Here is a 72,089-nt window from a genome sequence, read left to right as displayed (position 1 = left end):
TCTCTATTTTTTTTTTCTTTTAAATATATTCAATTCAAAGGATTGAATTGATGAGTTGGATCTGCTATTCACAATAGCTACTCAAGCCAATAAATCTTTTAAAGGCTTAACCATGGATGCAGTAGGCATCCCAAAGGAGAATGCAAAAGATATAGCCCTCACAAGATCCCAAAAGGTGACTCCCAGAGTTAACAAAGACCTTCATTGTCATAAGGCAGTAGGAAGGATGTAGTGAGAAGGGTCTCTTCCGGTTCTCATGAGAATGTAAGATACCTCCAGTCACAGATGTGCTAATCTGTCAAGCCAGGAAGGCACTGGTAGAATGGGCTTTTCTACCACTAACAAGACAGTGAAGGTTGACAGGACAAAGGTTGCTTATGGAGTGGGACCCCTTATGGAATATTCCCCTGAGAGCTGACATGATCAGACAAAGATGATGCTCCCTGTGAATTTATGACCCTGAACCCAGCCTACTCAACTAGCTACCAAAAGCACATCAGTATATGTGCCTTCTGGCTTCAGAGGAAATATTCTCATTGAGAAAAAGAAATTCTCAGCATTTTCATTTCAACAAATCTCGCATGCCGAGATCTAGAGACTGATGCAGTAAGAAGTCTTACCTTCTGCTGTCTCTTGTCAGAGATCCCGCAATCTCAGCTGTAGCAGCCCCTCAGCAATGGACATATCAAGCTATAAGACAGTGGAACTTTTTTCTTCTTCTTTTATAGGTTCTTTGGCTCGTTAAACAATTAAAGTGATATAAGATAGATTAAAAGAATGAATTAATCACTTCTGTAGACAAGCCCCATAAAGATAAGAAGACTCACAGTGTAGCCAGGTATTGAAGGTTTATGTAACATTCAGAGCTAAGGAAACAAAACAGGTAGAATGAGGGAATAGAAAGGGAGGAGATGTTTTGAAAACAAAGGTTACCTGGTTAACACAGGTAGGTTTCTCATGTAGAAAAGTATTTCTTTTTTTTTTTAATTTATTTTAATTGGCAGCCAATTACTTTACAATATTGTGGGTTTTGCCATACATTGATGTGAATCAGCCACAGGTGTAAATGTGTCCCCCAGTCCGAACCTTCCACCCTTCCACCTCCCTCCCCATCCCATCCCTCAGGGTTGTCCCAGTGCACCAGCTTTGAGTGTCCTGTTTCATGCATCAAACTTGGACTGGTGATCTATTTCACATATGGTAATATTCACGTTTCAATGCTATTCTCTCAAATCATCCCACCATTGCCTTCTCCCAGAGTCCAGAAGTCTGTTCTTTGTATCTGTGTCTCTTTTGCTGTCTCATATATAGGGTCGTCTTTGCCATCTTTCTAAATTCCGTATATGTCCATTAATATATTACATTGGTGTTTTTCTTTCTGACTTACTTCACTGTATATAATAGGCTCCAGTTTCATCCACCTCATTAGAACTGATTCAAATGCGTTCTTTTTAATAGCTGAGTAATATTCCATGTTTGTCCTTTATCGAGCCCATCTTTGCATGAAATATTCCTTTGGACTGCGAGGAGATCCAACCAGTCCATTCTAAAGGAGATCAGCCCTGGGATTTCTTTGGAAGGAATGATGCTAAAGCTGAAACTCCAGTACTTTGGCCACCTCATGCGAAGAGTTGACTCATTGGAAAAGACTCTGTTGCTGGGAGGGATTGAGGGCAGGAGGAAAAGGGGATGACAGAGGATGAGATGGCTGGATGGCATCGCTGACTCAATGGACATGAGTTTGAGTGAACTCCAGGAGATGGTGATGGACAGGGAGGCCTGGCATGCTGTGATTCATGGGGTCACAAAGAATCGGACATGACTGAGCAGCTGAACTGAACTGAATATTCCATTGTGTATATATACCACAACTTTCTTATCCATTCATCTGCCAATGGATATCTAGGTTGCTTCCATGTCCTGGCTATTGTAAACAGTGCTGTGGTGAACATTGGTTACACATCTCTCTTTAACTTCTTGTTTCCTTGGTGTGTATGCTCAGCAGTGGGATTGCTGGGTCATATGGCAGATCTATTTTCAGTTTTTTAAGGAATCTCCACACTGTTCTCCATAGTGGCTGTACTAGTTTGCATTCCCACCAACAGTGTAAGAGGGTTGCCTTTTCTCTGCATCCTCTTCAGCATTTCAGGTTTTAGACTTTTTGAGAGCAGCCATTCTGGCATGAGATGGTACCTCAATGTGATTTTGATTTGCATTTCTCTGATAATGAATGATGTTGAGCATCTTTTCATGTGCTTGTTAGCGATCTGTATGTCTTTGGAGAAATGTCTGTTTAGTTCTTTGGCCCATTTTTTGATTGGGTTGTTTATTTTTCTGGAATTGAGCTGCATGAACTGTTTGTATATTTTTGAGATTAATTCTTTGTCAGCTGCTTCATTTGCTATTATTTTCTCCCATGCTGAAGGCTATCTTTTCGCCTTGCTTATAGTTTCCTTTGTTGTGAAAAAGTTTTTAAGTTTAATTAGGTTCCATTTGTTTATTTTTGCTTTTATTTCCATTACTGTGGGAGGTGGGTCATATAGGATCTTGCTGTGATTTATGTCAGAGAGTGTTTTTCTTATGTTTTCCTCTAGGAGTTTTACAGTTTCTGATCTTACATTTAGATCTTTAATCCATTTTGAGTTAATTTTTGTGTATGGTGTTAGAAAATGTTCTAGTTTCATTTTTTTTACGGGTGATTGACCAGTTTTCCCAGCACCACTTGTTAAAGAGATTGTTTTTTCTCCATTGTATATTCTTGCCTCCTTTGTTAATGATAAGGTGTCCGTAGGTGCATAGATTTATCTCTGGGCTTTCTATTTTGATCCATTGACCTATATTTCTGTCTTTGTGCCAGTACTATATTTTCTTCATGACTGTGGCTTTGTAGTAAAACTTGAAGTCAGGCAGGTTGATTCCTCCAGTTCCATTCTTCTTTCTCAAGATTGCTTTGGCTATTCTAGGTTTTTTGTGTTTCCATACAAATTGTGAAATTATTTGTTCTAGTTCTGTGAAAAATGCAATTGGTAGCTTGATAAGGATTGCATTAAATCTATAGATTGTTTTGGGTAGTATATTCATTTTCACTATATTGATTCTTCTGATTCATGAACATGGTATATTTCTCCATCTATTTGTATAATCTTTGATTTCTTTCATCAGTGTTTTATAGTTTTCTATATAGGTCTTTTGTTTCTTTAGGTAGATTTATTCCTAAGTATTTTATTCCTTTTGTTGCAATGGTGAATGGAATTGTTTCTTTAATTTCTTTCTGTTTTCTCATCATTAGTGTATAGGAATGCAAGGGACTTCCGTGTGTTAATTTTATATCCTGAAACTTTACTATATTCATTGATTAGCTCTAGTAATTTTCTGGTGGTGTCGTTAGGGTTTTCTATGTAGAGGATCATGTCATCTGCAGTGAGAGTTTAACTTCTTCTTTTCCAATCTGGATTCCTTTTATTTCTTTTTCTTCTCTGATAGCTGTGGCTAAAATTTCCAAAACTATTTTGAACAGTAGTGATGAGACTGGGCACCCTTGTCTTGTTCCTGACTTTAGGGGAAATGCTTTCAATTTTTTTCCCATTGAGGATAATGTTTGCTGTGGGTTTATCATATATGGCTTTTATTATGTTTAGGTATGTTCCTTCTATGCCTGCTTTCTGAAAAGTTTTTATCATAAATGGGTGTTGAATTTTGTAAAAGGCCTTCTCTGCATCTATTGAGATAATCGTATGGCTTTTATCCTTCAATTTGTTAATGTAGTCTATCACACAGATTGATTTGCAAATATTGAAGAACCCTGGATCCCTGAGATAAAGCCTGGTTGGTCATGATGTATGATATTTTTAATATGTTGTTGGATTCTGTTTGCTAGGATTTTGTTGAGGATTTTTGCATCTATGTTCATCAGTGATATTGGCCTGTAGTTTTCTTTTTTGTGGCATCTTTGTCTGTTTTTTGTATTAGGGTGATGGTGGCCTCATAGAATGAGTTTGGGAGTTTACCTTCCTCTGCAATTTTCTGGAAGAGTTTGAGTAGGATAGGCATTAGCTCTTCTCTAAATTTTTGGTAGAATTCACCTATGAAGCCATCTGGTCCTGGGCTTTTGTTTGTTGGAAGATTTTTTATTACAGTTTCTATTTCCGTGCTTGTGATGGGTCTGTTAAGATTTTTTATTTCTTCCTGGTTCAGTTTTGGAAGGTTACACTTTTCTAAGAATTCATCCATTTCTTCCAAGTTGTCCATTTTACTATTTGTTGATAGTAGTCTCTTACAGTCCTTTGTATTTCTGTGCTGTCTGTTATAATTAGAAAGGTATTTCTGATATTGAATTCCCAAGTGGTGTTAGTGGCAAAGAACCCCCCAGTCAATGCAGGAGACATCAGTTCAGTTCAGTTTAGTCGCTCAGTCATGTCCAACTCTTTGTAACCCCATGGACTGTAGCACATCAGGCTTCCCTGTCTATCACCAACTCCTGGAGCTTGCTCAAACTCATGTCCATTGAGTCGGTGATACCATCCAACCATCTCATCTCCTGTCATCCCCTTCTCCTCCTGCCTTCAATATTTACCACCATCAGGAGACATAAGAGATGCATATTCAATCCCTGGGGCAGGAAGATCCCCTGGAAAAGGAAATGGCAACCCACTCCAGTATTCTTGCCTGGTAAATTCCATGGACAGAGGATCCTGGTGGGCTACAGTCCATAGGGTCACAGAGTCATACATGACTGAGCAACCAACACTTTTCTGAAAATAATTCCCTTCCTGGTGTAAGAGCCCTTTCCAATGCAAATTTAGGCAGTGGAGGGGGAAGTAAAAAGCTTTTCCTGAATCTGCTGGGTTCCAATTGCCTTTAGCTCAATATAATCCTTACACCAAAGAGACATATTTGGAGATGGCAAAATTCTACTCCTCTTCATCATACATTGAGTTGATGCCGAGTAAACACCCACTACACTTTGAGGAATCTTAGTGTGACTGCTCACAGATTGTGTTTCCTCTCTTTCTGATCACAGGCAGCTTCATGGGTGTATGACCTTCCAACCTTATGAAAGTATGAGAAAAATCTCTACCAAGAGGGACTTTTAACAGGCAAAAGGTAGGCCCCCCACAGTCTGTCTTTTTCCTTCCACAGATTTGATGTGCATATCCACAAATTTCTAGGGTATTTCAGAGTCCAAAGATACAGGGAACTAGGTCCTTACATTTCCACATTGAAGAGACCCAGTCACTAATCAGGAATACTTAGAGAACCCAGAAACCCATTTACTCACTCAACAGTCCCCAAACTTTTTAGCACCAGGGATCAATTTTGTGAAAGACAACTTTTCTATGGACCAGGAGTGGGGGACAGGAAAGTTTCAGGATGATTCAAGCACATTCTATTTATTGTGTTCAGTTCAGTTCAGTCGCTCAGTCGTGTCCAACTCTTTGCGACCCCATGAATCGCAGCACGCCAGGCCTCCCTGTCCATCACCAACTCCTGGAGTTCACCCGAACTCAGGTCCATTGAGTCAGTGATGCCATCCAGCCATCTCATCCTCTGTCGTCCTCTTCTCCTCCTGCCCCCAATCCCTACCAGCATTAGAGTCTTTTCCAATGAGTCAACTCTTCACATGAGGTGGCCAAAGTACTGAAGTTTCAGCTTTAGCATCATTCCTTCCAAAGAAATCCCAGGGCTGATCTCCTTCAGAATGGACTGGTTGGATCTCCTTGCAGTCCAAGGGACTCTCAAGAGTCTTCTCCAACACCACAGTTCAAAAGCATCAATTCTTCGGTGCTCAGCCTTCTTCACAGTCCAACTCTCACATCTATACATGACCACAGGAAAAACCATAGCCTTGACTAGACGGACCTTTGTTGGCAAAGTAATGTCTCTGCTTTTCAATATGCTATCTAGGTTGGTCATAACTTTCCTTCCAAGGAGTAAGAGTCTTTTAATTTCATGGCTGCTGTCACCATCTGCAGTGATTTTGGAGCCCCCAAAAATAAAGTCTGACACTGTTTCCACTGTTTCCCATCTATTTCCCATGAAGTGATGGGACCAGATGCCATGATCTTCGTTTTCTGAATGTTGAGCTTTAAGCCAACTTTTTCACTCTCCTCTTTCACTTTCATCAAGAGGCTTCTTAGTTCCTCTTCACTTTCTGCCATAAGGATGGTGTCATCTGCATATCGGAGGTTATTGATATTTCTCCCAGCAATCTTGATTCCAGCTTGTGTTTCTTCCAGCCCAGCGTTTCTTATGATGTACTCTGCATATAAGTTAAATAAGCAGGGTGACAATATACAGCCTTGACATACTCCTTTTCCTATTTGGAACCAGTCTGTTGTTCCATGTCCAGTTCTAACTGTTGCTTCCTGACCTACATACAAATTTCTCAAGAGGCAGATCAGGTGGTCTGGTATTCCCATCTCTTTCAGAATTTTCCACAGTTTATTGTGATCCACACAGTCAAAGGCTTTGGCATAGTCAATAAAGCAGAAAGAGATGATTTTCTGGAACTCTCTTGCTTTTTCTGTGATCCAGCGGATGTTGGCAATTTGATCTCTGTTTCCTCTGCCTTTTCTAAAACCAGCTTGAACATCAGGAAGTTCATGGTTCACATATTGCTGAAGCCTGGCTTGGAGAATTTTGAGCATTACTTTAGTAGCATGTGAGATGAGTTCAATTGTGCAGTAGTTTGAGCATTCTTTGGCATTACATTATTTCTAATATAATGCCTTCAGTGATCTGACAAGATGTATCGATCCATGACCCAGAGGTTGGGGACCCCTGCACTAGATTACTGGTTTATTATAAAAAGAATATAATTCAAGAATAGCAAGATGGAAGAGACACATAGAACAAGGAACAGGAAAAAGGCACAGAGCTTCTATGTTCTCTCTGACTGTACCCAAATCTCCACATATTCACCAGCCCAGAAGCTCTCTGAATCTTTTGCTTTTGGGTTTTTTTTGGAAGGTTCATTATGATTGTTTACACCATTGACAATTGTCAATTCAACTCAGTCTCAAGCCCCTCTCTCCTCCCAGAGGTCTAAGTGTGGGACAGGAAAGTAAAGTGAAAGTGTTAGTTGCTCAGTCATGTCTGACTCTGAGACCCCATGGACTGCAGCCCATCAGGCTCCTGTCTATGGAATTCTCCATGCAAGTATACTGAAATGGATTGCCATTTCCTTCTCCAGGGGACCTTCCCAACCGAGGATTAGAACCAGCATCTCCTGTGTCTCCTACATTGGAAGGCTGATTCCTTACCATCTAAGCCACCAGGAAGCACCCAAATGTGGGATGGGAAGTTCTAACCATTTAACCACATGGTTTGCTCCACTGGCAACCAGCCCCATCGTTAAGTATGCTTCATGGAATGGACATATGGACTCTGAGGAGAAGAGGAAGGTGGCACAAATTGGGATATTAGGAATGACTAATAGACAGCTAGTGGGAAGCTGCTATAATATAACACAGGGAGCTCAGTTCAGTGTTCTGTGATGACTTAGAGAGATGGGATGAGGAGGTGCGAGAGAGGCTCAGGAGGGAGGGGGTGTATATATACATATGACTGATTCACTTATTGCACAGCAGAAACTAACATAACATTGTAAAGCAATTATACCACAATTTTTAAAATTTCAAAAATAAAGTCACCTCATGAACGTAACAAAAGACACCTCTAACATTATAGGAAAATCCAAAGGTTTTAGATGCCCTGAGTCAGAAACAGAACAAAGAGCAAATATATATTTCTTTTTATAATTACTCACCCTATCACAGTTTTTCCCCCTGAAGTTTTTTTCTTTTTCTTTTCCAAGAATGAACTCTAATGAGGGACATAATTGGTATAATTGTATACCAATGGTATAATCTTCATTCACACCAACTTCAGGTTTTTGTCATGTTTGCTTATAATTAATGTTTAATTATAATTTAATTATATGTAAATATAACTTAAAGACTTTCCTTTAATTCAACTGGTTTTTGAAAGTTAAGTAAGTTTATTTACAATGATACTTTGGGCTAAGCAATTATTTCTACAAAATCTCTTCCTGGATATGCTATTTGTATTTTCCTATTCCACATTAGGACTTAAAATTGAATGTTGACATAAAACTTATTAACATTGTGGTTGTTCCTAGTTGTGTGGCCATCCCATCACTCAGCTCCAAGTGACACCATACATTCTAGTCCCTGTGATCATCGTTGAGGTGGTCCGGAGTGGATATGCATTATACTTTAGGGTAACTTACGGCAACTGCTCACCAAAGGTGTTTCCACTCCTGAGGAGACAGCTTGATGTGGCCATGGCATTCCAGCCTTTGGAAATCTGAGCTCTGCCACTTCCAACAGGGTGTTTAAAAGAAAGAGTGGGTCTCTTTCAATATATTTTTTCTCTCCACAATCTTGATGTACATATCAACATGTCCTAGGGGATTGCAGAGCTCAAAATAGAGGGAGCTTGGTCCTTATCTCCTGTAAGGAAAGGAGCTGGTCATCAATCTGGAATGCAAGCCTTGGACTTTTATGTTAACAAGAAATGATTTCTGAGTTTTAGTTTATACTTGTTATTAGTTAATTCACCCAATTACAATGTAAGTAATACAAAGCAGACTGAAGACCAGGATTCTAGCTTGTGGATATTACTTTCCTTTGTTAAAAGGAGATGATTATACTTGTCAATAAGCTTTCACAGGGCTACAGTGAAGAGCAAACCCAAAGTGTTTGTAAAAGTGTTTTTTTAAAAAAAAATCAGGAATACAATTCAGTTTAAAAATGTCAGCTAACATGGAAGCTAAAAAACAACAATAAAAACAATTATGTGTTCCACTTTTAGCACTTATATAGGACACCGTAGTTTATAACATGTGAGCCTGATAAAGGTGATCACGACACAGATGAAGAATTCAAGCTGCCAGGCAATGGTGAAATGTTGAGTTTTCAGTGAAAGGCAAGACAGCACAGCATCCCTTGTTAATTAAAACCGCTAACTGGATGCTAAAAATTCCCAACGTGTACATTAACCAATGCCTACAGTGCTAGAAGCACTAGACTAGGAACTTGTCTTTTCCAAGACATGAGTCATTCTCACGAGAGTGAAAAATTTCAAGGGGACAAAAACACTCTGCCTGGGAGAAGCTTAGAAGTGTGTTCTGCTTGTGTTTCAAATCACCACAGCCAGCAAAAGAACTGCCTGCCATTCTTTTCCATTATTCACATTTTCCTTGCTTTTATCAGCACACGTGGACTGAGAGTGTTGGTTGCTGCTGAAGCGGGAACACCCTCTTACATCATAGGAGTCCACAGAATGTCCTTTTGCAGCCTGGGAAAAGTTGTTAGTAAACTGCAACAATGTGGCAAGGATTGAACCTTTCTATTTCTGAAAAATATTGCATCGTTGCCTAGTATGACACATATAGCATCTGAGTACAGGGCAAGGTACATTTAGAGCCACTTTACTGAGGGACTAGGTTGACCCAGAGACTGACAAACGGAATGGGTTTCTTTATAATTTCCCCTGAGTGATTTCAGAGATATGCGTACCATATGTGTGAGAATTTCTGAGACAATCCACAATTCAAATATTCTGTTTCATAAGCAAATGCTGTTTGTCAGACATATGGCTTTATTATTAAATTGAAAAATATGGTTAGTCCCATCCTTGATCACAAGAGATTACAATGATAACATTGTATAGAAGGTAGAAAGCTACCTTCTATAAATATTTAAAATACAACAAGGCCAGTATGGTACTGGCACAAAAACAGAAATATATACCAATGAAACAAGATAGAAAGCCCAGAGACAAACCCATGCACCTACGGATACCTTATTTTTTACAAAGGAGGCAAGAATATACAATGGGGCAAAGAGAGTCTCTTCAATAAGTGGTGCTTGGAAAACTGAACAGCTACATATGAAAGAATAAACTTAGAACACTTTCTAACATCATACACAAAGGTAAACTCAAAATGGATTAAAGACCTAAACATAAGACCAGAAGCTATAAAACTCCTAGAGGAAAACAGAGGCAGAACACTCTCTGACATAAATTACAGCAAGATCCTCTGTGACCCACCTCCTAGAGTAATGGAAATAAAAACAAAAATAAACAAGTGGGACTTAATTAAACTTAAAAACTTTTGCGCAGCAAAGAAAACCATAAACAAGGTGAAAAGACAACCCTCAGAATGGAAAAAATAATAGCAAATGAAACAGCTGACAAAGGATTAATTTCAAAAATATACAAGCAGCTCATACAAGTCAATACCAGAAAGACAAACGACCCAATGAAAAAATGGTCAAAAGACCTAAACAGACATTTCTCCAAAGAAGACATACAGATGGCTAATAAACACATGAAAAGATGCTCAACATCACTCATTATTAGAGAAACACAAATCAAAACTACAATGAGATATCATCTCACACTGATCAGAATGACCATCATCAAAAAATCTACAAACAATAAATGCTGGAGACAGTGTGGAGAAAAAGGAACCCTCTTTCACTGTTGGTGGGAATGCAAATTGATATGGCCACTGTGGAGGACAATATGGAGATTCCTTAAAAAACCAGGAATAAAGCCACCATATAATCGAGCAATCCCACTACTGAGCATATACCCTGAGGAAACCAAAATTGAAAAAGACACATGTAACCCAAAGTTCATCGCAGCTCTATTTATAATATCTAGGACATGGAAGCAACCTAGATGTCCATAGACAGATGAATGGCTAAAGAAGCTGTGGTACATATACACAATCTAATATCACTCAGCCATAAAAAGGAACGCATTTAAGTCAGTTCTAATGAGGCGGATGAACCTAGCGTCTATTACACAGAGTGAAGTAAGTCAGAAAGAAAAAAGCAATTACTGTATACTAACGCATATGCATGGAATCTAGAAAGATAGTACTGATGAACTTAGTTGCAGAGCACCAGTGGAGACACGGACATTGAGAACAGACTTAGGGACACGGCTGCTGGGGGAGGAAGGAGAGAGTGGGAGTGACGTGGAAACACACATTACCATATGTAAAACAGGTAGCCAGTGGGAATTTGCTGTATGACTCAGGGGACTCAAACCTGGGCTCGGTAACAATCTAAAGTGGTGGGATGGGGAGGGAGGTGGGAGGGGATGTTCAAGTGGGAGGAGACATGGGTAAAACTCTGGCTGATTCATGCTAATGTTTGGTAGAAGCCAACACGGTGCTGTAAAGCAGTTATCCTTCAGTTAAAAATAAATAGATTTTTAAAAACCAAGAAAACAAACAAAAATATAAAGCCCACTATTATACTGTGGCCTTTTAACTGATTTTTAAATTGCTTTTGGATTTAATACCAATTATTTACTAAGGACTATTCTTCACAGAATTCTAGTCCAAACCAAGTGTTAAAGAATAGCTTGCTGCACCATAATGTAAAAAGCATAAAAGTTTCTCTCTCTCTCTCTCTCTCTCTCTCTCTCTCTATATATATATATATATATAACTTTCACTAATGTGCATAAAACATTGCTTGGCTAAGGTTAGTATTCAGGAAATGAATGATGAATGTGACTTTATTCCTAAATATCATCACTGGCATCATTGTTTTGTCAGCTTTTATTCATGATTTACTAGGCTCTGGGCATTGGGGCAAATTTGTTTCCTTGAATAGCAAGATTCTATTAACAATAAATATATTGTTAATCTCATATTACAAATCATATATACATACGACGAGGCAGCCAAGACTATTTAAGTAACTTCCCCAAATCCCAAAACTTGCCCCAATTCACATGATGACATAAATGCCAGATGATTAGACTATTCTCAATAAATATTGACTGAATAGATTTGAACGTTCATGACAAAATAGGCAGCATCTTTTTATTTCTTCTTAATAAACATGTCTTATAAGGAAAGATTAGAAAAGAACTTTGAAAACTGTCTTCCTGCTATAATAAAAAAATGAGTATTGGGTACTCAGGTACAGATACACCACCAGCCAATAATACTCAGAGAAGATTTCTGGACTCATACACCTTCCTACATTCCCACAGCCAAAAGAGGCCTGGAATGATGTGGTCCCAAAGGGGGCTGGCTGGTGGCTCCATCTAGGCAGCAGCAGTGTGGCTCTTAATGCCCAAAGTTAGAATCCTGTTTCACTGTAAGAAAGGTAGTTCGGTTTCCATTGGTTCCACCTGTTGAGCAGATATAAGCCTTACTGTTTGGCCATAGACCCCAAATGGGACTCTGTAGGTCACTGGGGTACCACTGGGCACAATTCCTCCCCCTTGACCTTCCTCTAGTAACAGAGAGCAAACAGTGGATGAGAGAGAATAAAACTGCTCTCATTGCCCTGAGTTCCTGCAGCTCTCATGAAGGGGGCTTCCATTTTGGATAAGGGAAAAACTAAAGTGAATTCTAATGAGTTGAGTCAGCATCTGGGAAAGGCCGTGGACATTAAGGCCAAGTGACACCTCTTCTGAGAGGTCCTAGCATACTGCTCCTTCTAAAGTAACTCTGCCAGTAAATTGACTCTACTCCAATAAATTAAAAAAAAATAAAAGGAAACATTAAAAATAAATAAAAAATAAAGTAACTCTTCCTCCCTGACCTTTCTTCACTGCCTGTCACTGTCTCCCCTGACCCTGCTTGATTTTCTAAGTAGCACTAAGAACACTCCTTGGCTATAGGGACTTGTGTAACAATCAACTGTGTATTTCTGTACCATAAACTGTTTATATAATAGGTATTAGATTATATTATTAGAGTAGTGTTTATAGCATGTGCTCAATAAATATGCTTTAATTAAGTGAATAAATTCATATGGATTCAAGTAGTCAATGAAGACTGAGAGAGCACAGGGCCCTCCTCTGTCTTCATTGCAGGGGCAGTGGATATACACTGAGCCCTTAAGGTTACCCTTCATCCAGCAGTTTTTTCCCTTCTTTTAAAAAAACAATTCCTTAATTTCTTGCCCAGCTATATAAGGGTAGGTAATAATGGCTGTGAGGGTGACCAGACCAGCTTTAGAAGCTTTTTGGAACAGAGTTAGAAAAGGAAACAAGAAGGAAACAAAAAACACGGACTTGAAAAGGTATATTCATCCCCATGTTCACTGCAGCATTGCATACGACAGACAGTACAGGAAACAACCTAAGTGTCTAGTGATGAATGAATGAATAAAAACACTGTAATGTATGTATCTAATGAGGTTTTATTCAGACAGACAAGAATAGATATCATGATCTATCTTATATGTGGATTATAAATAAATAAAAAATAGAATGGATTGGTAGTTCCTGGAGGAAGAGCGTGGGAAGTAGGAGAAATAGATAAACTTTGTTTTTTATCTTAAATATATTAGAGTTTTAAAAATCATGATATCACAGTACATGATTAGAAAATTATTTTTCTGACATCTCTTCTGAAATGATAATGATCAGTATTTACTAAACACTATCTACCAGGAGCTTTGCTAAGCACTTTAATAGATTTCTTTTAATCTCCACAGTGATCTTGTTGACCCCATTTCATGGATTAGGACTCTAAGGCTCAGAAAAAATATATACAACTGCTTAGTGGTGGAGCTGGTATTCACACCAAGGGTTTTTTTGACCCTGGAGACTATGACTTTGATGATTCCACCTTATTGCATCTTTTAATAAAGATATTCTTATAGATGTGGGAGATGATACCAATTTACTATTTTGAACAAAAATAATAAGTTTTTCAGAAATGAGAAAACTAAATTTTCTCTTTTTTTCATGTACCAGTAGTACAGATACCTAAATTATCTTTTAGAATATTTTTTTCCTTTTATCCAAAGTCCCCAGTAATAGAAACCTAATGAAAATTATACCTTAACTATTTGAATTATTTATTAGGCATTAAAAATGAGATTAAACTTAGTGACACTTCCTTGAGACAGTGTAAATACCTAGCTGATTTCAGTGTTTTGTTTTAGAATTCAAAAGTAACTTGATTCTGCTAGAAAATCTAGAAGACTACTACCATAGCTTTTTTCCCCCCAACACTGGGTGGGAAAAGTTTATATCAAGCTTCTGTAGTGCAAAGATAAACCATTATATGTACATATATCCTCAGATACAAATTTCCAAAAAAAACAGACATTCTTAACCCTCCTTCACTGTCTTATCAGAATACTGAGATTTTCATCTTTTGCATTATGTTCTTGCCTGGAGAATCCCAGGGATGGGGGAGCCTATTGGGCTGCCGTCTATGGGGTCGCACAGAGTTGGACACAACTGAAGTCACTTAGCATAGCATAGCATATTTTTGGTAAACGCTTATTTGAAATATCTCAGTACGCTCCTTCAGGACAACCTTTTATTAAGCATCTGTTTTACATATATGCCATATAAAGAAATGCACTGAATCAATATAAATAACCAGTCAGGATTTTTTTCCTAGGAAAAATAAAGTTTTAAATAAACCATATCTTTTATGTCTAATTTTAAATTCTAGGTATAAATAACTTGAAAAAAATTGTTTACATTGCTTAGAAATTTCTGTCTTTCAGTTGAATATTAAGTAGTTCTGAAGAATAGAGGTTGAGTTCAGGTGAGAGGGGAACCCGTAGTGTGGTATGAGTCAGAGAGTAAAGTCTAAGATAAATTGGATTGCTTATCTAAGGCAAATCAAAGAAACACATGATGTTACACAGAACTCCTTCTTCCAAAGTAAACCTCACCCATATCAGTCAGTACAGTTAAAAGCCTAGAAATCAGAATGACGGCGGAAATAATAAAACAGAGAAGCTGAGCAATGACTTATGGAATTAGTACACCCTGGGTTTCGTGCTATGATTCCAGCCTTCACCATGGGCATGATTCAGGCAACTTCCCAGGATTCAACAGCTCATATGACCATTATATCTACTACTGCAGGCAGGAATCCCTCAGAAGAAATGGAGTAGCCATCATGGTCAACAAAAGAGTCCGAAATGCAGTACTTGCATGCAATCTCAAAAATGACAGAATGATCTCTGTTCTTTTCCAAAACAAGCCATTCAGTATCACAGTAATCCAAGTCTATGCCCAAACCAGTAACGCTGAAGAAGCTGAAGTTGAACGGTTCTATGAAGACCTACAAGACCTTTGAGAACTAACACCCAAAAAAGATATCCTTTTCATTATAGGGGACTGGAATGCAAAAGTAGGAAGTCAAGAAACACCTGGAGTAACAGGCAAATTTGGCCTTGGAATACGCAATGAAGCAGGGCAACAGCTAATAGAGTTTTGCCAAGAGAACGCACTGGCACACTGGTCATAGCAAACACCCTCTTCCAAAAACACAAGAGAAGACTCTACACATGGACATCACCAGATGGTCAACACCGAAATCAGATTGATTATATTCTCTGCAGCCAAAGATGGAGAAGCTCTATACAGTCAGCAAAAACAAGACCAGGAGCTGACTGTAGCTCAGATCATAAACTCCTTATTGCCAAATTCAGACTTAAATTGAAAAAAGTGGGGAAAACCACTAGACCATTCAGGTATGACCTAAATCAAATCCCTTATGATTATACAGTGGAAGTGAGAAATAGATTTAAGGGCCTAGATCTGATAGAGTGCCTGAAGAACTATGGACGGAGGTTCGTGACATTGTACAGGAGACAGGGATCAAGACCATCCCCATGGAAAAGAAATGCAAAAAAGCAAAATGGCTGTCTGGGGAGGCCTTACAAATAGCTGTGAAAAGAAGAGAAGTGAAAAGCAAAGGAGAAAAGGAAAGATATAAACATCTGAATGCAGGGTTCCAAAGAATAGCAAGGAGAAATAAGAAAGCCTTCCTCAGTGATCAGTGGAAAGAAATAGAGGAAAACAACAGAATGGGAAAGACTAGAGATCTCTTCAAGAATAGTAGAGATACCAAGGGAACATTTCATGCAAAGATGGGCTCGATAAAGGACAGAAATGGTATGGACCTAACAGAAACAGAAGATATTAAGAAGAGGTGGCAAGAATACACAGAAGAACTGTACAAAAAAGATCTTCACGACCCAGATAATCATGATGGTGTGATCACTGACCTAGAGCCAAACATCCTGGAATGTGAAGTCAAGTGGGCCTTAGAAAGCATCACTATGAACAAAGCCAGTGGAGGTGATGGAATCCCAGTTGAGCTATTTCAAATCCTGAAAGATGATGCTGTGAAAGTGCTGCACTCAACATGTCAAGCAAATTTGGAAAACTCAGCAGTGTCCACAGGACTGGAAAAGGTCAGTTTTCATTCCAATCCCAAAGAAAGGCAATGCCAAAGAATGCTCAAACTACCGCACAATTGCACTCATCTCACATGCTAGTAAAGTAATGCTCAAAATTCTCCAAGCCAGGCTTCAGCAATACATGAACCATGAACTTCCAGATGTTCAAGCTGGTTTTAGAAAAGGCAGAGGAACCAGAGATCAAATTGCCAACATCTGCTGGATCATCGAAAAGGCAAGAGATTTCCAGAAAAACATCTATTTCTGCTTTATTGACTATGCTAAAGCCTTTGACTGTGTGGATCACAATAAACTGTGGAAAATTCTGAAAGAGATGGGAATACCAGACCACCTTACCTGCCTCTTGAGAAACCTGTATGCAGGTCAAGAATCAACAGTTAGAACTGGACATGGAACAACAGACTGGTTCCAAATAGGAAAAGGAGTACGTCAAGGCTGTATATTGTCACCCTGCTTATTTAACTTATATGCAGAGTACATCATGATAAATGCTGGGCTGGAGGAAGCACAAGCTGGAATCAAGATTGCCTGGAGAAATATCAATAACCTCAGATATGCAGATGACACCACTCTTATGGCAGAAAGTGAAGAGGAACTAAAAAGCCTCTCGATGAAAGTGAAAGAGGAGAGTGAAAAAGTTGGCTTAAAGCTCAACATTCAGAAAACTAAGATCATGGCATCTGGTCCCATCACTGCATGGGAAATAGATGGGGAAACAGTGGAAACAGTGTCAGACTTTATTTTTGGGGGGCTCCAAAATCACTGCAGATGGTGGTTTTTCCAGTGGTCATGTATGGATGTGAGAGTTGGAGTATAAAGAAAGCTGAGTGCCAAAGAATTGATGCTTTTGAACTGTGGTGTTGGAGAAGACTCTTGAGGGTCCCTTGGACTGCAAGGAGATCCAACCAGTCCATCCTAAAGGAGATCAGTCCTGGGTGTTCATTGGAAGGACTGATTTTGAAGCTGAAACTCCAATACTTAGGGCACCTGATGTGAAGATCTGACTCATTTGAAAAGACCCTGATGTTAGGAAAGATTGAAGGCAGGAGGAGAAGGGGACAACGGAGGATGAGATGGTTGGATGGCATCACCAAACTCAATGGACATGGATTTGGGTGGACTCTGGGAGTTGGTGATGGACAGGGAGGCCTGGCATGCTGCGGTTCATGGAGTCACAAAGAGTTGGACATGACTGAGTAACTGAACTGAACTAGGTTGAAATAATAGCTATTATTTTACTTTTTTATGGGCCAAATCATATTTCTCCTTATACTGCAGATAGTGACTGTGGATAGTGAAATTAGAAGACACTTGCTCCTTGGAATGACAGCTATGGAAAACCTAGACAGCATATTATGTTATATTACATTATATTATATTGAGGAAAAAAGAATGGGAGAGATTATACCATAATTGCAATGCTATAATCCAGAAATGTCTACCTAGTTCAGTTCAGTTCAGTTCAGTCTCTCAGTCGTTTCCGACTCTTTGTGACAGCACGCCAGGCCTCCCTGTCCATCACCATCTCCCGGAGTTCACTCAAACTCACGTCCATTGAGCCGGTGATGCCATCCAGCCATCTCATCCTCTGTCGCCCCCTTATCCTCCTGCCCCCAATCCCTCCTAGCATCAGAGTCTTTTCCAATGAGACAGCTCTTCGCATGAGGTGGCCAAAGTACTGGAGTTTCAGCTTTAGCATCATTCCTTCCAAAGAACACCCAAGGCTGGACTGGTTGGATCTCCTTGCAGTCCAAGGGACTCTCAAGAGTCTTCTCCAACACCACAGTTCAAAAGCATCAATTCTTCGGCGCTCAGCTTTCTTCACAGTCCAACCCTTGCATCCATACATGACCACTGGAAAAACCATAGCCTTGACTAGACAGACCTTTGTAGAGTTCTGAATTTATCCCAAAATTCTAATGCATACACAACATAATATACACACTAAAATAGGTACTTTAAAGAGAGAAATTTTTATTGAAAATATAAAAGAATGGGCAAAATACTAGGAAAACTTTTGATGGAGTGTGATGGCTATTTATTTAAAAAAACAGTATCTCAACTGTTTGAGTGGTCTTATTTAGCTTCTAGAAAAATATAGTAAAAACTATTGTAAGGAATGAATGAATTTGCACACATTGGGATGAAAGGAAAAAGTTTAGAATTTAAGAGTTCTATTCAACTCTATTCTGTAACATTTTAGATTGTATCTATAAATTGTTTGATGGGCATAACTATATGTTCTAACCAATTCTATATAAATCCACATTTTAAGTCCTTCATCACTGGCATGTTTGATGAAGATGGGCTGACCTTAAAAATTTTGTTAAAATGACCTTTTAAATAAATCATCATCCTATCTAAAATCCCCAGAGGTACATTAGCATATGCCTTAGAGCAAAGAGAAATCTGTAGGGGAAACAAACAAACAACAGCAACAACTTTGAAATCTACAAAGGGCATTGAAGTAGCTCAGCCTCTTTTCAGTTGCCTCCTTTCTTCAATCAACCTCTTGGCTTCACTCTAAGGCTGAAGTGAAAGTCAACATGGAGTGATGCCTCCAATTCTGGGAAGCCCTCCTTGGCCGATCAAGACTTCCAGATTGATTACATCATGCCTCCTCTCTGGGTGCAATGTCAAAGGCCATCCTGGTCCAGCCAAGTGGATTAGAGGAGTGAAGCCTTGTGGGGCAGCTGTTTGGGAGACAGCCAGCAGCAAAGGTCTTCAAGGGTGGGCCATTTATTGGGCAAGGAGAGGTCAAAGGGCTCCTACATGCACCTTCTGGGAGCAGGGCTATAGCAGCTCACAATGGGTGAGTCCAAGTACAGTGAAAGCTGTGCAATAGGACCCAGTCTTGTAAAACCTCCTGCTCTAGGCACTGCGTCCAGCTCCCTAGGCCCTCTTTCCAGCCTTAATCATACTATCAGAACCATATTCTCTTCATGGTGCTTTGATGGCCAGAGGAAAAGTTTCTCTGGCCTCCCCATCCTTGTCCTTCACATAGATCCCACTTTTGGACCTGCCCTCTTGAGTACACTAACCTATTTCTGAGCCTTTGCTCATGCTGAGCAGGAACCAGCAGAAAAACTCCATTCAGGATGTTGATTCCGTTCATTGCAACCCTGACTCTGTCGTCTACTATAGCAGGGAAGGAAAGCTGTGACTCTGGGATGAGATGAAGAGGAACTATAGCTACACTCTAACTTTCTGTGGTCAATGTAGTCTTCTATTAACCTATATTACTTAAATATAATAACACATTGTAGCGTCTTGTGATGGACCTATCTTTTATTGGGCAACAGAAGTTGAAGCTTTAAGGAGCCGTCTTTTAGAGCTTCATTTAACAACAAATTTGTCCATCTGTTGGTGAGAACTTGCCACCACTTGCAGGTTTCTTGGCAACTGAACTATTTTTACCTACAGAGAACTAAACAGGAGGTGGAGGGTATTTAAAACTACAAATTCCCAACTGTTAGGAATTATGAGCCTGTGTCCTTGTGTAATATCTTCCTGGACAGCTGGCTCTGGCCTAACTACTCTGGAGCCCTGCTTTCGACTGACCAGACACTTTCTGAAGCCTGCTGTGCATGGTGTGTGGAAGCCGTCAGGCATCCCAGGCCTTGTACCGATTATAAAAGATGCTCTTTATATGTTTGTCAGTGAGAGATGGCACAGAGACAGGGATGTGTCTAGCCCTGGGGACTCTCTGCAGTTTATCCAATTATTTTTCACATACAATTACTGATTACCACCACACCTGCATTGCACATGGGCCTGAATTAAACTCTGGCTCAGAGATTCTCTGCTTGCCGTACTCAAAAGTTTTCCTAGCCTCTTTAATGCTTTGGTGTCTTCACTGATAAAATTGTAAAATGATCCCCATCCAGCAAATTTATTGGGGAAGTCACCTAATACAGGGCGTGAGTATGAATTAAATTTGAAGAAAGAGGGCAGGGAAGCCATTGTTTGATTCCTTTTTTCTCTGTCCCTTTTCTTTCACCATCAACCCAATGATTGTGAGGTCCTAGCTCAGGTTTATTTTTCAAAAAGTGGGAGCTTTTTCTCCATTTCCATCAGATCAAGATGATGAGGAACTCCATGGTCCTAGATACCTGTGCTCAAGAAGCTGACCTGTGCTTGGGAAAGACAGATGTATATTTTCTCAAACTGCATCATTATCACCATCATCACATTCTTATAAGCACCATATTGTCATCATCCTCATCAATAATTATAGCTAGCACTTAGGAGGGCTTCCCTGGTGGCTCAGATGGTAAAGAATCTACCTGCAGTACAGGAGACTAGGGTTCGATCCCTGGGTCAGGAAGATGCCCTGGGGAAAGGAATGGCTACCCACTCCAGTATGGTCCAGGCCTATTCTTACTTGTTTACATAGAGCTTGTTCATACATCACTATACCCCTTTCAGTCAGGGACTATTCATTTCTATCAAAGTTGGAAAAGCAATACAGCATAGTAATTGGGCACTTAAAGTCACTAGAGCGAAATGTGCTGTGTATAATCCTTGTCCACTGAGTGCTAATCCAGGACATATAATTAATCTCTCTGTGCTCTATTATTCTAGATAGAATTATTATGCTCAATAAAACAGTGATTGGTATAAGAATACCTGACTTGTAAGAATATTTAAAAGATTACATGAGTTGAAAGCATATTTCAGAGAGTAAGAATTACACCAAATGTTCACTATTTTTTTTATCTCTCTATTTTAGATGGAGAAACAGACTTGGGTTTAACTAGAATAAGGTTATGCAGTTTTTAAATACAATGCACTGAGATTTGGCCATAGGCAATCTGACTCTGTAGCTTCTGTTTAAAACCTTTACATTCTATATCTAAATAGAGTTTGATCACTAAACCCATCAACCACCGGAGAACCAGCACCATGACATCTAAACCCAAGGGCCTGGGACTGGCACAGATGACAGGGTGTCACGTACCCCACAGGCTGGAGTGGAATCGAAACACAACTTGGCTCGGAGATTTCCATGGTTCTTTCTAAACAGGGTAGAGACGTACTGATTTGCACGTCTGTGTATGTGCTCAGTCACTAAATTGTGTCCACCTCTTTGAGACCCTGTGGACTGTAGCCCACCAGGCCCCTCTGTCCCTGGGATTTCCCAGAAAGAATACTGGAGTGGGTTGCCATTTCCTACTTCAGGAGATCTTCTCAACCCAGGGATCAAACCCATGTCTCTTGCATTGCAGGCAGATTCTTTCACCACAGGGCCATCTGGGAAGACCCAGAGACACACTAGTTTTTTTTTTTTAATAACTTTTTTTTTCCTTTATTGTGCACTTTCTTTTCTTTTTTAAAAAATGAAACAGATAAATATTTTTAATGATAAAAGGCACAATTCACAAAGAAGATAGACATCATAAACCATTAGACACCTTAACAATAAAGAAACAAAGATACATAAAGCAAAAATCAGAAGAAATATAAGGAAAATATATATATAATCATAGTGAGACATATTAACAATTCTCTGAGAATATTTTATCAAGTACAGAAAAAATAAGAATGATGAGAGAGAGTCTAGAATGATGTCATTAATAATTTAAATATAATAGATTTATATTTAATTAATTAATATTAATCATATCCTACACAAATATATTTAAAATTTTGTATCTCAAACGTTGTTGTTAGATGTCCATAGGACATTTAGAAAAACTGGCAAAAAGATTAACATTACTAAATTTCAAAAAGTAGAATTTTTCTTTGTGTAAGACTCACTAATTTAAAACCCTTCAAATCCTGGAGATTGAATTGCAGAAAAGGTCAAGAGTAGTGATAAAGGAATCTCTCATTTGCCTTTTGAAGCCTGAGCTCAGATGGAGAGTGAAAGGGCAGACAGAAATCCCTGCTTGCCTTCCCTGTTCTCTTTGGTTCAGAGATGAAGCCTCAGGACAGCCTGTTCTGAGTGTGAGTAGAGAGCAGGGGCTGGACACCCAGAGAGGCTTAAAGTTACTCAACTGAATGTGGAGTCCATTCTCTCTGTTGGCGATAGCTGATGATCTGGCTGCCCTGCCTGAGTAATTAGTCTGGATCTTGGAATCAACAGCGTTGTCAAGCAGTGATTCATATAATCCCAACCTAGGCACCCACCTGGCAGCTCTTTCTCAAATGCATTTAAAAATGGCTGTGACTGAAGTTGAACAGAGAAGTGTGACTATGAATTAAGTTACTGATTTCACATTTTAAAACAACAAACACACTTTTTCCTTTTATTACTTTTTATTATGTCCTTGAGCCAAATTTTTCTGGACTTCAAGAGTATTACTTTTTTTTTTTGTTTTTTACTTTTTTTTTGCTCAACTTTAGCACCCAAGTATAGCATGGGAAAGTTGATTCAGAAGCATTCTCCAAGTAGTCTACTTGGGGGGTCCAGCCAGCCCTAAATGAAAACCATCATGGCAAGTACTTGTGGGGGGAGACTAAAGTTGGAACACATGCTTTGTAATGGGGGCAAGTTGCCAGGGACTTTCCTTTTTGCTACAAAGATCTTAGGATACTCAATTAGGTGTTCCAGAATGTTCCCTGCTGAGCCTCTAGAAATCTGTGTACACAGCATATAGCTGCTTGACTTATTTTTTAATTTGGGACCTTTTTTTTTCCCCCAAAAATGAAAACAGAGACTTGGGCATCTTTAAGAAACCCCTTCAGCTAAGTGGTAACCTTGGAATACATTAAAGTCCTGTCTGCAGGAATTAAATAAAGTAGCATCACTCCCTCCCTCAGACCACCTCTCAGTGTTTCATTGACTCCTTTCCACAGCTCATAGGGAGCCAGACTGGTTATGGCTCTTTGCTTAGAGCATGGTCTTGTGTTGTATACTGCTTCACGCGTTCTGACCCCTGATATATGTCTCATCTTCAGGGTGTCTAAGCCGTGACTTGGGATCCAAAAGACCCCAGTATACTTTGACTTGATGAATCTCATGTCTGAATAAAGGATTTCAGCTTGTTACTTCATTCATTTGACCTTTTTAGTCCCAAGCTGTCCATAAAATTAATAAAGAACCATGATTGTAAAATAACCTTGCAAGCTCCTTTCCCCATCAAAGAGCTAAATAAAACACACAAACACTTCAGTACAAAAATAAATAAATAAATAAATAACTTCGGAAATCTAAGATAAATGGGTTGTATCAATGTCAATTTCCTTATTGGGGTAGTGTACTATGATTTTGTAAGTTGCTATCGTCGGGGCATGAGGATTACTGGGTAAAATGGGTAAGATCTCTCTTTATTCTTTCTTCTTTTTCCTTTTTTAATTGAGTAAAAAAAAAACTAGCTAATAAAGTTTTTTTCTTTATAGTTTTATTGAGATTTACTAGATACACAGCACTACATAAGCTTAAAGTATACAGCATAACAAATTATATACATCATGCAATAATTAACACTTTAGTGAACATCCATCATTTCATACAGATATAAAAGGAAATGAAAAAAATTTTACCTTGCGAAGGGAACTCTAAAGATTCACTCTTAGCAATTTTCATCTATTACAAACAGCAGTGTTAATGACATTAACCATGTTTTGCATAACATTCCCTTGTACTTATTTATCTTATAACTTGAAGTTTATATCTTTTGACCACCTTCATCCAATTCTTTCTCTGCCTACTCCCCACTTCTGGTAACCACAAATACAGTCTCTTTTTCTATAAGTTCTTGTTTGCTTTTTGAAGTGTAACTGACCTACAACACTATGTTAATTCTTGGTTCACAAAACGGTGATCTGATATTTCTATACATTACAAAATGATCACCATGGTTAGTCTAATTAGAATCTGTCATCATACAAAGATATTATTTTATTATCTACTGTGTTCCCCATGCTATACATTTCATCCCTATGACTCATTTATTTTATAAATGTCTCTCTGGACCTTTTACTCTCCCTCACCTATTTAACTTGCTCTCCCACTCCTATGCTGTGGCAACCACCTGTTTGTTGCTGGTAACTATGACTCTGCTTCTGTTTTATTATATTTGTTTGTTTTAGATTCCATGTTGTAAGTGAGATCATTGTATTTGTCTGGCTCTGTCAGATTTATTTTGCTTAGCATAATACTCTCCAGGTCACCCCACATTGTCACAAATGGCATGATTTCATTCTTTATTATGGCTGAGCAATGGAATATTACTCAGCCATAATAAAGAATGAAATAAAGATTAGTGGTTATGGAATACCACCTACTCTTTATCCATTCATCTATCAGTGAGGACTTAGGTTTCTTCCATTTTTTGACTGCTGTAAATAATGCTATGTTGAACTTCGGAGTGACTATATCTTTATGAATTATTGTTTTTGTTTTCCTCGGGAAAATGTCCAGAAGTGGAATTGCTGGATTGTATGGTAGTTCTATTGTTAATTTTTTGAGGAACCTTCATATGGTTTTCCATGTTGGCTGTACCAATTTACATTCCCATCAATAGTGAGCAAGGGTTCCTTTTTCTTCACATCCTCATAAACACTTTTTTGTTGTTGTCCTTTTGATAATAGCCATTCTGACAGGTGTGAGGTGATATCTTATTGTGGTTTTGATTTCTATTTCCCTGGTGATTAGTGATGTTGGGAATCTTCTCAGGATCTATTGACCATCTGTATATCTCTTTGGAAAAATGTCTATTCAGGTCTTCTGCCCATTTTTAATTTTTTTGACATTGATTTCTGTGTTCTTTGTATATTTTGGAATTGACCCCTCATCAGATATTTTGTTTGCAAAAATATACTTCAATTGAGTAGGCAGCCTTTTAATTTTGCTAATAGTTTACTTCACTGTACAAAGCTTTTTAGTTTGATGCAGTTCCATTTATTTATTTTTGTTCTTGAGTCCCTAGCCAGAATAGCCAAAATAAATGACTGATGTCAAAAATACTACTGCCTGTGTTTTTTCTAGTAGTTTTATTGTTTCAGGTCTTACTTTGAAGCTTTTAATGCATTTTGAGTTTTTAGAGTGAGAACGTGTATATAGTTTGAGAAAGTAACCCACTGTGATTCTTTTGCATGTGGCTGTATAGTTTCTCCAAAGCCATTTATTGGTGATATTGTCTTTCCTCCATTGTTTATTCTTGCCTTCTTTGTCTTAGATTGATTGATCATGTAAATGTGGGCTCATTTCTGGGCTCTCTATTGTGTTCTATTGCTATGTGTCTTTTTTATACCAGTTTTGACTTAGCTTTATAGTATAGTTTGAAATTAGGGAGTGTGATACCTACAGCTTTGTTCTTTCTCAAAATTGTTTCAGTTATTTGGGGTCTTTTGTGTTTCCATACAAATTTTAGAATTATTTATTCTAGTTCTGTGAAAAGCATCATTTGTATTTGGATAGAGGTTGTATTGAATTTGTAGATTTCCTTAGGTAGTATGGTCATTTTAACAGTATTAAATCCCCTAAGTTTCAGTTTGTATGTCTCTTCATGTCTGAAGTAGATCTCTTGATGGAGGCATTTAGTCCCTTTACATGTAAAGTAATTGATAGGAATCTACTTATTGCCATTTTCTTAATCATTTAGTGGTTGTTTCTGTATTCTTTTTTGTTCCTTTCTTCTTGTTTTGCACTCCTCCCTTATGACTGATGATTATCTTTAGTGTAGTATTTGGATTTCTTTTGTGTGTATGTATTATATTATTCTAGACTTTTGTGTTGTGGTTACCATGGAATTTATATGCATGTACCTGGTCTTCCTTTGACTGTGTGGATCACAAAAACTGTGGGAAATTCTGAATGAGATGGGAATACCAGACCATCTGACCTGCCTCTTGAGAAACCTATATGCAGGTCAGGAAGCAACCGTTAGAACTGGACATGGAACAACAGACTATTTCTAAATAGGAAAAGGAGTATGTCAAGGCTGTATATTGTCACCCTGCTTATTTAACTTATATGCAGAGTACATCATGAGAAACGCTGGGCTGGAAGAAGCACAAACTGGAATCAAGATTGCCGGGAGAAATATCAATAACTTCAGATATGCTGATGACACCACCCTTATGGCAGAAAGTGAAGAAGGACTAAAGGGCCTCTTGATGAAAGTGAAAGAGGAGAGTGAAAAAGTTGGCTTAAAGTTCAGCATTCAGAAAACTAAGATCATGGCATCCAGTCCCATCACTTCATGGCAGATAGATGGGGAAACAGTGGAAACGGTGGTTGACTTTATTTTTCTGGGCTCCCAAATCACTGCAGATGGTGACAGCAGCCATGAAATTAAAAGACGCTTACTCCTTGGAAGGAAAGTTATGACCAACCTAGATAGCATATTAAAAAGCAGAGACATCACTTTGGCAACAAAGGCCCATCTAGTCAAGACTATAGTTTTTTCAGTTGTTGTGTATGGATGTGAGAGTTGGACTATAAAGAAAGCTGAGCGCCGAAGAATTGATGCTTTTGAACTGTGGTATTGGAGAAGACTCTTGAGAGTCTTCAACCAGGGAGACTCTGGTTGCAATGAGATCCAACCAGTTCATCCTAAAGGAGATCAGTCCTGGGTGTTCACTGGAAGGACTGATGTTGAAGCTGAAACTCCAATACTTTGGCTGGGAAAGATTGAGGGCAGGAGGAAAAGGGGACGACAGAGGATGAGATGGTTGGATGACGTAACCAACTCAATGGACATGGGTTTGGGTAGATTCCGGCAGTTGGTGATGGACAGGGAGGCCTGGCATGCTGAGGTTCATGAGGTCACAATGAGTCGGAAATGACTGAGTGACTGAACTGAACTGAACTGAGCTTGGTCTTCCCAGGTGGTACCAGTGGTAAAGAATCTGCCTGCCAATGCAAGAGATGCAAGAGATGAGAGTTCAATCCCTGAGTCAGAAAGATCCCCTGAATATGAAATGGCAGCCCCACTCCATTATTCTTGCTTGGGAAATCCCATGGACAAAGGAGTCTGGTGGGCTACACTCCATGGGATTGCAAAGAGTTGGACAAGACTGAGTGACTAAGAAAACACACATACCTGCTGGTACAGTATTTAAAACTCATCAGGACTTTGGGAGTTCTGGGGCTGGTAGGGTTCACTGATGGGTGAGGCTGGATACCAGCATGGCTGGCTTCAGTGTCCAGGGGTCATATGGCTGATGCAGGCTCACTGGTAAGTCAGTATGGTCCCATGATATCTAGCTGTAGGGTCTAGGGTATATCAGAGCTGGTACTAGTGCACTGTGGCTAAGTTAAGTCCACAGTGCTAATTGGCTAGACAGAGGACTCAAAAATGGCACCAGCCTGCAGCAGTGGACTCAGGGCAGAATAAGCTCCCCAAATGGCTGCCACGTCCTAAGAAAGTCCCAGTTGCCTCCTGCCTCTCTGGGAGGTTCTCTAAGTTTGGCAGATGAGCTTGACCCAGGCTCCATTCAAATGACTGCTTCTGTGCTAGGTCTCAGAACTTGGGAGCTTTTATCGGTCTCTGATTCCTACAACCTTCTGATTCTCTTGTACTAAAGTCCCATATGCTTGCAAAACCAGAAGTTCTGGAGGCTCATACTCCAGTGCAGGACCTTGGGGCTATGGAGCCCACTGTGGGGGTTGGGCCTCTCTCTCCATGGGGATAACCTCTGCAATTGTAATTATCCTCCTACCCGAAGGTCACTAACTCAGGGATGGGGATATGAACTATACTGTGTCTCCACCCTTATTACCTGTATCATTATGGCTCCTTCTGTATATCTTCAGTTTTGGGAAACATTTTCATCTAGTCTTCAGGTCATTCTCAATGATAATTGCTCTGTAAATTGTTGTGATTTTGGTGTGTCTTGGGAGAAAGTGGGCTCAGGGTCTTCTTACTCTGCCTTCTTGGCCACTCCTCTCTGTATTATTTCTAACAATGTTGTTGAATTTACAATTATCTTAACATGAAAAGTTTAATTAAAAAAAAAATTGACTCCAAGAAGAAGTGTTTTGTGGTTGACATATGGAGCGTCATGCTAGTCCAGTTCTTGTTGACTCTAGCCAGCTGTGCTGTGCTCAGACCTATTGACTCTAGCATCTTTGTGACCCCATGGACTGTAGCCTGCCAGATTCCTCTGAATTTAGGTCTGTGTGTTAGTCATTCAGTCATGTCCAACTCTTTGTGACCCCATGGACTGTATGTAGCCCACCAGGCTCCTCTGTCTATGGAATGCTCCAGGCAAGAATACTGGAGTGGGCTGCCATTTCCTTCTCCAGGGGATCTTCGCAATCCAGGGATTGAACTTGTGTCTCCTGTGTCTCCTGCATTGGCAGGTGGATTCTTTACCACTAGTGCCATGTGGGAAGCTTATTGACTCTAGTATCAACAACTCTTTAGAAAAAGGATTTATCTTATCTGAGAAAGGATTATCTTGACTTTTTTCTTAAGTAAGAGGGATTGGAATTGACTAAGCTGTCTTGCTCCATAGAGGATTCTCCTGCTGTATAATAAGAGAACATACACAGATTTTCTTTGTTGCACTTGTGAGTTACCTTTGCCTATGCCTGCTTAGCTTGGTAGAGAGGATTCTTGGATTTGTATTTTCAGGAAACCTAAATGTAGGTCTAGGCCATGGCACCAAATTTACTTTGCTTCTCCTTTCAGATCTGGAGTCCACAGCATCCTTAGTTTACTCTTCTGAAACACAAGAAGATGTGAACATAAAGAATGACAACGACTAGACAATCTCTCTAACTTCAACTTCGTCTAAAATGTTGTGATTCTGGACTTCCAATCTTAGTACCAATGTTCTTTATAGGCACAAATAACCCTACACACTTGGGCTTCAAAGAAAACAGCTGGAGGCACCATGCTTACTCTTGTGTCATAAAGCATATTTTTACAGACCAAGTCTTGAGACAACCACTTACTCAATTTTCATTCAAGAAAAGCCAAGAGTTTAAGTGACAGACCTCCAGGAGACCCTGGAATTTCATCCCAAGTTTTGGTAATAAATTGCAATATTTTATTGCAGGTTGGTTAGAGCTAGGCTTACTGCCTTTTGGAGTGATCAGCATTATTCTACAACTGCTTCAGGAAAAAAAGGTAGAAAAAAATTATAAGTGAGAATCAATGTAAGGAAAAATGAAAGGACCTTGTACTTAGGAACTCTCAAGTGTTAGAGAAGTCCTAAATCTAAAGATCCATTGTAGGGACTTCCCTGGTGATCCAGTGGCTGAGACCCTGTGCTCCCAGTACAGAGGGGCCCGAGTTCAATTCCTGGTTGGGGAACTAGAGCCCTCACACCACAGCTAAGACCCAGCACAACCAAATATTTATACATACATACATATATATATATATGTAGTGAAAGTGAAGGTCTCTCAGTCGTGTCCGACTCTTTGCGACCCCATGGATACCAGGCTCCTCCGTCCATGGGATTTTCTAGGCAAGAGTACTGGAGTGGGTTGCCATTTCCTTCTCCAGGGAATCTTCCCGACCCAGGGATCAAACCCAGGTCTCCCGCATTGTAGACAGACGCTTTACCATCTGAGCCACCAGGGAAGTCCATAAATATATATATATATATATGTGTGTGTGTGTGTGTATGTATACACACATATATATATATATATATATTTTTTTTTTTTAAAGTGATCCATTGCAGGTAATCTGGCAAGCAGAAGGTCTTCTGATAAACAGGAAAATTCTGATGGAGAATGGGGAGAAGAAGAATATTAAGAAAAGTGTTCTTCCAGTTGAGACACTGACTTCAACGTTTATCAGAATAATTTTTACCAAGACAGACAGAAGCACAAAGTACCTGAGAATCACTGTGGCTATTGTTGAGATGTATATTCCTAGGGTTTCCCAGGTGACTCAGATGGTGCCTACAATGCAGGAGACCCAGATTTGATCCCTGGATTGGGAAGATCCCCTGGAGAAGGGCATGGCAACCCACTCCAGTATTCTTACCTGGAGAATCCCATGGACAGAGGAGCCTGGCAGGCTACAGTTCATGGGATCGCACAGAGTTGGACACAACTAACATGTTTTCACTTTCACAGATTCTTAAGGTCCACCTAGGATCTATTGGGAGAAGGCAATGGCACCCCACTCCAGTACTCTTGCCTGGAAAATCCCATGGACAGAGGAGCCTGGTAGGCTGCAGTCCATGGGGTCGCTAAGAGTCGGACACCACTGAGTGACTTCACTTTCACTTTTCACTTTCATGCATTGGAGGAGGAAATGGCAACCCACTCCAGTGTTCTTGCCTGGAGAATCCCAGGGGCTGCAGGGCCTGGTGGGCTGCCGTCTATGGGGTCACACAGAGTCGGACACGACTGAAGCGACTTAGCAGCAGCCGCAGGGTCTATTAGCTAAGATGTGCTAACTACCTAGGAATCTGATTCTTAATGGGTACACTCTAGGAAAGGCAATTCCTATTTCTCTGCTTTAGGACAGAGATACTTGTGCTCCCAGCCACCAACAGTCCTGGGGGCTTCCCAGGTGGTTCAGTGGCAAAGAATCTGCAGGAGACATAGGAGATGCCGGTTTGATCCCTGGGTTGGGAAGATCCCCTGGAGGAGGAAATGGCAACCCACTCCAGTACTCTTGCCTGGAAAAATCCCATGGACAGAGGAGCCTGGTGGGCTATAGTCCATAGGGTTGCAAAGAGTCGGACATGACTGGATACAGACCAATTAGTACTAACTGTCGTTAAATGAGTTGAGTTACTCTCCTGGAATTTCCAATTGCTGAAGTGAGCTTCCTTGCCCACGGCTGAATCTTCTCTCCTGTCTCCCACCCCAGAACACCTTTCACCCAATTACTGATTGATATGAAGGGAGAAGGGTATTAATAAAACATGGTCCCCTTGTCTAAATTTAGGACAACTCTGGAGGGCCATTCCATTTCTAGAAACTTTGATGGATAGGCTGGAGCCTTGGTTGCAACTGCATCTTAAACAACTTTTTCTCTGTACACTCCTGTTTCTCACACTATCTTCTGTTTTTTTTTTTTCCTCTCAAAAAGCAGACTCAATACAAAATGTGGTTCACTGGAGAAGGCAATGGCAAACCACTTCAGTATTCTTGCCTTGAGAGCCCCATGAACAGTATGAAAATACAAAAAGACTCAATAACCATCTGGGAAATAAAAACATTAATTTCAAAGAATTTATGCTGAGGAACTGGATGGAACACTGTAAATAGATATGGTTCTGGGTAAGTGCTTAGTCGCTCAGTCGTGTCCAACTCTGTGCGACCCCATGGACTGTAGCCCACCAGACTCCTCTGTCCATGGCGTTTTCCAAGCAACAATATTGAAGTGGTTGCCATTTCCTCCTCCAGGGGATCTTCCTGACCCAGGGATTGAACCTGTTATCTCTCGTCTCCTGCATTAGCAGGCAGGTTCTTTAGCACTAGCGCCACCTGGGAGGCCCATAAAAAATGTCATTGGAACACACCAATTTGTTTACATATGGCCTACGGATGCTTTGTGCTACAATAGCAGGGGTAAGTAGTCACATGACAGACCATACAGCCAGGAAAGTCTGCCTTGTATACTATCTATGCTATGCTAAGTCGCTTCAGTCGTGTCCGACTCTGTGCGACCCCATAGACGGCAGCCCACCAGGCTCCCCCGTCCCTGGGATTCTCCAGGCAAGAACACTGGAGTGGGCTGCCATTTCCTTCTCCAATGCATGAAAGTGAAAAGAGAAAGTGAAGTCGTTCAGTCGTGTCCGACTCCTAGCGACCCCATGGACTGCAGCCCACCAGGCTCCTCCATCCATGGGATTTTCCAGGCAAGTGTACTGGAGTGGGGTGCCATATCTAGCTCTTCACATTAAAAGATTGCCGACCTCTAGTATAGCACCAGTGACATGTATCAGCAAATTACTGGGACTAGAACCATCACTATGTTGGTGTTCAGAGTGGCAGGAATGTTCAATGTCTATAGTGTTTTGTTCTTTCATGTAACTGTATGAAGGTAATGAAGGATTCTTAGGAAGCAAATAATAAAAAGAATTGGGAAATAAGATGAATTTGAGGGATAAGTGGTAAAATGAATTACTATTAAAGCTCCTCAAACCAGGAAATGTTATTAGATGCCCCAACCCACTTTTTGAAAAAAGCAACATTTATTGTCCTTTTCTGATCATAAAAGCAATACATAATTAAGGTACTTGGAAATACAAAAAAATGTATACAGAATATAAATCGGCCATATTCCCATGAGATAACCATGTTTTAACATTTTTGTTTTTACAAAATCAGGGTATTATCGTACAAAATGGTTGTATTTTTAAATGTAACATTTCAACAGCCTCATATTCTCTAGGAACATTATGTTTAATGGGTAATTATAGTCCATTGTTTGGGAAATGCCATAATTCATTTAATTATTACCCACATTATTAAATCTTAAATTAGGTTAAGATTTTGTTATTATTTGTAAATAATGCTATAACAAACTTGCCTATGTTTCTGAAATTTTTTTTTCCCACTATTATAGATTACTATAGTAAAACAACTTCTGTCTAAATTAGGGCTCTTTTCAGGGACAAGGCAGAAGATTCAAGAAAGACAAAGTTGTATTAATTGGGACTGTCTCTCTCATTTTTCTAGATTCCCAACCATACCAACTCTAGAGATTTCTGCCTTCTGATTAATAACATTAAATGACCTCTATTGTTGACTAACAATGTTTATATTTCTATATACCCCATTCTTAAATCCATACCCTTACAATCAAAATAAAACATTGTTCTGTTTGAATTCCCCCTTCCCTTAGAAAAAAAGGCAATAATCTTATCAAAAATATTTTATTTACAAAAAAATTCAATTATACTATACATCCTATACTGGAAATACATTGAATAATTGCTAAAATAAATACAGGCAATTAATTCAATCTTTTATAAGAATGAGAGAATCTGAATGTTATCAAGCTTAACTTAGAACATAAATAATTAAAAAGGCAAACTCAAGTTTTAGTCTTATTTAATGGCATGGTCTGTCTGTTTCCCACAAGCTCTCCAATCAGTGAGAGTCTACGTTGTAGAAGTTATGTACCTTTTTGTACTCTGAAGGTAGAACGTGCAGTTTTTTCTTAGGCAGGATGGATGGACTATAGATGTCTGTATTAAAAGGAAGCAGAAAGTTAGGAAGAACATGGTCAAATACTTCTCCACATTGCTGCTTCATCACAATGCTTTTCATGCGACTCTAAATGTGTTTTATTTATTTTTTTTTTTAACATGGGTCTACACAGCACCAGCTACAAGGTAAGATGGGTCATGCCAAAAGTCAAACTGGGTAACTGAGGCCTCAGAGCAGCTAAATCAGCCAGGCTGAAGGTACCTGATCCCTCAATTTTTTGTGTGTCAATTATTCTTGATACAACTATTAAACCTTGATATCATGTCTACTCTGTAGACACATTTACATAGGCCAAGAACAGAAGAGATGAAGCTCTTATCTGTATAATTCAGAAAATATCTTCCCTAGAAAGCTAAAGAGGACACCTGGAGCTTGATTCTGCTGGTTTTGAATTTATATGCTTTATCCTTATTCTTTATCTCCTTCGCCCATATAAACCTCATACTGACATGCAAAGTAAACTAACAAGCTGGGGGAAAAAAGGGAGGTAAAGTATGTTCCACATATAGACAGAATCCAGTGAATACAGGTCACAGAACAAAAGATGAGCTGAATTGTATTTGTCCAAATTATACAGATAATTTTTCCCAATTCCTCTTTACTTAGCCTGGGAAAATACTGTGAGAATGTCCAAAGACTATCTTTGATAACCAGATTTTGTCCACTGCTGGATGCTTAGTATTTTTCAAGAATTAACATTCCCTTTTTCAATCTTTTGAAAAAATTGCACTTTCCTACCCCTTTGGCCTTGATTTTCAATGACTTCTTTGTACAGATAAGTATGAATTTCTACTCTTGAAGTGTGACAGGTGTATTGGCCTTTTCTAAAAGAAATTTTTTGAAAAGTTAAAACATTGAGAGTTCACTTTTTCACAGAAATAAACTATTCAATTTTAAAGGTAGAGAGAAACATTTTATTCTTTCTATCATGAACAACGTCAACCAAGCTTCACATTTTGGGTAGAAATCTTTTTAAGTAGGAATTTTTTAAGAACCTATTTTATTAAAAAAAAAAAAAAGGAAAAACAGGTGTATTTTGGCAGAGAAGTAAAATATAAAATATGCAAAATTTGTTTTAAAATTGGCATACAAAAATTTTAAAACACAGTACAATTATATAAAAATACAGCACAGCCAACGGCCTGTAAAATTTCCTTTGGCATTTCATTTGGTAGAATTAAACAGAAAAAATCATTCTAAAAAAAAATTAGCTATCAACACAGTCCATAAGTTAGGTTGTATATGTTGAAAGAACTTTTCCTTGAGTTTCCAAAATCCTTTTCTTCCATGATAACCCACATAAAGCATGGCTAGTGAGGTATATAGGGCAAAACACTGTTAGGCAGATGTACAGTAAGGAAAAAGTGCATACACAAAGAATCTTCCCATTTTCATAGAAATATCAGGTTAAATCTGAGTTGTTCTTCTTGATGTATCATTTTCCTTTGGCAGAATTAAAATAAACCCATACAAATGTCTTTGTTCAAGTCCCAGCAGCAGCGATATGTCTCCTTTGGTGGCGTTATCTGACGCCACAATACCATACAGTCCCTAGAGGAGCTAAGGTTTTGTGTGTCTGCAACTGCAAACATCAAACGTAAGATCATACATCAAGCACCATGTCGTACTGTTGTCCCTTCTTCCGCCTGCCACATTTATTGATGAGAACCACGTACAGTGTCAAAAGCATGACCCAATAGCATGCATACAGCAACGTTCCAACAATTAAAACTGTCTGTTTGGATTCTGAGAATGGCTTTTTAGATTCCTTATAAATGGTGAAAATCACACCACCCAGGAGTATTGTAAACCAAACGGATACGGGAATGAGTCCTATGAAATTAACGACAATGGTTTTCCTTCCAGATGTGCCCCACCCAGCTTTGTTTATTGTTGCAATTGCAAACATCTTGGCCGGAAGTAAACTTGACATGTATAACACTGAGTAGAGGGACATGAAGACCATGACAATGTTTCCTCTAAGGCAGCTGGCAAAAGATGATTTTATGAGACCCACTAACTGGACAGTTAACAAGAAGAGGAGGATGTTCCAAATTTTACCCCTGTAGAAGAGCTGGATTACCGTGGCAATGAGAAAGAAAGGGAAGAACCCAGTGATGACGGCTTCATAGGTCATCCACAAGTGATGTTTATGAAACCACATCGCGTTGTACAGCCACTCTCGGAAGTAGGACTTGCTCCAGCGGGTCTGCTGGTTTAACCATCTGAGATATTCTATAGGTGTTTCAGTAAGGCACTTGGATCGAGCTGTGTATTTCGTTGCATAGCCCAGACTCAGCACTCGGTTCGTTAGATGCCTGTCATCTCCAAAACTACATTGGCTGCCCATAAATTCTTGATTGTACCAGTCTTCCACAAATTCATGCAGTAAGGAGTTTCTGTACATTCCCAGAGGTCCGCTAATGCACTGGACACATCCGAAATAAGACTGACAGGCCCTTTCTATGTTAAAAGCCATCCAGTATCTCACACTGCTGAGGAAGGAGATCCAGGAATCATACTTGTTTAAAATCTGCAAGAAAAATAAAAGTAATTAAATAAAGGTAAGCCCCCTGATGCAAAGAACTGACTTATTGGAAAAGACTCTGATGCTAGGAAAGACTGAAGTTGGGAGGATAAATGAATGACAGAGGATGAGATGGTTGGATGGCATCACTGACTCGATGGACATAAGTTTGAGCAAGCTCTGGGAGTTGGTGATGGACAGGGAAACCTGGCATGCTGCAGTCCACGGGGTCACAAAGAGTGGGACACGACTGAATGACTAAACTGAATCCCCAGCTAAAAATACCAACAAAATCTGCACTATTGTGAGGTTACTACCTAGAGTCATGTTTGGTATTTTATTTTTCTATTTTGACTTCTTTCCTTTTTAACATGATTTTCCTTTATTTTCTTCACGTATTACTAGATTAACTTGATAAGTGGTGTGTATGTGTTAAGACTTGTTGAAAATAACTTTTTTCTACTTCATCACTGCCTGTACTCTTTTGTTATGTTTTCTTTCTCTTGTTGTAACATTGGGATTTTTTTAGGCTTCAGTTCTCAGCCCTAAAATTATTCTGTCACTTTCCTTCCATCCAATATTTGAAGGTTTAAGTCCCATCTTCTTCTCTTTCCTACTCATCCAACCCTATTATTCTCCTTTCTCCCCAGTTTTAGCAATGCTAGTGATGAAGGGGTTTTTTCTGGCTTCACCTCAAAACTGGAATCCTGAAATAAGGCTCTACATAAAGGCTACTAAAATTATTAGCTTTACGGGAGGGCAATATTTCTTAATTCTCCTCCTCTGTCTCAATTCTGTTCCATTTTCATCTGGATTTTGTATGCTTTCTTTTTATCACCAGGGTATTTCTTTGTCCTTCCAGTTCATTTTCTTTGCCTTCACTAGTACCAAGCATTATCAATATGGGTTATACAGCAACATAATACCTACATTTAAAGTCAAAATTCCATGTGCTTCTCACTTTTTCCTAAAATCTAATTGTACTTTTGCAAAGGATTCACTTTAACCTTCATATATTTTCATATATTGTTTTCTCATTCCATAAATGTTAATCACCTTATTAATATTTCTTTCACTTAAAATTTCTCCATTGATGGCAAATAATGGGAAATAAATAATAACTGGAAAATCCACTTCTTTGACTTTTTCTCTAGTGTAAATTTGAACTGCAGTTTCTCTTTTTTTCCTTAGTTTACCCGATTTGGATTTTTGATAAGTCATATATTGCTCAGCTTTTAAATATAGAGGTATATGTTATAGTAATAAAAACCACCCACTGCCATACCTCCATTTCTTAATCCTTGCACTAAATTCCAACATCATTTTACCAGAACATTAAGTTGTGGCTTAAGAAGATACAGCAGAAATTACACACTTACATTATATTTTATGTAACTTATCAGCTACTACATACATGTGTTACAACCTCCAGCTAAGCAAAGAAATCATAAATTACTTCAATTTAGATAAGAGAAGAGGTAGTACAGTGGGTACAAGACACATTCTAATGTGTCTTAGTCTCCAGAAACAACACCTGGCACATAGTTTGGTGTATAATAAATATATACTCAAAGAATCAATGGCTAAGGGTGCTACTAAAGCCATACACACCTGGACATCTCCCCCGACACCTCCAACCATGGGATCTTCTTCTAAAACTTTTACCATCTCCACAGATGATGCTGGGTCAAGCATGGTGTCTGAATCACAAACCTGCAAAGAAAATAAGGAATGAGTTAAAGAAAATAAGACAATGAGCATGTTCCATGTAGTCAAAATTGGACACATATATATTATGCCTTTAGCCTATTGTCACAAGGCCTAAGTAAGCGAGTATCATGTGGATGTAAGTTTGTTATATGATGGCCAATACAAAGAACTTGCAAACTCAGTATTTAAGCTAATGAAATTGCTGAAAAAAAACAAATGAACTGATGACCTAGGCATGTGGTGAAAGGTGGTCAGCTTTTCCTGGTTCGCCAAGGATGTACTCAATTTTGGCAATAAAAGTATCATATCCCTGATAACACCCTAGGTTTCCAGGTCTTGGAAAACACCTTGGGTTGGTCACCATAAATGTCTCTCCCTCTCTTTTTAATTGCCTTAATCAAGCTTTTAGATATCTTATTCCTCAGGTCTGAATGATGATGGGAAACTCCTATGGCAGTATTGATAAAAGGCATGTTTAAGAGTAATTATTTTTCTCTATTTTAATATGGTAATTAAGACAGGAAAGCAGTTCTTCTAAGGTGGGTTGTATAACTCTGAAACAAGATGTCCATTTGACCTGGGCTTAGCAGATCACATTCCATCAGAAAGGAAAATCAAGCTTTTAAAGGTATTAAGTATTCATCTAGCTCTTTATATACAAAAGTAGATGAACCATGAACTTCCAGATGTTCAAGCTGGTTTTAGAAAAGGCAGAGGAACCAGAGATCAAATTGCCAACATCTGATGGATGGATGTAAGAGAGTTCCTGAAAAACATCTATTTCTGCTTTATTGACTATGCCAAAGCCTTTGACTGTGTGGATCACGATAAAGTGTGAAAAATTCTGAATGAGATGGGAATATCAGACCACCTGACCTGCCTCTTGAGAAACCTGTATGCAGGTCAGGAAGCAACAGTTAGAACTGGACATGGAACAACAGACTGGTTCCAAATAGGAAAAGGAGTATGTCCAAGCTGTATATTGTCACCCTGCTTATTTAACTTATATGCAGAGTACATCATGAGAAACGCTGGGCTGGAGGAAGCACAGGCTGGAATCAAGATTCCTGGGAGAAATATCAATAACCTCAGATATGCAGATGACACCACCCTTATGGCAGAAAGTGAAGAGGAACTAAAAAGCCTCTTGATGAAAGTGAAAGAGGAGAGTGAAAAAGTTGGCTTAAAACTCAACATTCAGAAAACTAAGATCATGGCATCCAGTCCCATCACTTCATGGCAAATAAATGGGGAAACAGTGGAAACAGTAGCTGACTTTATTTTTCTGGTTTCAAAATCAGTGCAGATAGTGATTGCAGCCATGAAATTAAAAGATGCTTACTCCTTGGAAGAAAAGTTATAACCAACCTAGACAGCATATTAAAAAGCAGAAACATTGCTTTGTCAACAAAGGTCCGTCTAGTTAAGGCTACAGTTTTTCCAGTGGTCATGTATGGATGCGAGAGTTGGACTGTGAAGAAAGCTGAGCGCCGAAGAATTGATGCTTTTTGAACTGTGGTGTTGGAGAAGACTCTTGAGAGTCCCTTGGCCTTCAAGGAGATACAGCCAGTCCATCCTAAAGGAGATCAGTCCTGGGTGTTCACTGGAAGGACTGATGTTGAAGCTGAAACTCCAATACTTTGGCCACCTGATTCAAAGAGCTGACTCATTTGAAAAGACCCTGATGCTGGGAAAGATTGAGGGCAGGAGAAGGGGACAACAGAGGATGAGATGGTTGGATGGCATCACCAACTCGATAGACACGGGTTTGGGTGGACTCCAGGATTTTGTGATGGACAGGGAGGCCTGGTGTGCTGTGGTTCATGGGATTGTAAAGAGTCAGACACGACTGAGCAACTGAACTGACTGAGATGTAAATTATCTTAAGCTTTTCTGTAAGTGTTAATTGTTATTCTGAAAAACAAACTTTATACAGGCCAAAAAAACAAAAGCAATTTTGCAAGCAAACCAATTACAACTTCAAGAAAATTTTTAGAATTTGTCTATACCCAAGAATGGCTCACAGAAGATTCTACTGGAGGCCAAAGGTGCAGGATTACAAATAGTACTTTTTTTCCAAGCTGATTTATGAACTTATTGAAAAATGGAACAGAAGAATAAAGGAGATATGAAGCCAAAATATTACCTGTATACTCATAAAGCTGATATGGAAAATAGGGCTCATATCAATGCAGTAGCCAGTTTTATAATTATGTTCCCCAGAATTAGACTGATGTATCAATTCTGAACAGTACCTAAGTGGGACCAGTCTCCTCCTGAAGACACAGTTAATGGCCCTTTGAAAGGTATGGCTCCTTTGGAGTAGCCCACTCCCAGAAGAAAGAAGGAGCTAGGCTACCCCTTATACCTTCCATACTCCCCAACCAGATTAAGTCACTTCTCTTAGGCAGGAATTAGGTATGCTATATCTGTAGATGGACATTCTTCCACATGATCAAAGAAAATCAGAAGTAGGGAAAGAGCTGTCACTTCTCTATTTCTAATTATATTAATAACATCATATCTTTTTCTGGAGAACTCAGCCAGGCCCAAGAAGATATAAAATGACCAAACTTGACACACCATGAACCAGTTTCATATCCCCACCCAAGAAATGAAAGACATGATTGGCAGAGACTGGAGTGTTAGCTGCAGTTTCATTGTTTTTCTATGTCGTCTGGCTTCATTTATTAATTTAATCAAGACTTAGTCTCTTTATTTATATCAAAAGCCAGTATTTTTACAGTTCTCTGAACTGGTTTATAAAAATAGTAGGAATTTGATATACCAGTTGTGAATGAAAAAATATGAAAACAATTTTTAGAAGCCTGAACTCTTGGGGCTGGTGCACTGGGATGACCCAGAGGGATGGTATGGGGAGGGAGGTGGGAGGGGGGTTCAGGATGGGGAACACGTGTACACCCATGGCGGATTCATGTTGACATATGGCCAAACCAATACAATATTGTAAAGTAATTAGCCTCCAATTAAAATAAATAAATTTATATTGAAAAAAAAAAAAAAAAAGAAGCAGCATGAACTCTTGAGTTAACTGGAGAAGGAAATGGTAACTCACTCCAGTATTCTTGCCTGGGAAATCCCATGGACAAAGGAGCCTGGCAGGCTACAGTTCATGGGGTCCAAAGGGTCAGACACAACTGAGCAACTGAGTATGCACACACTTTTGAGTTCAAAGGGATTTTCTATGTGTAATTGTAGGAGACCCTCACATATATAACTAGAAAATCTCAAAATTTTTTAAAATGTATGTTGCTTAATTTTACTAATAGATTTTTCTGAAAAAATTAATATATATGAATAACAAATATTGTTGGTGAAAACAATTTAAATGTATTATTGAAACTTATAATTTAAGGAGTATGTAGGGTATCCAAAATTACAGAAATGAAATCACCTCTCTAAACTCAATTAGCTATATGAAAGTTAATTTTTGAATTTTTATATTACTGTCCCTATTTAGAAACATGCATTTTCTAAATAACTTCTTGCCCCTTTTGGGTGAGTGGGGGTACATTCTATTTTGGTCCAGCATGGTCTGACTTATTTTAGAGGAGGAAAAAATAGACAGCAGCTAGGCATTAGTATTCCATTAAAAAAACAGAATTTTGCTAATACTTGGATTTGTACCCAAGCATCCAAAGCCTCAGAAACCTAAACGAATTCTTCCAATAGCAATGTTTTTCCGCTCTCTTGCCTTGTTTATCACTGTTTGGTAAATATATGGTTATAAGCCTGGCAGGCCAGTCACTAGAGTAGTAAAAAGTGAAGGCAGAAGTTCAACCCAACTTTCAACCTCTCAGCATCCAGAGCTTATGGCCACACCCACCTCTATTGACTCAAGCTGGGAAAGGTAAAACCAGAAAGCTAAAAATAAGACTAAAAACAACAGGAAGGCGGCAATCGAGAATTCATGTTTAGGTAACTCCTCCTGCTTGTGAGCAGAAACAAGCCAAGGGACCTGCCTCTCTGAAATGACCAAACTGGAACCAAACTTCTGAGGTTCTGCAGATTTAAGTTGGTCCCACCCCTCCCAATTTCCAACAGCAAAGTGCCAAAAGTTCTCTGAGAGAGATTGTTCACATGGTGAATTTAACTGTCAGAAGCGAAAGCTCTCAGAAATCCCTTGGGAGGGGTTTGTTATAGCGGGATTAAAGAGTTCTTTATAGAAGTTCAGTTTCTGGATGTTATTTGGTGATAGAATGCCAACTAGAAAACCACCATCTACAATAGTCTGTGAAAGCAAGTATGTTCATGGACATAATAGTATTGATTTGTTTGTGTGTAAAGGCTATAACGCTAGCCCTTCTTGAAACCAGTCTAGTAGAAACAGGATTTCTAGCTGTCTCTTCACCAATTAATAAAAGTGTATAACTTCACAAAGGCTGGCTGTTCAGCTCTGGGCTAGAAGCTGTGGGGGAAAATACCCCAGTTCATGAGGAGCTTAACTTGACACTGGGGAAAACCACAGGACATGGTCTGCACGCAGGAAACTGAGAACAAATCAACCGTCTTTCTGTCCACCCTGAATGTATCATTCTAATTTGTTTAAAGTACATGATTCCCAGTCATAATATTTCTCACTGGGAGATATGGAAACAAGGCAGTCACCAAATTTTGATTAAATTTGAGTGGAAAATGTAAAGAAAGAAGATGTTATGGGGTGGAACCAGCCACCTCAGTCATAACCACAGAATCATCAGTTAAAGTGTGTAAGGCCATGGCTCCCCCTCCATCCGTGCTCAAGCCAAGAGTTAGGGCTGCCCCTCTCTGCATGTCTACAACAGGAGTTGGCAAACTAAGGTCTAAGAATCAAGTCAGCCTTGCCACCTGTTTTGGGAAGGTCTATGAGATAAATGATTTTTATCTTTTTAAATAGTTGGGAAAAAAAATTTGTGACATATGGAAATAATATGAAATTCAAATTTCAGTGTCCACAGATAAAGATTTATTGGAACTCAGTCACGCACATTTACTTTCATATTCTCTATGAATGCTTTCACACTAAAACAGCTAAGCTGAACAGTTACAACACAGACCATATGGCGTGCAAAGCCTAAATTTACCATCAGGTGTTTTACAAGCAAACTTTACCAACCCTGGGCCTCAAATAATTGGTTGCAGGAGAGTTCTCTGTCATAAAAATTTTTTTTAAAAGTTGAGATAAAATATGTCCTAAGCCCCAATTTTAATTCTAGTAGATTTTTAAAAAAGATTTCCTCCATCTCCACATGTTATAATTAGTAAGAGTAACTGCATAAAAAGTATAAAATACTAATAAACTAGATCTTCTTTAGCCAAGATTTGCCTATAATAAGACCAAATATCCTCAGAATCAAGAAGCCTCAATTAACTAGTGAGTCCTATATCTCACTTCTACGATTTTCAGTAAGTCATAGTGGAGTAAGACACCAAATAGAAAAGTACCTTGTAATTACAAAGGATCATAGGGAAGTATACTATTCATTGTTCATTGTTCAGACACTAAGTCATGTCTGACTCTGCGACTCCATGAACTGCAGCACATCAGGCTTCCCTGTCCTCCACTATCTCCCGGAATTTGCTTAAACTCATCTGTACAGGATAATAACCTTTACGTTTTTATACTGTAAGTAAACCCACACCTAAAAGAGCATGGCAATCTTTACCACAAATAGATTAACTCGATAGAGAGAATCTCTAAAAGGAACAGGAAAATTGACTACATATTAAGAATCTCTTATCACAGTGAACAAATTTAAATGTCTGGAATTATCTATAATAGGTATAGACTATCTATTCATAACTTATCAGACTATAAATCCACTCAAGCTTACTTCACTTAACACTAATCTACCTCACCACAGTTTAAATAAAACTCTCCTGTTACATTTTCTATCAAATGTATTTCAAATTCTGACTCAGGTCTAAAACGCCAAGTTCCCCATGTTTCACCTTTTTAAAAAAACATATTTCCTTTCAGACTGACTGGTGGATTCTCCATATCTGCCTGCTCCAAACCACTTCAAAGGGCCCTGAGAGTTACGCAGCAAGAGGAAGTCTTAATTTTTTAGGCTGCCTTCAATGAGGAAACAAGGTTGAAAATAAATCCAGACCCCTACTGTTGCTACTGCCTTCATCCTCTGTCTGCTTGTAAGGCTCACCCCTTTCTTAACCTTGACCCTTCATCTTAACCTGGATGCAGCGATACTATTTATTGCTATTATGTTTGAAATTTACCTTTGGTCAGGATCCCACTACAACTTTCCCTTCGACAACTTAACCACATAGTAAATGAAAAGACCCTCCTACCCTGTCTCCCTCAGGCCATTGCCTGAAAGAAGTCAGCCAGAATTCTGAAATTCCCCAGTAGTTATTCACTAGCAAATACAAGACGGCGTTAGGCCCCTGAACTCATAACAGTTCAACGCCAGAGTAAACATGCTACTGCAAAGAAAGTGCCATGCAAAATTTGTCTGGAATCAGACAAATTGGAGTCTCAATCCACCACTGACCAGTTATATTTACTTGTACTAGCTTTGTAGCCTAAACTCCTTACCTTACCTTTATAAGTCTACATTTCTCAGTTGAAAAATAAGGATAAGTCAATCCACCTAGCAATTTGTTGTAATGGAGAATAAACTAGATACTGTATGTATAGCACTTATAAGGGCTAACTCATAGTACATGCTCAATAAAAAGAAGTGATAAATTGGGACTTCCCTGGGGTTCTAGTGGTTAAGAATCTTCCTTGCAATGCTGGGGACATAGGTTCGATCTCTGGTCGGGGAACTGAGGTCCCAGAGCCACCAACAAAAATCCTGCATGCTGTGGCTAAGACCTAATGCAGCCAAATAAAACATCAAAACCAGAGGCAAAAAGGAAGAACACTAGTCCAATGAAGGAAAAGAGTCCTTCTTATCATTACTGTAAATAAGCTAAAACTCACTCAGAGAGCAGAAACTAATCCTTAATCCAACATCCAACAAATTTAAGTTAAACAAGTTGGATTATTGAGCAGGCACCATGAAAGTCCTTAGACTGGGCTGTCTGCTAGGGAAAAAGATTAGAGAGCAGTTTATGGCAGACTGTGAGTGGCAAAAACAAAATCATAAAATCTAATAATTTTAGGACTGAAAAGACCTTTTGAAGTTAATCCATGAAACCAATCTAGGAAAAAATAAATGCCCTCAGAAAATAAACTTTCTTTTGGGAGAGGGACTGGGGATGCGTAGGATTATTCTTTCTTATGGTAATTTGGTTTACAGTAAAAGATCTTAATATAGCCAATAGGAAGTCTCTAAATCATAGACACCTAAACAATTTGGTTGTTATTTGTTGCTCTTTGGTAGAATATGTTACCCAAACTGTTTTAAAATATTTGCCTTCAGGCACCCTAGAATATTTATTTAAGGTGAAAAAGGAGTCCTTTGGTTATTCTCTTGTCTTTTTCAGGAAAGTTTATACACGAGTGGAAGTTACAGACAGTGCAAAAGCACAGGTGACAAGCTAGCTGGAAAATGAGAAACCAAATGCTGTCGCCTCTAAGACTTAAGCCAAGAGACACCCTTTATTACAAGTGGTTGGAATTCCCATTCTAAAGAAGGGAATCAGGAAATTGCATAATGGTGTCCTTAAACAAGGGTCCACCTTCAAGAACCTGACTTTGGGGAAAAGCGTAGATTAAAAATGAAAAGAAACGTCTAATGATATACTCTTGCAAAGCATAGGTAGGTTTCTAGGAAATTAAGACAGCCCTAACTGGAGTCTTGAGCTGGAAGTGATTTCAGGAATCATCTGTTGTACCAGTTGAGGCCCATAGCAAGTAATCAGTTAAATCAAGAATTCAGATTTTCCCATTCTTATGTCAATGTGCTCTTAATTTCATCCTCTAAGATGAAGAGCATAAAGTCGCATTAACATTCTCAACAAGGCCCAACAGAAATTTTCAGAAAATAGGAACCAATCAAATGTTATACTCCGTCAATTCTCATTATCCATGGTAGTTTATGCACTACAAAGTTTCCATGAACAATGAATTAGCATACATCAGAAAATTGCTTCCAGCAGAAGTACAGAAGAGTTAGGTTCCTCACAGCTTCTGGTCACAACAGTTTTGCCTAGGGATCAATACCTAAACTTGTTTTACTTGTGTTTATTTGGGTCACCTTATTTAATATATATTGTTGATTCGTTCCCATTGAACTCATGTCCAGCAGCACTGTAACTCAGTTCGCAGTCTTAGTTTCCTGACCAGAGACTGAACTTGCGAACTTGGTGGTGAAAATGAGGAGTCCTAACCACTGGCCTGCCAGGACATTCCGGTTAACAGCCTTTGCTCAGAACACTAGATGGCACTTCACTTCAGGACCATTGAAATAGCTACATCACCAACAAAAAGCACAGAATGTGAAAAGCATGTTATTAAATAGACTAAAGACATTGCCTGTTTACAGTATAAAAGTTGAAACAAAAAGGCTAAGCATAATCTTGTTCGACCTCAGTTGGAAATATTTACATCAGGTGACTCGGTTTTTTTTTGCCCCTTTGAGTATGTCTGTAAACAATCACAAAAGCACTGCAACTATTGATCTTGGGGTAATAAATACATTTTTATTCATTAGGCTAATTTGCAAACACCAAATCCATGAACAATTAGGGTCAACTCTACTATCAGGAATGATTTAATCTTCCTATTCTTCACAAAAGAATGTTGGATAGCAAGGGTATTGCCAGATTAAATTAATAATAAAATTGCTTCCTATAATCTTCCCTTTGGGAAAATGCTCATACTTATTGTATATTTTTAACCTGGGAAATTTTTAATAGAGACATCAGATGATACTGTTTTTTTTTTCTTTCCTTTGTCACATAAACTGGTAGCTACTTATGTGATAATATCCATGTTCAGTGAAGAGAGAGATGATTATCAAATCTAGATGTCAAAAGATACTTTACAAGTGTTCTGATTTTTTCAGTAAATACAAAAGGCAAGTGTGATATAATCTCAAAATTGTTTTTAAAATAAGGAAAAACAGAAAAGTATATGCTGAAAAATATTAAATTTGCTAATCTATACATGGGTCAGATATTTGTTTCAGATTATTTTTCTTTATCATTTACGGATATAACTTATTTACAATGTTTCAGGTGTACCACAAAGTGATTCAGTTATAAATATATACCTATGTATTCTTTCCAGATTCTTTTCCATTATAGATTATTATAACATGTTGAATATAGTTCCCTATGCTATACAGTAGTCTTTATTATCTTTTATATATAGTAGGTTATCTGTTCATCCCAAATTCCTAATTTCTCTCTCCCATCTCTGTTGCAGAGATGATTTTAGTTTTGCTCTTTGCACTTTTCTACATCTTTGAAAGTTTTTCCAGAAAATACATTGATTGAAAATTAAGAAAATCTTCCTTATTCTCCTTTTTTCTCATTCCCTATACATTATTTTCTGTTATTTTTCTTCTGCTGCTTGTCTATCTTCTCATCTCTGGAAGCAGCCACTAGCATCACAGATGAATCTCCTACCACACTAGGCTTGTCTTAGACTACAGCTTCCCTAAAAATTCCATGTTGGCACTTATTATTTGAGATATAAAGAGGTGATAACTAATAAAGCCTTGTTCTGAAAGAGGGAGCCAACCCACAAAGCTCAGAAGTATGGGTAGAAAGGTTAACCTTGAGATAGGGGGTGAGGCTGGGGACCCTTGAAATTGTAAGCAGAAGACAGTCAGGTCTTGACAGCCTTCAGAGCCCATGCTTTTGCTGTTCTCTTTTGTAGGAGGCAAAATCATCTGTTTGTAGTTAAGCAGGGAGGAGTTTGGGTAAGGCCCTGGGAGAGTGACAAAGATATGAAACAACAGACACGAGAGGAATAAGCAAGACATCTATTCAAGATCAAGTGCAAAGAGTGCTGATGAGTGCTGAGGATCCAGCTGCAACTGGAAGCCAATCATTTTGGCCATCTCTCTGCACACTTAAGCAGTGTTCTCCAGCCAGGTTAGCTAGTATGAGCAGATGGTCAATTTCTTCCCCTAGTCCCCATTCTCTCTTGTGTATTAGCACCTGAACGTTGCTTCCTTCCATTCCTAACCAACTTGAACTCCACATCCAAGTACTTGGAATGCTCAGGAGCCAAAAACCTCGACTCCTTTCCCCCTTGGTCTTCCTGGGGCTTCTGCTCTGCAATTCTTGGACCCTGGGTCAGTCAGAAGAAAGGATGAGAATACTATATTAGAGTGAATTTCACATAATTTCTGTTTTTATAGGGCACAAATGGTTAAAATAGCAAGGGATCTGATGAAGGAAGCATGGCAGGATAGAGTTTACTGGTTTCAGAATTCCAAAAGATTTTTTACCCTCCTTTGAGTGCTCTGAATGGACCCTAAGGCTCAGGAGGATTCAGGGTCCAGTCAACAGCTGTTGCTAGGGTCAGTCTATCTGGACACATCATGCTGAAGGAAGGAAAGTTCTCAAGCCTGATTAGGGCACCAGCAAAAAGTCTATTCTAACATTTTAAATTTTGTATTATTTTTTCCTGGACAGGCCCAAGTCAAGTTGCCAAGGATACAAACAAAATTCCAAACAAAATGATGGGAGAAGGGGCTTTGGGAGAAGCAGGTTAAAAAAAGAAGAAGAAAAACTACACAATGACATGTTGATTAGAAAGGACAAACGTAAATTGTTTTAACTAGAATTAAAGGCAAAACATCAAAACAGATGTTTTCTCATTTTAGGGCCAGAGCTTCATTCTTCAAATCTTCTGTAAGGTCCCTAGCCATCCTTTATAAAAGTTTTATCTTATCCTCTCATCTGGTGATGTATGTAAAATGTCTCGAGTTAACTAAATCAGCCTTATTTGCAAAAGTTTTAGAAAATAGGAGACACTTGGGGGTTGAAATCAACTCCCTAGAAGAGAGATTTACACAGATGGTATAAACTGAAGAAATGTTTCAAATTATTCAACTATTAGTGAAATTAACAACTGACATGTTAATTAGCAATTGAAATTACTATATTTGCATAATGACCATAGTATTATTAAAGCATTTGCTGTTAATAGAGTATTATTTCTTATGTGATTAACAGCAAATGCTTTAATAGTATGAACAATGCCATTATCAGCCAACTTTGGCTAAGCCCCTTTAGATTCATAATTTGAAATACTTATCTGAAATCCCTTGAGAGATTGGTATCTTCTAACCAGGTAACCAAGATTTGGGAGGTGGTCCTGCTCAAGGTCAACCAGCTACTAATAACTGGGACTAGAATCTCAGTCTAGTGCTCATTCCCGACCCATTACTCAGAGACCCAATGGGCATTACTCTGTGTTAATAAATTGCCCTAAAATATATGATGGATCTTCCAAAAACAAGGGTTTCATGTTTAAGAGAAGAGGAAGAGTGTCGAATATATATCTGAAGTCAGAGAATTTCTCCTTTCTCAGTATCATTGTGAACAAAGTCTAACTTAAATATCTGCAGAAAATTACAACCAGAAAACTCACAGGAGCCCTACTAATGTTCTAAAGAAGCAAGCTTCGGTGAGAACTAGAAGAGAAAAAACCCTAGAGTTAGCAGTTAGGAAATTAATGAAGAGACAGAGCCTGTCTAATTTTCATGCAAGCAAACACCATCACAAATGCTTTCAAAGGTCAAGTTGCAAGGAGTGAGGTAATGCTGTTTGGAGAGTGAAATAAACATGACTTAGATTTTGTTCTGAGAAGACTGGATTTTTTTTTTTTGTCTTGTTTTTGTTTTCCTTTTCCCCTTTTCTTTTTCTTGGTGTCTTACTTTTGAATTTCTATACTTTCCAATTAAAATTTTCATTGCCCCCATTTTGCCTAGCTTCTGTGAAAAATATTTTATAGCCTTCCTTTGGTCCTGCAGATTTTCTCCAGCTCCTTCTGCTGGGGCACACACTATTTTCTTACATCGCTGGAGAGTTTAAGAGTGTGGAAAATGATGTTGGAATTGATTTGGCAGAACCAAGGGGGAAGAGAAGGAAAGGGAGAAGAAGAGAAGGAAGGGTCTCCTGTTCAAAATAATCTTCACTTCCAACCAATCACATTGCATGAAGTAAGCATTTTCATAGATAGTTTTAACCGTTTCACAAGAATTTTTTTTTCTCTCTTTCAGAATGTGCTTTCAACAGTCATGCTGTTTTCAGATGAACTGAAAGAAGTACTTGTCCAGAAGGGACAAGCATGGGCTATAGCATATGACTGGAGAGATACAAAAGATGCTTTATTTAAATGTATGTTTGTCCTGGCAGATGTGGAGACCTACCTGTACATAATCCACACTTCGCCCCAGTGCTCTGAAGGCTGTGTACATGACTTCTCTTTTTCCACCCCATTTTTGCATGATGCAAATACTCTTGTTGGACAAGACCAACTGGGTGACATGCTGTGAGCTTTCTTTGTGCGACTCATCCGTCTCTCCAGGACCCTTCACATGGTAGTTGTTCTTCCAGATATAAGTGGCTGACTTGTCCCTGCCCATGACTTCACTGAAGATGTCCATCATGTAAAGGTCATCTTCCGAGTTTCCATCTATGACCATGACAACTTTAATTCCGGGGTAGGTTAGCCTTTTCACAGATTGCAAACATTTCCGCAAATAGTCTGGATCTTCTTGATATGCAGCAATGCAAAGAGCAACAGTTTTGTTCAACTTAATGGGGGTTTCTAGAGATTTTTTCATTTTCCGGTGCTCCAAAAAGGCAAACAGGCTTTGGATGATGAGGTGTGATGCTAAAAAGGCACCATACAGTCCAAAAGAGAAATAGTAATTATCTGTTTGGATAAATTGATAGCCAACAATATAAGCAGCTGTGATTCCAAGGAGGAGAGAGACTCCAAAAAGTGTGGTTCCAATTATTCTCAGGATACATAGAAATCTCTCACAATGCATCTGTAAAAATAACCACACGATACACTTGGTTAACCACTCTTGTCCCACACTTCTTTATATACAGAGTACCACAGGGAGCACACTGGTTCCAAGTGTTCTAACCCTGAGTTTCTCACTTAACTAGTTCAGTGACTTTCTGCATCTCAGTTTGGCATCTCATTGGCAAAAGAGAGATAAGAATGTCCTTTTGGGGACTTCCCTCGTGGTCCAGTGGCTAAGGCTCTGCACTCCCAATGCAAGGCACCCAGGTTCGATCCCTGGTCGGGGAATTGATCCCACATACCACGACTAAAACTCAATACAGCCAAATAAATGATCTGGAAAAATAAGTGTTTAAGAAAAAAAAAAAAAGAATGTCCTTTTGGCACACCTCAGAGAATTCTTTCAAACATCATGAGATGGTAGTGCATTGTACCATTGAAAACTATAATGTATGAAACAAATATATAGATGCATCATTTTTAGTACATTAGATCATTTACCTAAGGATGTACTCTGTGTGTGTGGTCATAGCTAAGCATAACACCTAATTTTTTTTAGTGAGCAAGGCACTCTTGCACCATCATATTCCTTCACTCATAATACTGACCAGTGAAAGTTCAAAATTCATAGGCCTTGCTCAACTTCTTATGTATCATTTTATCTCAGCTCTGATGCAAATCCCTCAACTCACATCTTTCCCATGCAGCTAGCTGAGGTTGAACATAAAAATACATGGATTCTACCATTCTAGCTCTTCCATCAATTTGCGTGACTTTGAGCCAGTCATTTTTCCCCTCTGGGCTTCAGTCTTGAAAAATCTGTTAGGGATTTCCCTGCTGGTCCATTGGCTGAGACTCTGCACTCCCAATGCAACGGGGCAGGGTTTGATCCCTGGTGGGGGTACTAAATGCTGCAACTAAGATCAAAGATCCCACACTCCACAACTAAGACCCAGCATAGCCAAATAAATAAATATAAAGAATAAGATTTTAAAAAATTTAAATCTGTAAAATATAGGCAGTTAGACTGGATTATTTCCCAAGTCTCTGTTGCCATTAAAACTTCCTTATGCATGGATATCCTACACAGACATTTATCAAAGCTCCTGAAATTCCAAATTATAGTCCTTCGTTTATATGATTGTCTCCTTCATCCATCATCCACACCAGCCAGTTAGAACCTGGTAATCAGGAACTTTACTGAAACACAGCAAGGACACAATAAATGTTTGCAGAAATAAATTATATAATTAAAGAATAGCATCATGCTTAATTCAACAGGTACATTTTCTGTTGTCTGAAGAACTTTAACAACTTAGACTTTAAAAACACATTTCAGTTATTAATAATATCCAGTTTTGTACTCCTCCCCAGTTTATGAATCTCCTGAAATATTTTGAATGTGAGTACAAGAGGATCATATATATTGTATTCCTCAAAGCATCTCCAATTATGACCACAGACGAGGTGCTTGGTCTTATTTCCTGGATCCTATTCCTATACATGCCACAAACAATTCTCTGGACACCTGCTGGGTGTCCAACAATTAAATCAATGTTGCCATCATATGCCTGCAGTATCAGATTCCACAGGTTCCATCCTACGAGACTGGCCCCTCACAGACCAACACTCAGATGTCAGTTGCAAGCCCAAGTTGTTACCTGCAATTATGATAAACTGGTTAAAATTCATAGGATCATAAGCTCCCCTCCTGAGTTCAATTAATTTGCTAGAAGGACTCACAGAATCAGGAAACCTGTTTACACATCAGATTACTGGTTTAATATAAAAAAGATGTAATTTAGGAATGGGCAGATGGAAGAGATGCACAGGGCAAGGTATGCGGCAAGTTCCATGCATCACTCTCCCCAAATTGCCACATGTCTGTTAATCCATTAGCTTGCTGAACCCTCTTCTTTCTGGTTTTTATGGAGAATTCATTACATAGAATGATTAATTATTACCATTGACCACTGGCAATTAAACTCCATCTCTAGCGTGTCTCCCCTCCCCACTTATCTGGGCAAGAAAATGGAAGTTATTCCAAAAGTCACCTCATGAACCTAACAAAAGACATCTCTAAATCTGTAGGAAATGCTAAGCATCTTACGAGCCTCATGCCAAAGACCAAGTCTATATTTATTAGAATTAATCACAATATCATAGGTTTCCCCCTGAAGTCTTTCTTTATTCCTCCCCTTCCAATAATGAACTCTAACGAGGGACATAATTTGTATGACCTTCAATCATTTACACCAACTTCAGGGGTTTTGTCATATTTGCATATAATTAATATTTAACCTTTCCCTTTAGTTCAGCTAGTTTTTGAAAAGTTAAGTAAATTTATTTCAAAAGTACCTTGGGTTAAGTAATTATCTCTGCAAAATCTCTTCCTGGATATATTATTTATATTTTCCTATTCCACATTAAGACTTAAAATTGAGTGTTGACATAAAATCTGTTAACATCTTGGTTGTTACTAGTTGTGTGGCCATCACATCACTCAACTCTAAGTGACACCATTTACATTCTAGGCCTTGTGGTCATCACTGAGGTGGTCCTGAGTGCATTATGCTTTAGGGTAACTTACTGTGACTGCTCACCAACTGTATTTCCACTCCTGAGCAGACTGCTTGATGTGGCCATGGCATTCCAGTCTCTGGAATTCTGAAATGTGCCATTTCCAGTAGGGCTTTTAAGGGATAGAGGGGGCATGCTGTAATATCTCTTTTTCCCTCCACAATCTTGATGTACATATTAACAGGTCCTTGGAGAATGCAAAGCCCAAGGATAGAAGGAGCTTGGTCCTTGAACTGCCACATGGAAGGAAATCAGTCACTAATACCATCAATCAGGAATAACTGCCTTGGACTCACATTAACAAGAAATAATTTCTGAGTTTGTGTTTGTGTGCCTGTTACAAATATTGGTTTTAGTGTCTCTATCTCATTACAATTCAAGCAATGCAAAGCAGGCTGGAGACCAGGGTTTGAGCTTGCAGACATTATTTTCCTTTGCTAAACTGGAGATGAAACTTGTCAAGGACCCTTCACAGGACAACAATCAGGAACAAAATCAAAGTGTTACAATTTAAAATATCAGCTAACATGGAAGCTAGAAATAAAACAAAAAACCAAATGTGCATTCCACTTTTAGCACTTATATAGGACACCATAATATGTAACATGTGAGCCTGATAAAGGTAATCACGACACAGATGGAAGGTGCAAGCTGCTGGGCAATGGGGAAATGCTGAGTTTTCAGAGCACAGCATCCCCTGTTAATTGAAACCACTGGCCAGATGCTGAAAACTCCCAAAGTGTACATTAACCAATGCCGAAGGTGCTGGAGCACCAGACTAGGAATTTGTCTTTTCCAAGACATGAGTCATTCTCACAAGAGTGAAAAATTTCAAGGGGACTAAAACACTCTGCCTGGGAGAAGCTCAGAAGTGTGTTCTGCTTGTGTTTCAAATCACCACAGCCAGCAAAAGAACTGCCTGCCATCCTTTTCCATTATTCACATTTTCCTTGCTTTTATCAGCACATGTAGACACAGAGCGTGTTCACATAGCATCTGCTGGCCGCTGCTGAAGTGGGAACACCCTCTTACATCATAGGAGTCCACAGAATGTCCTTCTGCAGCCTGGGAAAAGCTGCTAGTAAACTGCAGCAGTAGAATCTATTTCTGGGAAGTCTGGGTTGCTGCCTAGTGTGACATAAGCAGCATCTCAGCGCAGCCCAAAGGGTTAAAAGGCATACTTAGAGCCAGCTGCACTGAGGGAATAGGTTGATCTCAGGAACTGACACACAGGATGTGTTTCTTTATAATTTCAGAGATATGGGCACCATATGTGTGAGACTTTCTGAGACAATCTCCAATTCAAACACTCTGTTTCATAAGCAAACCCTCCTTGTCAGACACATAGTTTATTGCTAAATTGGAAAATATGGTTAGTTTCATCCTAGATCATTTGCGGATACAAAGACTTAGAAATCTCCCTCCCCAAGATATTGAAAATATAAAACTTGGTTTTGCCCATTATTAGACTTTATTGATTTTTAAGTTGCTGCACAGAATTCTAGGCCAAACCAAATGTTAAAAAACAGTTTGGTGCACCATAACGTACACTCCAAGTCAACAGATTATATGTGCGCATATATATATATAATGTGTATCTGTATGTGTTAGTTATCTGTCACTCAGTCGTGTCTGACTCTTTTGTGACCCCATGGACTGCAGCCCACCAGGTTTCTCTATCCATAGCATTCTCCAGACAAGAATACTGCAGTGGGTTGCATTTCTATCTCCAAGTGATCTTCCTGACCCAAGGATCAAACCCAGGTCTCCTGCATTGCAGATGGATTCTTTACCATCTGAGCCATACATATATATATATATATATATATATATATATATATATATAAAATTATCTTCACTAATGTCCCCCAAGGACATAAAATATTGTTGGACTTACAGTTGGTATTCAGAAAATATTTGAATGATAGATATAACTTTATTCATAAATATCATTAGCATCATTATAATGTCAATGATTTTTAATTCATCATTTCTAAGCTCCAGGCATAGAGTCAAGTTTTGTTTTCTTGAATAGGGAACAATTCTACTTAATTTTAAGAGTAAATATAAAATTCTGTTAATCTCATGTTACAAATCACACATACATATGATGAGGCAGCCAAGACTGAATATTTAAGTAACTTGCCCCAAATCACAAAACTTGCCCAATTCACATGGTGGCATAAATGCCAGGTGATTAGACTAATTTCAGTGAATATTGGCTGAATAGATTTGAACTTTCATGAAAAATTAGGTGGTGTTCTTTTGTTTCTGGTTAATATGCGTGTTGTGTAAGGAAAGATTAAAAAAGAACTTGAAAACTGTTTTCCAGCTGTAATAGAAAAATGAGTATTGATATGCACTCAGGAACAGAAACAACAGCCAATTCCCAGCGATTTCTAGGCTCATGTGTTTTCCTACATGGCTACAACCAAAGGAACCTGGAAAGATGTGGTGCCAAAGGGAATTGGCTGGTGGTTCCATTTAGGCAACAGCAGTGCTGTTCTTAATGCTAACAGTCAAAATCCTGTTTTACTCTAACAAAGGCAAAGACAGAAGAAGGCCCTAGGCTCTGCCAGTCTGCACTGATTACTTGAGTCTAAACGGATTTTTCACTTGTTTAAAATGTATTTATTGAATACCTACTTCGTGCTAAACCTGTTTTTTGGATACAGGAATACACAGTTGATTGCGACACACAAGTATATACAGCTATGGGTGCGTGCTAAGTCACTTTAGTCATATCTGACTATTTGCGACCTCATGGACTGTAGCCCACCAGACTCCTCTGTCTATGGGAATCTCCAGGCAAGAATACTGGGATAGATTGCCATTTCCTCCTCTAAGGGATCTTCCCATCCAGGGATAAAATCTGAGTCTCCTGCGGCTCCTGCATTGCAGGCAGATTCTTTACCACTGAGCCCCCAGGAAAGTCCATCTATAGCCACAGTGTGTACTTAGTGCTACTTAGAAACTCAAGGGAAGACAGTGCCATAGGTCCCATCGTAGAGCAGATATAAGCCTTGCTGTTTGCTCATAGACCCCAAGTGGGACTCTGTAGGTCGCTGGGCTGCACTGGGTACCATTCCTTCCCTCTGACTTTCCTCTATTAACCAGAGAGCAAACAGTGGATGAGAGAGAATAACAGCTGCTCTCATTGCCCTAGTGCAGTGGTGAGAACTAAGTTCCCACAGCTTTCATTATGGGGGCTTCCATTTTGGATCAGGGAGAAGCTAAAGTGAACTCTTAATGGGTCGAGTCAGCATTTGGGAAAGGCTGTGGACATTAGGCCAAGTGACACCTCTTCTGAGAGGTCCTAGCTTACCGCTCCTTCTAAAGTAACTTCCCCAGTAAATCAACTCTACTCCAACAAATAAAAAGGAAAAAATAAAAGGAAATATTAAAAATAAATGAAGATAAAGTAACTCCTCCTCCCTGACATCTCTTCACTGCCTGTCACTATCTCCTTTGACCCTGCATGATTTTCTATTTTTTTAATTAATGATTATTGGAGTATTGTTGTTTTACAATGCTGTATTATTGGCTTCTACTGTACAGCAAAGTGAGTCAGATACACATATCTGTATATCCCGTCTCTGGGGGATTTCCTTCCCATTTACGTCACCACAGAGCACTGGGTGAAATTCGCTGTGCTATACTGTAGGCTCTTGTTAGTTATCTATTTTATATATAGTATCAATAGTGCACATGTCAATCTCAATCTCCCAATTCATCTCACCTAACCCCTGCTCCCAACTCTGCCTAATTTTCTATGCTACACTAAGAACACTCCTGACTATAGGGACTTGTGTATCTCAATCAACTGTATATGCCTGTGCTATACAACAGGGTGGTTGTGATTTAGTTGCTAACTCGTGGCTGACTCTGAAATCCCATGGGCTGTAGCCTACCAAGCTCCCCCGTCCATGGGATTTCCCAGGCAAGAATACTGCAGCGGGATGCCATTTCCTTCTCCAGGGGATCTTCCTGACCCAGGGATGGAACCCAAGTCTCGGGGCTCCTGCATTGATAAGCAGAGTCTTTAACCACTGTAGCACCTGTGTCGAGTGTGTTAGTTGCTCAGTCGTGTCTGACTCCTTGTGACCCCATGAACTGTAGTCTGCCAGATTCCTCTGTCCATAGAATGCTCCAGGCAAGAATACTGGAGTGGGTTGCCATTCCCTTCACCAAGGGATCTTTCCAACCCATTCAAGTCTCCTGAATTACAGGCTGATTCTTTACTGTCTGAACTACCAGGAAAGCTCTTAGAAGCCCATAAAACAGGGTATGCACTCAATAAATACATTTTAAATAAGTGAATATTCATTTAGACTCAAGTAGTCAGTGTAGCCTGACAGAGCACAGGGCCTTACTCTGTCTTTGCTGCAGAGGCAGTGAATGTGCTGAGCCCTCAAGGGTATCCTTCATCCAGCAGATTTTTCACTCTTTTAAAACCAGTTCTGTAATTTCTTGCCCGGCAATTTAAAGGTAGTGGATGGAGTTGCGGGGGAGAAGTATCCAACCAGCTCTAGAAGACCTTTGGATAAAAAAGTTAGAAAAGGCAAATGATCCTGAAGTTGTAAATTGCAGTCTGAGCAAGCTGATGAATTCGGGGGTCAAGTTTGAGGTATAAGGGATAATGAGGTCATCTTTTTTCCATTTGAACTCTAAGTAGTTTTCCACTTAACCTCTCTTGTAAGTAGTCTTACAATATTTACTGTCCATTAACCTACACATTGCTTTGTGTCTTGATGCTAATGATTGTGAATGAGTATATGTGCACACCCATATATATTGGCCTCTGGAACCACACTGAGTTGGAATAGACTCCCAACTATCTTTCAGTGGTTTCTTTTAAAGGTTGGGTAGCCTTGAACAAGTTACATAATACTTATCTTCACTGTCTTCATCTATACTAAGTCGCTTCAGTTGTGTCTCACTCTTTGCAGCCTATGGACTATAGCCTGTCAGGTTCCTCTGTGCATAGGAATTTCCAGGTAAGAATACTGGAGTGGGTTGCCATCTGCTTGTCCAGGGCATCTTCCCAACACAGGGATGGAATCCACATCTTACATCTCCTGCATTGGCAGGTGAGTTCTTTACCACCAGCGCCAGCTGGGAATCACTTCTTCATCTTTAAAATGGAGCTAATCATAGTGACTTCACCTAATAATGAGATTAAAAGATGGATCTCATTTCAATACCTGAAAGGAAACTATCAAGTTAGAGCTCAGTGCTGTTAGCTCTCTGTGGGTTACTACCCTACTAGTAATTACCTACTCAGCCTGACTCTCTGTCCCTTTAAGTTGTTGTTTGTTAGTTAACAGGGATAATTTTGACATAGTGGAAAGGATAGCAGGACAGGGAAGAAATGGATTCAAGTCCCAGCTCCCTCTGCCTCATATTAGCTTTTCAACAACCCACTTGAGGGTTCTATGAATGAGCCATGTGTCCTTGGACAACTGATACCTCGGAACTTAAAAATGTTTAGTGGTATAGATAACTTTATTCATTTTAATGACTTTAACCCACAGCTGCCCACAGCTGAGTGTCTAGAAGGATGGATATAGGTTGCACTGTAGGTAGTCTCAACATAGTCACCTGAACAAGGATGACTATTAAGTGTAAATCCCTTTTGGTCTCTACTTTCTGAGCTTCATTTCCTCATCTGCAAAATGGGAATGACAACTTTTTGCAGGATTACTGGTAATGAATATGTATATTTATTATAGAGTCAATGGAATATTAATGGTGTTAGTATCTTAACATAAAAGAACATAACTCAAGTTATAAAGTGACTTGCACTTTCTATTTCTACAAGGAATTGAGTTTTGCTTAGGATCTCAATACAAAGGATTATATGGCACATTTAGAACCAGCTTTACTGAGGGAAATAGACTGACCTCAGGGACTGACACAAAGGATGAATCATTATAGTCCAAAATCTAATACAGACAGACCAGGTCAATGTCCCTTCACTTATAGCTGATAGTTAAACACGCAGAAGCACAAAGGACAAGAGGAGATATATTTTTTAATATGGTTAGTGAATGCATGACTCGAGGTCACATCTAATAGCAGAAAAGATTTTAGAACACAGGTTTCCTTCCTCTTAAACTAATCTGTGGGAGGAGGAAGAAATAGATCAAGTCATATGTAGAATGATTAGAGTTAGAAATACTAACTTAGGTAGGTGACACTAGTAAGACATCTGGAAGTATATTTCTCTGTAACAAGACATATTCTGCTTTTGGCCATTTGACTGCAAATGGTGGATTAGAAAGGATGGTCAACAAAAGGCTAAAAAGCAGTGGTTCCCAAATATTGATGTATATCCAATTCCCAGGGAATCTGTAAAAATTACAGAAGTGTGGCTCCTGCAACATTCTGAGTGAATTGGCATGGGGTGCTACAAGCCTGTCAGGAGTTTTTAAATCTCCTTAAGTAACTCTAATTGCAACAAAGTTTGGTAATCATTAGGTTAAAGTCTAAGAAAACTTTCAGTACCTCATTTGGACAGATACACATCCCTCAGGTGTATTGCCGCTGCCACTGTCCTCAGCCCGAAATCCTAAGAGAAGTACCCAGATGACGCCTCCCAGGAGTCTTCACATTAGACACATGACCCACCCCTTCCTTCTCCCCTTCTGACCTCCTCTTCCTCTCTGGTTTTGAAGTTGACCTTTGTCTTTTCCAGTACCACTGCACTTCTTCTAGCAGAGACCCTGGAGCTAATTCTGCAGGGGTTTAGCAAAACACCTTTCAAAGACCTTGTCATCTGAGATGTCTCTGGATCCAGAACTTTAGATTTCAGATTTCTCTTTTTTTGTACCATGTTGATCAATGGCTTCCTAAGATGCCCATTCTCCCAATTGTCTATTTGTTCCCAAACTTCACCATCCTAAGCTTCATCCTAAAGTTCACTGCAGCAAAGGGGGGAAATTACAGAAAGATCTGGCATGAAATCCTCACTCCGTATGCGGCCATATATACCAGTGTCAAATCTTTACATGAAATCTTTCCTGATCTCTCTCGATCAGATGTGATTTCTCCTCAGTTTGAACCCTCATAAAACTTTACTAGTCCAACTGTAGCATAGTCTAGCTCAAGGGTGTTATATTCAAGAAATCTTGGATTAAATTCCATTCACTCTCTTTAGTAACCCTGTGATTTTGAGTGGGTTGCTTTACTTTTCTGAGGCAAAGTTTTTTTCCCATAGAGTTTTCTTGTTGGGAGGCATGGCAGGGCACTAGATACAACTCATATCAAGTATCTAGCTCGATGCCTGATATGTATTAAACAGGTGATAAATACTAGCTATTATTTTACTTCTTTATGGGCCAGACTGCATTCTACCTTACACTATGGTTATTTAAACACTTCTTTGACTATGCTTTTCCTATGATGCATTCCATTTAGATGTGTACTACATCTTGTTCATTTTTAAAATAAATTGCAGTACAGTTGTATGCTTTTAAGAGACATTCATATTTAAATATTTTACGTTTAAATTGAAGAAAAATTTAAGAGTGTGAAGTTATATTTACTTTGACTCAATGACATTTGTCTAGGTTGTGAACACAGCAGTATATTATGAACTCCACATAGATAACATTCAAAATATTGCTGAATTTAAGATATATGCAGTGGGATAATAGTCTATGCAGAGGAAAGGATTAAAACCAAGTTGGGGTGATGAAACTGATTTTTCTGCAGGGACCTGTCCTCCCCATTCAGTGTTATACAAGCTGCCACAGGTTCTGTCCTTACAGCCTGTTAGTGGAACACAGCCTGGATGAGCATGGGTAAAAACAGAACCTGTAAAAGAACTGTGGGGCTTATGCTCTATTCTCCAATTACATTAACTTATAGCTCCCACATTATATAAAAGCCAAGAAGTTAATAATACGCTACTTGTTCTTAGATTAAAAATACAACTGTGTAATAAAACTTTGCTAAACGGTCTCTCCCAGTGATCCATAAATAAGGCCTTTCCTCATAGAAAATAAATGCATCAGTGGAAGGTATGAATTTAACAATTCAGGAAATATTTCTTAAAACAATCTCAGTTGGTAAGGAATCCATGTATGAAAAAAAATTTTGAAATTCAATATTGTGGGACTATTCTACAGACTTTACAATAATGATTAGTTTTAATATGACTTACTTTCTAGTAAGTCTGTTACCCATTTGTTGCACAATTCTTGTTTTCCAAGAAAGTAGGTGACTAAACACCATCTTTGTTTGGAGGAGAGTGGCATTCAGATTTGGTACTAGTCATTGATTTAAGACCTTGAATTCTTCTTATAGTTGCCATAGCTTTCTCTGAAAACAAAGGATCCAGTTCTAGGCACAGTGTACAAGTAACTCCGGTAATGTACATTTGTCACACTTCTACAAGAAGTTTTTCTGTTCACCCAGCTCATGTTTTATATAGATAAAAAGAAAAGAGGAGAAATTATATCTTCATTATAATGCTATAATCCATAAATGTCTTAGAATTTTGAATCATTAGTCCCAATATTGCTTAATTCATTCACAACATAATATATATACTAAAATTTGTAGAGAGTCAAACTATTGAAAATTTAAAAGAATAGCCAAAGTATTTGGAAAACCTCCGCTGGAATATAGTAGGCATTTTAAAAACAGTTTTTCAGTTGTCAGAATAATCTTATTTAATTCAGCCTTTGGAAAAATGCAGTGAAAAGCAGTTTAATGAATGATTCAACCTGTGCATATTGGAATGAAAGGAAAAAGTTTAGAATTTAGGAGTTCTTTTCAAACCTATTCTATAACATTTTCAATTGTTATCTACAAATAGTTTGATGGGCATAACTATTTATTCTACCCAATTCTACACAAATATACATTTTAACTTTTAGCCTTTCATCATTGGCATGTTTGAATGTGTGCTGACCCTCAAAATATTTTGTTAAAATGATCTTTAAAAAAAATCATAATCCTTAAACTTTCAAAGGTATATTATCATTTCTTCACTGAAAAGAGAAATCTGCCGGAAAGAACCTTGAAATCTACAATGGACATTGAAGTTGTTCTTATCTGTCGCCTCCCTTTCCCAGCAAAGCTCAACAACCAACCTCCTTGGCTTTGCTCTCAGGCCGAGTTGAAAGTCTATATATACTCAGTCCTCCAGTTGGGAAAGCCCTTGGTAGCCAATCAGAGCTTCCCGCTCTATTGCGTCACACCTCCCCCCTGGGTGTGACGTCAAAGGCAATCCCAGGCCAGCCACGTGGGTTGGAGAAGTGTAGCCTTTCTGGGCAGCTGTTCGGGAGACACCAGGCAGCAGTGATCCCCAAGGGTGAGGAACCCGGCTGGGAGGAGCCGGCAGAGCTCCTACACCCACCTCCTGGGAGCAGGGCTGCAACAGCTCGCTGGGGCCGGAGGCGCGTGGGGTTGGGAGACTCCCAAGTACTTCGCGCGGCCCGTTTGGGGGATGGAGGGAGTGGCCGCGGGAAGCTGGCACCTAAGCCTGTGTAATAGGACCCGGGTCTTGTAAACCCTCCTCTCCAGGCACCGCCTCTCAGCTCCCAGCCCCTCTTTCCAGACTTAATTATCCCTTCAGAGCCATTTCCCCTCGGCTGCGTATCCTGGGCCAGAGGAACAGCCTCTCGCCTCCCAGTCCTCGCCCTCACACAGACCCTCCTTTCAGATCCGCCCTCCTGTTCACAGGGACCCATTTTGTAGCCCTCGCTCACGCTGGGCGGGAACCAGCTTGACGAATTCCGCCCAAGGTTTGATTATCCATCCCAACCTAGCCTCTGGCTCGCCTCCCATCTTTACCCCCGGCTCCCAGTGGACCCCCATGCCCCAACCCGAGGCTGGGCACTGGGGACGGCACCCCCAAAGACCCCACCCGACCGTGCCCCCCGCTGCAGCTGCGGAAAGAGGCGCCAGCGTGCCCGATGCCACGTCGGAATTGGCTCTCGGGACGACGCAGCTGCCTGCGCGCCACACAAGGTCCCCATGCACGCCCTGCCCCCGGGGGCTCGGCGGCCGACTGAAGGGATGCGCGCTCTCCTCCCGCTCGGGTCTCCCAGTGCCACTGCCTGGGTCGGGGACCCCTGGCCGTAGTGAGGCTTCCGGAGCCGGGCTGAGCCCAGAGAGACCCACTCTGACACTTAAATGGGGGTGCAGAGAGTGCAAAGAAGGGGGGGGGGGCAGGGGAAAAAAGGGGAGTGGCCGAGCGAGGCCGGTAGCCGCGCGGAGGTGACGAAGGACCCTCCCTCCCTGGGGCCAGAACTGGGACCCGCGATCGCTTTAACCCTTTGCATTCCAAGAAACAGGCTTCCGTCCCACTTAGAAGGAAAACGCGCTAGGCTGTTCACGGCTTTTCTCCCCACACAGAGTGTGGGAAAAAAGGGAGAGGTGATGAGAATGGAAGGGGGAAGGGGGCGGCAGTGGGGAATGCATTTTCCTTACACAGTGGAGATGCTTGTTTCCTAGCTCGGGAGCCCCTCGGCAGCTCCGGAAGATGTGGAATGGAAAAGTACATCCCGGGAAGTGCAGCCTTTCCCAGGCAAAGAGGTTACCTGTGTTCCCATAAAGGCAGCAGATTTCTGGCGAGCGCCGCAGAAATGGGACAAGCCCCAGGATAGGTTACTAAGCTTGCCAGGGATCTGAAATATCCCCTGATTTGCAGCCTGCTGGAAATGTTCAGACCTCAAACTTTTCTGTCGAACACGGACTTAAAATTGGGTTTAATTCTTAACGTGGGGTAATGACTTCCCCCTCCCTGGCCTATTCGAGGACCCTCACTGTTCACCGAATCGCGCCAGTGTAACGTACCTTGTTCAGCTCTTGGTCATAAAGTTGTCCTCAGCCTGTCTGTGTGGTCCTGAAGGGTCGGTGGCGGGCAGTTTCCAAAATTGAGGTAATAGGAGATCAGATGAATTTGAGACGACCGGCCAAGAAAAATAAAAAATTTAAAAACAACATTTAAAAAGGATGGGGGAGTCTCAAATGTTTAGGTCTCCCCCACTTAAAATAAAATCACTAGTATTTTTTAATATTTCCGTTGCACTTCAATCTTCTAACTCTTAAAAGAAAATGTTATCTGTGCTTTGAAAATAAATTAACTTTATTTTATTTTATGCTCTAGTTCCTTTCCCCTAATATCGGAAAGTCTCTGCTCTCTTTTTGTATTAAAGAGAAAAAAAAAAAAAAAGCCTGGTGAAAACTCAGCAGAACCCAGGAAGCGTAGAATCAGGAGAATGTCTTTGGCTGGGGCTGGTTCAAGTCCCTGGTTCAATGGGCTGCTGGAAGCCAGGACTGGGTAATTCTTTCCAGACGTCTTGACTTCTCCTTCCTCGCGGTTGTTGCCTTTCTGCCTCCTCCAACTTAAGGGGGTCTTAACAAGTGAGCTGGTGGGTGTTTTAATAGGGCGGAGGAGGGAATAGGGGTGAGGGGAGTGGAGAAGGGAGGTGCGGACTGGGAAACCGGAGGGGAGGGAACTGGGAGCGCGGGCGGGCAGGCGGGAGGCGGGGAGGGGGAGAGGGCGAGAGAAATTGGCCATTCAAAGCTCTCTCTGAGCTAGAGGCCGGTTCTAAACGCCAATGAATTCAATTAACTTGATTGCAAACGTGTGCAGAGCAATGCTGTGCACACAGGCGGCCCACCACCTGAGTCCCTCCTTTCCTCCAGCGGAGGAGCAGGGAGGCCAGGCTGCGTAGACATCTCTGACTCTTCTGACTTACAGGGATTCCCACTTCGTGATGCACTGGCAGTTCTGTTTAAGTAATTTGCTTTAAGACCAAATGGTGCCCTTAGGCTAAGTAACGGCCCTGGGAAGGGAGAGCTGGGGGGGGGGGGGGGGGGGGTGTGTGTGTGTGTGTGTGTGTGTGTGTGTGTGTGTGTGTGTGTGTGTGTGTGTGTGTGTGTGTGTGTGTGTGTGTGTGTGTGTGTGTGTGTGTGTGTGTGTGTGTGTGTGTGTGTGTGTGTGTTGTGTGTGTGTGTGTGTGTGTGTGTGTGTGTGTACACCTGGAGCCTCCGAAAGCCGGCTGAAACTCTTTAAAAAATCAGTGACTGGTCCCCCACTGGTTAACCCTTTCTTCTCTCCAACTCAAAAGTTTCTGAGCTGATGTCAAGTGTCAAAACTCCTTTACATAGAAGTTTCGCCTTGGGTAGGCGAAAAAGTAGAAAAATAATTGTGTTTTTTCCTTAACCTGATCCCCTAACATTAAAATCCGCCAGCAGCGAGCATTATAAGTAAAATATAACAAAATAAAAATCGTCCTCTAGAGAACTCCAGAATAGCGCGCTAAAAAAAAAAAAAAAAACCACGCCGTGTCTAAGGAAGCTGCGTAAATGGCTTTTGCTTCTTGAGAGACTTTTAAGAAGATAACAAGTCAAAATACTTATTTTTGCTTCGTGATGGCCTATTTGCATCTTTCTTCCAAGGACCCAAGGCTGGGGGTTAATTTTCTCCTTTCCTTTTCCCCCTTTCTTTATTTCGCTTTGGTCATCGTCAAACGCCTCCTGTTGACTTCAAATGGACAGTAGGTGGCACTGTTTAGGAAAAAATGAAAGTGAGCTTACAATTTAACTATTTCGGTTTGGGGAGATTTCGCGGAAGTTATTATAGGATAAAAGAGATTTCTTTTTTCTTCCAATGTTCTTCTGAGGTGTTGACTTGCTTCGAACTCGACTAGGCCTTGAAAACTAGGTTCTTGCTCCTTATCACGTATTTTGTACAATAATGAACAAGTCAAATCAGAAAAGTCAGTAACCTGGGAGCAATGCTTTTTCAACACGTGCCGCAGGATGTGGTGGTGGGGCAGAAAGCTGTGATTAGAGGTCAAGAATTTTACTGCCCTACCTGGTGTCAGCCAACACAGTCCCCAGGGGCCGACTTGCAAAGTACTATGCATTTCCGCCTATCCCCTCACCCCCACCCCCCACATACAGCGGTCACACCTCTGGCAAGTATTACCTTGGCCTGATGACTCCACAACGCTCCGGGGAAACCCACTTTCTAATTTTCTCCTGCAAACTTCGCAGCCTTCTGCCTTAGGTGGTCAACTCTTGAGAAACTGGCTTAAATTTCAGAGCCCAGTTTCATCTCACTGAATAAGAATTAGTGATTTGTAGTTGTATGGTTGTTTTTAAATGCTGAGTTATAGTTGAAAATATATTATCTAACGTAAGTATCCTTACACATAACTTGAATTAAACGGACTTAGGAGCAGGGTAGAAATTGTGGGATGTCAAGTATCTAGCTGTGGAACCCCACAGGAACAAAACCTCAGCTCTAAATTTCCATGAATATTATATGTAACACAGTGTTGTTGATTATTCCTTGGTAGCATTTAGCTTTTTCTGTGCTAAGAGTTCGAGCAATGAGAGCATTTAGTAAAATTGAGTTTCTTAAACAAAAATACACTTGTTATTTGTCCCCTTCTGCTTGTAATTCATGATTCATAAAGCAAAAGTAAAATGTCTCCTAACACTAGATGAATATAAAAGCTAATTATACATCCATGCATTTCTATCAGTCTCTCCTGAGCCTAACAACACTCCCCCCAAAAAGAGAGGGAAAAGGATAGCACAATTTAAAGTCAGAGGAGAAAGCTCCTTGAAGGCAGAATATTGTTGACAGACAGATTTTCTTAGGGGATTCAGAATAAGAAAGACCTCACAAATCCCACTTTTGATGCAAGATCGCATGATATAGGATACATTTGTATAATCCTGGAATCATATTTCACCTCTTTAGACCTTTATTTCCTAGCTGATCAGTGGAGAAAATACCTATATTACAGAGTTGTTATGAAGATAGAATGTACTAAGTTATATTGGCTTGGCCAAAAGGTTTGTTCAGATTTTTCTGCATGATGTTAGGGAAAAACTCGAACTTTTTGGCCAACCCAATGTTAGGAGATTAATGTGTTACCTCTCCTTTAGATAGAGCTTCTGAATGTAACCCAATGATTCTTAATATAACCAATCTGGGTAGTTAAAAAAAAAAAAAAAAAAACTTTAGTACCCTTCTTCTTGCTTTCTATTCTTTATAAGCATTTCTATTCTTGATAAGCATTAACTAAAGTTTTATCCTATGCTTACTTATTGGACCTACTTCAGCTTTCTTCTGTCCCATCATTGACTCATAGATTAAATTCCTCTGGGTGCCCCTAGATATACCCCAACCTTCACATTTAACTGAAATTCCTTTCTGAGTCCTAGGCCTGAATTACAGCTACTAGCCAAATAATACTGATTCATAAGCAACAAATTAAAAGACATGAAGTCCAGTTCACAAACAAGCTGTTGTTGTTAAGTCGCTCAGACGTATCCAACTGTTTGCCACCCCAAAGACTGCAGTATGCCAGGCTTCCCTGTCCTTCAGTATCTCCTGGTGTTTGCTCAAGCCCATGTCCATTGAGTGGGTGAAGCCATCCATCCATCCATCTCATTCTGGCCAACTGAATAACACTTGATAATTAATTTAAAATTTAGCTTTCTATTTTAAACATAAGCTGTTTGGACCAGAAAGTAACAGATATTTTCAGGTTTTGACATTCTAAGGCCAACTTCATACAACCTATATCTATTACATTTTCAACTATGCAAGATAATGTAGCAAAAAACCTTACTAGAGTCAGTGATTTGTTACTGATCTCCTCCCTCTCACAACACAAAGTGTTTATATGTCTGAGAGACAAAATTTCCGAAACAAGGATTTTTTTTTTTTTAAACTCTACCATGAAGTGAGGTGAAACTCTACCATGGAGAGAAATCTGTATGCAGGTCAAGAAGCAACAGTTAGAACTGGACATGAAACAACAGAACTGGTTCCAAATCAAGAAAGAAGTAGGTCAAGGCTGTATGTTGTCACCATGCTTAGTTAACTTATATGCAGAATACATCATGAGAAATGCCAGGCTGGATGAAGCACAAGCTGGAATCAAAATTGCCAGGAGAAATATCAGTAACCTCAGATGCAGATGATACCACTCTTATGGCAGAAAGCAAAGAAGAACTAAAGAGCGTCTTGATGAAAGTGAAAGAGGAGAGTGAAAAAGTTGGCTTAAAACTCAACATTCAGAAAACTAAGATCATGTCATCCAGTCCCATCACTTCATGGCAAATAGATGGGGAAACAATGGAAACAATGAGACACTTTATATTCTTGGGCTCCAAAATCACTGCAGATGGTGACTGCAGCCATGAAATTAAAAGATGCTTGTTGCTTGGAAGAAAAGCTATGACAAACCTAGACAGCATATGAAAAAGCAGAAACATGGACCAACACAGGTCCATCTAATCAAAGCTATGGTTTTTCCAGTGGTCATGTATGGATGTGAGAGTTGGACTGTGAAGAAAGCTGAGCGCTGAAGAATTGATGCTTTTGAACTGTGGTGTTGGAGAAGGCTCTTGACAGTCCCTTGGACTGCAAGGAGATCTAGCCAGTCAAAACCTAAAGGAAATCACTCCTGTGTGTTCACTGGAAGAACTGATGCTGAAGCTGAAACTCCAATACTTTGGCTACTTGATGTGAAGAACTGACACATTGGAAAACACCCTGATGCTGGGAAAGATTGAAGGCCGGAGGAGAAGGGGACAATAGGGGATGAGATTTGAGTAAGCTCTGGGAGTTGGTGATTGACAGGAAAGCCTGGTGTGCTGCAGTCCATGGGATCACAAAGAGTTGGACACGATTGAGTGACCATGAAGTGGCTTGCAGGATCTTAGTTCCTCGACCAGGGATTGAACCCATGCCCTTGGCAGTGAAAGCACAGAGTCCTAACTAGGGGACCAGCAGGGAATTCCTCAGAAAAAGGATTGACTACCTTCATAATTCTCTGTATAAGAGAGTCTCAAACATTTTGGGGTAAAGGATCTCTGTATACTCTTAAAAGTATTGAGGCCTTCAACAAACGTGTCTATGTGGCTTATAGGCATCAATATTTAGCATGTTAGGAATAAAACCTGACACAACATTGCAGATCAACTATACTTGAATAAAATAAATTTTAAAAAAGAAAAGCTGACTGAAAGAGTTTAAAAAATATCAATTCATTTAAAGTAATGCACACAATGACTGCTCAACTTAATAACATATTTTTGGGAAATGTGGTGTTGTATTCCATGTTTTCAGTTCTCTACTATCTGGTTTAATGAAAAAAAAAAAAAGGATTCCCATATCTCCTTCATCATTCAATTGTTACTTGAATTAACGATTGACATTTTAAAACTCTGGCTTCAAACAGACGTGTAATTGGGAAATGGAGTATTTTAATAGCTTTTTTTTAGAAGTTTTCTTTTTTTTTTTTTTGTAGCTTTTTTGTTGTTGTTCTTTGATGCCAAGTCAAAACTTCAACAAAGAGTAATTTTTTAAAGATAAATTGCAAGGACTGCCCTGGTGGTCCTGTGGTTAAGAAAGTGTATCAGTCACTCAGTCATGTCTGACTCTTTGCGACCCTATGGACTGTAGCCCATCAGGCTCCTCTGTCCATGGGATTTCCCAGGCAAGAATATGGAGTGGGTGGCCATTCCCTTCCCCAGGGGATCTTCTCAACCCAGGGATCAAACCCAGGTCTTCTGTATTGCAGGCAGCTTCTTTACCCACTGAACCACCAGGGAAGCCCGACCACTTTCCAATGCAGAGGACAGGCTGGATCCCACATGCCTCAGGGCAATTATGTCTCAACTTGAGAGCCTGCAAATGGTAACTCTTTAGCCTTCAAGCCTTAGAGCTCATGCTCCATAACAAAAGAAGCCCCCAGGCTGCAACTAGAGAAAGCCTGAACCTCAACAAAGACCTAGAGGAACCAAAAAAAAAAAAAGGTTTTAAATAAAAGTAAATGGCAATGTTGAATCTGAAACAACAGGAATGAACTTTGTGTACCCTGTCAAATTAAAATCTGCTGGTTTATCTTATACCATAAATGCATCTTTTACAACCGTTAATGAATTTGTGATATCATGTTATCAGTCATTTATAAAATATCAGCTCACTAAATTATATAAATTTCCCAACTCTTGGTATATTTCATTATTCCATATTTTAAAAATCATAACCATTGAATCACGACCAACCTTCTCCAGAAAGTCGTCCACTATTGGGAAGCTGTCATGGTCATGGTGGCAAATAAAGTTTACTGAAATTCTAATATTCTTTCGAAAGCTCATACATTTTCGCTAGCATCAAATAATGTCAATCATTATCATCACAGTGGCAAGTTCACTTATTTTTTCAAAAAAATAAAGTATCTTCCAAAACACCCAAGTCTGAATAATAGTTTGCCTGTGAATTAGTCTTTCAGGTGAAAATGGTATACCAGGATAAAAGCAGCCCCCTCAGCTCACAGCTCAATCACAGCTTTTTCACCAAACATGGTAGCTTGGTGTTTCTTCACCAAGAATGTTAAAAAGACATACACTCAAAGATTGACATTTAATAAAATGAATATTTTTTTTTACTGTTTTATGAAGAACTTTCTTAAATATATATATATATATATTTGGATGTGAACCATTTTTAAAGTCTTTATTGAATTTGCTGCAATTTTGCTTCTGTTTTATATTTTGGGGTTTTGGCCACAAGGCATGAGAGATCTTAGCTCTCCAACCAGGGAGCATGCCCTGCATTGAAATGTGAAGTACCAACCACTAGATCACCAGGGAAGTCCCTCAAGAACTTTCTTAAATTTTTTTTTTTTCTTTTTTTCCTGTGTGGGGAAAAGAATACAAAAACTGGTAGGACTGAGAATACAGTTTAAAGCCACTGCCTTGATTCATGCTAAGGTATAAGCAGCTTTATTCACCATTATTTTTGCACCATCAGTGTAAGTGTCAATGTAGTGAAAGATGCAGATAATTTCTTAGTCTTATTTTAAAAATAGTGTTGATCTTGCTGGTCCTCTGAAAGGGTCTTGCGGTACCCAAGCATCTACAGATTACACTTTGGAAAATGCCAGTTTACATTAAGCATAGCAAATATAGCAGTATATAAATCTGTGTGTTTCACTTTAAGAATATAGATAAATTTTCACTTTGAGAAGCGATCTACCAGTGGGAATATTAGGGAAAGCACACTGACTGAAACCGGCCCACCCTGGCCAGGCAATACAGTAACCATTTGTGTGAGTTGTTTTATGACAGGAGGTCCTGGTAAGGAACACGAAACTGATAAACCACCACAAACTGGAAGAGTTGGGAAAAGATCAAAAGGAGACACTGCATGTCTGACCGCCTCCCAGAATCCTCGCTGGCATCCATCTTGGCACCACCAGGAAGGACTCTGAGTCAGAATGATTGACCAAAGACAACCCGGAAACTAGTCCCATCACCATAAAACCCAAGACTGGGAGAGCAATTCTCCTGGGTTTCCTCACTCTACTGCTCACCTCCCAGGCGCCCTTTCCAATAAAATCCCTTGCTTTGTCAGCACATGTGTCTCCTTGGACAATTCATTTCTGAATGTTAGACAAGAGCCCACTTTCAGGCCCTGGAAAGGGTCCTCTTTCCTGCAACAGTAAGAGAAATATTAATAGTAATTCTGTCATATGAAGCGTGCCTATAGGAAACAGCAATGCCCAGAATGATATTTCAGAGAACAAGAAGGATTCAGAGAACCTCACAGACATGGAAAACTTTGACAATGCTGGCATATACATGTTAGACTTAGCATATTCCCTATGAGCCAAAGGGAATTAAAACAATATGTCTCAGCCTCATAAAAGGTAGTATTTTGTAAGATCCTGTATTGTGCAAAGATAGAAAAAGATTGTTCAGGAATTTAGTGAAAGTGTTAGTCATTCGGTCTGTCCCATGACCCCATGGACTATAGCCCTCGAATGGGCTTCTCTGCCCATGGAATTCTCCAGGCAAGAATACTGGAGTGGGTAATTATTTCCTTCTGCAGGGGATCTTTCCAACCCAAGGATAGAATTTTATCGTCTGAGCCACCTGGGAAGCCCATCAGGAATTTAGTTTTCTATTAATAGTTCCCAGTTTAGATAATGTGAAGAGGTTTCCAGTAGTTCATCGAAATTGGACTGCATATTTTTAATGTTA

The 72,089-nt window shown here is 39.6% G+C and overlaps 1 protein-coding gene across 1 annotated transcript; it reads right to left on the bottom strand.

Moving 5' to 3' along the window:
• Nucleotides 1-32,287: 32,287 nt before the first annotated feature.
• On the bottom strand, nt 32,288-64,403 carry HAS2 (hyaluronan synthase 2). The gene is made up of 4 exons (NM_174079.3): nt 63,861-64,403; nt 49,864-50,490; nt 37,466-37,567; nt 32,288-35,860 (listed from the first exon to the last, which is right to left on the bottom strand). Exons 2-4 carry the CDS (start codon nt 50,488-50,490, stop codon nt 34,931-34,933), a joined length of 1,659 nt encoding a protein of 552 aa, NP_776504.2. The 5' UTR covers nt 63,861-64,403; the 3' UTR covers nt 32,288-34,930.
• Nucleotides 64,404-72,089: the final 7,686 nt, after the last annotated feature.

This window comes from Bos taurus, chromosome 14, assembly GCF_002263795.3.
Source record: "Bos taurus isolate L1 Dominette 01449 registration number 42190680 breed Hereford chromosome 14, ARS-UCD2.0, whole genome shotgun sequence".
In the NCBI taxonomy this organism is placed as follows: Eukaryota; Metazoa; Chordata; class Mammalia; order Artiodactyla; family Bovidae; genus Bos; species Bos taurus.
The sequence above is the reverse complement of the archived record's forward strand: the minus strand, read 5'-3'. Positions and strand labels throughout refer to the sequence as shown.

Excerpts from the sequence above, each read along its gene's own strand:
- HAS2 (NM_174079.3), bottom strand. The coding sequence starts at position 50,490 with ATGCATTGTGAGAGATTTCTATGTATCCTGAGAATAATTGGAACCACA. Across the intron at positions 37,568-49,863 it reads GAAGTGTGGATTATGTACAG|GTTTGTGATTCAGACACCAT; the intron begins GTAGGTCTCCAC and ends TTTTCTTTGCAG. Across the intron at positions 35,861-37,465 it reads GTGTCGGGGGAGATGTCCAG|ATTTTAAACAAGTATGATTC; the intron begins GTGTGTATGGCT and ends TTTTTCTTGCAG.